The 70,014-nt window shown below is 45.5% G+C and overlaps 4 protein-coding genes and 1 long non-coding RNA gene across 13 annotated transcripts in view; 2 read left to right on the top strand and 3 right to left on the bottom strand.

Annotated features, from left to right (window-relative positions):
• RAB43 (RAB43, member RAS oncogene family) overlaps positions 1-7,753 on the top strand; it is an 18,605-nt gene extending 10,852 nt beyond the window's left edge. Inside the window, exon 3 of the mRNA XM_062007968.1 lies at positions 1-7,753. This exon is cut by the window's left edge and continues 321 nt beyond it. The gene's annotated coding sequence lies outside the window, so the exon portion shown is untranslated.
• Positions 7,754-13,084: 5,331 nt separating this feature from the next.
• Positions 13,085-30,236, bottom strand: LOC104560799 (haloacid dehalogenase-like hydrolase domain-containing 5). 6 transcript variants are annotated; one of them, XM_062007960.1, is made up of 10 exons: positions 30,149-30,236; positions 28,718-29,812; positions 28,112-28,192; positions 24,322-24,531; positions 22,976-23,088; positions 21,463-21,556; positions 20,289-20,322; positions 18,630-18,804; positions 16,144-16,332; positions 13,085-15,372 (listed from the first exon to the last, which is right to left on the bottom strand). In XM_062007960.1, exons 2-10 carry the CDS (start codon positions 28,916-28,918, stop codon positions 14,976-14,978), a joined length of 1,494 nt encoding a protein of 497 aa, XP_061863944.1. In that variant the 5' UTR covers positions 28,919-29,812; positions 30,149-30,236; the 3' UTR covers positions 13,085-14,975. The 6 variants fall into 6 exon arrangements, with proteins under 6 accessions (XP_061863944.1, XP_061863945.1, XP_061863946.1 ...); XM_062007961.1 differs by having other exon boundaries at positions 18,630-18,780; XM_062007962.1 differs by lacking the exon at positions 28,112-28,192.
• ISY1 (ISY1 splicing factor homolog) lies at positions 29,836-43,024 on the bottom strand. The gene is made up of 11 exons (XM_062007966.1): positions 42,889-43,024; positions 42,683-42,705; positions 41,114-41,165; positions 39,274-39,339; positions 38,477-38,519; positions 38,215-38,327; positions 36,306-36,423; positions 35,437-35,559; positions 33,071-33,180; positions 31,761-31,847; positions 29,836-30,420 (listed from the first exon to the last, which is right to left on the bottom strand). The coding sequence occupies exons 1-11, from the start codon at positions 42,889-42,891 to the stop codon at positions 30,313-30,315; spliced, it is 846 nt and encodes a 281-aa protein (XP_061863950.1). The 5' UTR covers positions 42,892-43,024; the 3' UTR covers positions 29,836-30,312.
• LOC133626809 (uncharacterized) lies at positions 34,162-36,072 on the top strand. The gene is made up of 2 exons (XR_009819773.1): positions 34,162-34,729; positions 35,462-36,072. It is a non-coding gene; the product is annotated as an uncharacterized LOC133626809 (long non-coding RNA).
• A 2,571-nt stretch (positions 43,025-45,595) lies between the features above and the next one.
• Positions 45,596-54,998, bottom strand: CNBP (CCHC-type zinc finger nucleic acid binding protein). 4 transcript variants are annotated; one of them, XM_062008096.1, is made up of 5 exons: positions 54,869-54,998; positions 48,357-48,476; positions 48,002-48,097; positions 47,618-47,816; positions 45,596-46,662 (listed from the first exon to the last, which is right to left on the bottom strand). In XM_062008096.1, the coding sequence occupies exons 2-5, from the start codon at positions 48,457-48,459 to the stop codon at positions 46,545-46,547; spliced, it is 516 nt and encodes a 171-aa protein (XP_061864080.1). In that variant the 5' UTR covers positions 48,460-48,476; positions 54,869-54,998; the 3' UTR covers positions 45,596-46,544. The 4 variants fall into 4 exon arrangements, with proteins under 4 accessions (XP_061864080.1, XP_061864079.1, XP_061864081.1 ...); XM_062008095.1 differs by having other exon boundaries at positions 47,618-47,820; positions 48,003-48,097; XM_062008097.1 differs by having other exon boundaries at positions 47,618-47,820; positions 48,003-48,094.
• Positions 54,999-70,014: the final 15,016 nt, after the last annotated feature.

The following is a 70,014-nucleotide window of genomic DNA, read 5'->3' as shown; positions in this document are numbered from 1 at the left end:
ATGGTAGCCATATTCTCCTCCTGTGAAACCAGCGATTTTGTAGAAGTTAGACACAATCCTCTTTGCTTTGGTGTCTTATTTTTTGAAAAAGGGACTCTTGAGAGGTAGTTCTAAAAGTCAGACCCTCTGAAAAACTTACTCAACATTTGTCCCCACCGTGTTCTTTTCTGTAACCTTCATACAAGTTCCAAAAGTGGAGGAAACAACTTGGAACTGGTGACGTGGGGTGAGGAGACACATGGTTGGGGAAGAGACCAATGCACATCCAAAGTTCTGAAGTATTTAGTGTGGGACTGTTGGCAAAGGAAGTCACCTTTGGAATAGGCAATCTTGATGGTGTCTCCTTAAATCCTCAGCACTCCACCAGTGACCAGGAAGTGACAGTGTCTTTGATAATTTCAAGTGTCAGAATGCCCCATGTTTTGATATAGGACCAAATAGCAGTCACCTGTCCTAGGGCACATGGCTTGCTAGTTAGTACTGGAGCAGGCCCAGGTGGGGAAGCCTTCTCTCAGGTTTTGTTAGAATCTTTGTAAATGATCATTTTAACAGCCTGAACAATAATCACATGACTTGCTGTCAAGCAGGACTGGACCAGCTGTTTTAAATACAGCCTTCAGGAGAGGGTAGATGCATTTCATTTGTTATTGTTTGTACAGTAATAGCTCCCTTTTCCAAATAGGTACCATTGAGCTTTTGCCCTCAGGTCTCACTTTCATTCCACAACTCAAGATGTGTACCACTGGAAACAGGAACTGGAGAAACCTTGAACTGACTGGTAGCCATGATCTCCTGCCATGTGCCTAATGGTCATACACAGGGTTAATTCTGGTCATACATTTGACATTATGTTACCAGAGTGTTTATTGCTCAGGTGGCATTTAGGTTTTGGTTTGGGTTTAGTTTTCTTTTAAACAGTCTCTTATGATCTGTGCATACAATGGGAAGGAAGACCTCAGAGCAGCTGAAAACTGCATGCATTGCAACTTCAGGGTTGTAAGAAACCAGTGTCTTTTCAAGTGATTCCTTCCCAAGTTTGGACTCAACTGCTTCCCTCTCCCTATCACAAGTTACCTGTTGCTTTTCATTTCTTGAAAACATCAGGAAAAAAACCTTTCATGTTGATCAAAATTCACCTTACAAAAATGGATTTGCAAAGGGAGCAGAAGCAGGATTCATTGTTTAAAATCTGCAGTTAAAGCAAAGGTGTTGAGAGGTGACAAGTGTTTTTTGCAGCCCTGGTACTTTGAAGAAGCTCATTTTCAGAAAGCACCCACTTAAAGCAAAGCCACTTGTCTCTCTTAAAAACCTTGATCAAAAAGGGCCTGGATTGGTTTGCTACCAGGGCTACCACAGTTTTCAGCCATTCAGCATATCCAGTTATCATGAAAATCAGGAAGATTTAAGAAAGGGCTAATGGATCCTAGATTCAATACCATTCCTCTTCCTACAGAAAATACTGAACAATTCTCAGTCTTTCTGGTTTTTTAAACTGAAGTAGATAATTGAGGAGTTACACATGCTTTGTAGCCCGTTTGCTTCTAATCTAAGGAGTTAGTTTTCAAGTTTTATAGTTCTAGGAGTTGAAAGGGCCTTACATTTTGCAATTAGTATAGTTTTCTCAATTCCGATGTCTTATATGGAAGGGCAGGTTGAGCTGCAGTACTCAGTAGTATTTTTGGGTAGTTTTACAGGACATTCCCAGCATTCCTACATCCAAAGGTAACGGTGTCCAGCAGGAGCTAGACACTGAAAATGAGAATTGACCGAGCTTTAGATTTGTTAGTGATTAGCAAACATTGTATTCCACTCTTGGTAGCAATTATCAAGACAGTCCAAGCTAATTCACAAGCCTGGTGACTGCTTTTCCTCCTGATCAGATGGTCCTTAAGATACAGGATACTGGCAAGCATTTGACTTTGTCTTGACATCTTGTATTTTACAGCTGTAGGTCAGAGCCCCGCAGTTCTGCGTGTTTGAATGTGGACCCTCAGATAAGCTCTGCCTCCCACCCTTTGCTGGATTAGTGCCAAATTATTGAAGCCATGCTGATGAAACGTTTAAGAACATGTGTTTAAGAACAGTATTGCTGCTAATTAAATCAAAATCAGTAGTTTACAAAAGAATTCATCTCCAAACTGGAGTAAAATGAACAGAAATCCTCCTTCCAATACAGTCAGTGAATGATGGTGTTTTTACAGTAGAAGGAAAACTGTTATCAATCCATTTTCTTAGGTTTGAGGTTTGTTTAGTAAACAAACAGAATTAGACCAAGTGCTCTACTTTTCCTTACAACTTGCTCACCTATATCTCTTAAACTAGTCTTGAAGGCTGAGACTGTCTGCAGATTAGTCTCTTTCACTCAGAAAACATGAAACAGCATCAGTGGTTTGTTGCTGTGTTCTCAAATTCAGATTAGTTTTTGTTTTGCTGCAGAAGATTCAGACAGTGGCTTTAAGTCAGCTTTGTCTTCTAACTCTTGCCCCTTCTCTGTTGTAACCAGTGCAATACAAGTTTGCATGCTCTGCCTAACTGAACAAGAGGGAACATAGACTAACAGACTAGTTTATTTTCAGGTTAGCAGCAGATGTGAATGACAGTGCTTGGGCTCTCAGTAGTAAAAGGCCATTTCATTTACCAAACCCTTTCCTTGTCTATTTGTAATAGCACAGTACTCACTAGGCTGATACTTTCTTGACCAGAAATAAATTAAACAGTAAATGTGACTTAGAGCTTTCCATTCCCCTTCTGGAAACTTGTATTAAATCCCTAATTCACACACAGAGCTACGTAATTCAAGTATTGGGAAGGGAGTCCTGTTGACTTAATTCTACTGACCCTTCTGAAACTGAAAGGATACCAGAGTGAAGAGAGTGAGTAGCAGTAAACCTGATATTTATGGGTAAAAATCTCAGTTGCAAATCTTAGGTTACAAATGTGCACTGCTGTACATCAAGTGAATAATTCAGTAGTGCATGATCAGAGTTAACAGCATAAACATTTGCCAAGAATCCTGTTTACTGGCAGTTGAACATTAACAAGACTATGGTGCAGGAATTGCTTTTAAGCAGTTCTCCTTGGCTGACCATGTATTTAGATTAGTGTTTATCATTTAGTTTTGGCAGTACCCAAAGTGAGCAAAATATTACAAAAACACAGGAGGGGACATTGATCCCTGCCTTGTAACACTTAGGAGTGGAATGCAGAAGCAAATACTGAACTGAAACCATCAGCAGAATGTGGTTCACAGGAGCATGGGCATTGTTATCCTTTGTATTGGTTTTGAGTTCAGCTAATTTTATCTCCAGTTACTCATCCAGTCCATCATCATGGATGGAGCTTGGACAAATATTTGTAATTCTGCAAATATCACACCAAATAAATGCCAGCCCAGCAACCTGATAACATTTGCTTTGCAAAACAAAATATTTTACAAATTAAAATACTTCAGAACAGCAGAAAAGCCCCAGTGACTTTATCACTCTCACTGTGCTGGAAAGCAGCTCAGTCTTCCATGGGGAAAACTATAAAACTAAGGGAAGGCCAGCTAATACCACATAGATTGCCAAGAGCTTCATCAAGAGTGGAGATCTTGCTCACTTTTATCTTTCCCTTTACAGATCATATTTATTTGAATAGATCAGGTGCAATACATGTGTTACTGCATAGTACATGACAGAATGTAAACACTCCTGCAGTAGAACCCTTAAGTACCATTAAAGCCTTTCCTTGATTTGCCCCAGAATATATTGTCCCACTGAGATTTACACTTCTGTTACTTAGTCTCATTGTCCCAGCCAGCTGACCATTTGAATGTCTCTTGCCACCTCGTGCCAATCCCAAGGGAAGTGGAGGGTAATAGAAGTCATTTCCCTTTACCTATCCTGCTTCCACAGCACATATATATTAACAGACCACTGATGTTTACCCTATTGCATTATTTTGGGCAAACAAAGTGAGAACAATACATGCTTTGTGAAACTGAAAAATAAAGTGACTCTCCTTTTGGCATCTCCCAACCTTGGAGAGTGCTCACTTTAACCCCTGTCAGCCATTCCCAGACTCCACAGAAACAAACCAGGTTCCAGGCAAAGTGTACAACTAGTAAACAGAGAAAATTCAAGGCAATTGGAGCAAGTATGTGTAGCCTTTTGTTGAAGAGTTAGTTCTCACATGACTCACTTTGCTCCAGTAGTTGATGACCATGTAGCTTGTATTCACACCCTCTGGTACACAAAGGGAGGCAATTGAAGAGCAATAAGCCCTAGGACAGGTGTAGTTCTTGGCAGAATTGAAAGGAAGCGAATTCCAAAGTTTAGGCTAATCACTCTAACCACTTAATTACCCTTTCTCAAATGATACTGGCTTGTTTCATCAACTACAAGGCATTCTAGATTTACTAATTTAGCAGTAAGATGCCACAGTGTTAATGTAGATTAACAGTTACATTTTATTACAGTTATAGGAAGTAGAGTGACTGTAGAGTCAGAGCAGAGTCCTTTATAACTGGGCTATTATCAGATTTGACAATTCTTTTCCATGCAGTAAGAAAACATTCACAGATTTGGGAAATACTGTCTCAGTTTTGTTTTTGTGTAGTATCTTTTGGTGCTGATCTGACATTTCAGTTAGAGAACCAGCCTCCTGGGTATCTTAGCTTTTACTGGCCAGGTAATGTTAGATCTCTTTTAACTCCATTGAATTAGGTTACAACGTTATTCAAAGCTGCAGAAAAATCTCAGGTGGAAGTATTTCATTGCAATCCCCCACTGCACACTTTACATAAACTCTTCCAACTATTCACAGCATCATAGCTAGATGTTCTGATTTCTAGCACAAGTTTAGCCCTCTGCATCTATTTTATCATTTCCTTTTCATTTACTTGAAAAAGAGCAGGGTTACAAAACCAAACTAGCCAGCCCAAATGTATATTTGCTGTCTGTGGAATCATTATCAGAGGTTAGGTAAAAATAGCCAGCATACTCTCCTATCCTGATCTTAGATAGCATTTGTTTAATGACTGAAAAACTGTTAAAATGCATTTTAAAAAGAATTCCTTGAGGCACAATAGGGGTTGGGATTTTTTCTTTCATTGTGTCTGTTTTTTAACAAGGGTTTCTCTTAAATACTGATAAAGGCTGTTACCTGTACTCCATTGGTACCTTTAGGTGCCACTGAAGACAGACTTAGGCAACAATTGTCTTGGTTTTCCATATGAGTCAGCAGCCAGTGGAAAACAGGGGAACAGAAGAACTTCCCAAGGATAAGCACAGTGAGGCCTGAGTAAGTCAGGGAAGATCTTCTGTTTAGTCCAAATAAATATCTTGGGTTTAATCAATGCTTACTCAGTTCAAAGCAAATACTTGCCTTCCCAAATCGTGAGGGGTTTTCCCCAACTTTGCTTCTTGTACCACAGAAATTTGACTGCTGTCTATACTGAAGAGGAATGGACTGATTAAACTAGTTAAGTGTGTGGTATCAGCATAGTTGAGTGTGGAGAGCTGTAAAATGGACTTAAAGCTGTATATAGAGCTTATTCCTTCCATTATGAAGTTAAAAGTATGTCTCTCTCCCCTAGGACACCATTTGAAAACCTTTAGAAAACCCAAGATCATACTTTGATAAAACAATTATTGAAGCTCTCTTTATGATTAAAAAAGTCACTTTCCATGTTTCTTTTGCAAGGTATTCTTAGGCTTCAACTAAGTTATTTCCAATTTGATTATCCAACTGAACTGTGACACTAATGTCTACTTTCTTCCAAACTGAAATTTACCAGAAAACTGATTGTTCTTCCTATCACAAAGTGCTGCTGGGCCAGCAGATAGTCTATAGCCAACAGGTTTTTGCACATGTGTAGCTATTAATCTCCTGCTCCTGTGACAGTTCCTTAATACCTGCAAAGTGTGTCTATAATTCACTGTACTCAGCAATCAGTCAAGTCCAGCTAGTGATCATTCATCCGAGACGGTAGTGCAAGTCAGGGTGAGATACTGAGTAGGTACAGCAGCTTCACAAAGCTGCTTCTGTTTAAGACACTTCTAAGGCTTACTTAAGCCATTCAAAAATTGCTGTGAACAGAGAAGTTATTACAAGTGCATTATTTTCTTTTCCTTTAGTCATAACATAGAAAACATCCCAGAATTACATGTTTTACTTTAAAGCCTAGACTAGGATACTAAGAACAGTAGTCACCTGTTTTAAGTTTTCATAAGAACGTGGATCTTGTCATTGACTACAGAGTAAGAGTTTATTCCTCCATGAACTCACTCAGATATCCTGAAGTACACACTATTCAGATGTACATTTTAGCTAAAAGTACGTTATATATGACCAAAATTGTCTTTTTAAGGTACCTGACTAGCACCCATCTGTATACTTCCACCAGGCAGTCTCTTTTCTGTCCCTGCACTGCAGAACACACCATGAGCAACATCTCTTTTTCTGCAATAAATTCTAGGCACAGTACAGACTTGTAAGGAAGATGTGAGGGAGTGATTTGGGGTACCTTAGCTATTATGTATGAAAATGAGGGTGTGAAAGATTGTCCTTTGAACACAGCATGCAAACTTGTCTTGACAATGCAAAGGTACTTAAAAGAAAGTGAGTTAAGAGCTGGATTTTCAGAAAGGCTAAAGCTGCAGACAGGTGCCTACCAATGTCTTCAAAAGCATCTAGTTACCACTGCAAATAAGCACAAAAGTTGTACAGAACTGCTTTTGCAGTAAAGGGAACTGCTTATCAGACCAAATGTACATTAATGTGAAAGGCAGAGCATCCTGACTGGTTCTATAATTTTCATCTTCATTCCCTATGCTGTGCTTAAGTAACCATTTTTCCCCTTTAGAAATGGTATTTCAGGTAGACTATTCTAAGTGTGAAAAGTAGTTTGGTACTTGACAAAATCAAATGCTATATAGGTTTTCTTAAGAGAGTGACAATATCAACGAGACTGACTTTGCTACCACAGTTTGATGGTGCCATATAAGGGATTTATGAGACAGCATGAAGGGTTGGAATGGTGCTGCACACACACACCATTTCAAAAGCCATCAGGTGAGATCAGACCCTGTCCTGCTTGCCAGAGAGAAAGTGGGTACAGACATATACCCAGCAGAAGGTGAATTTAGTTATTTGTAAGAGTCTTTAAAGATTTCTATTTTATAAGTCTGTAAGGAGAAATGCTAAGATTTTTGATAGTTAGATATGCTCAGTGCTGTCAACCAGCTTTTCCCTCTTTCGTGCCTCACTCACTGATCTCTGACAGACATAAAACCCACAACTCCAGAGACTAGATAGCATTCAAGTGAGTCTGGCTCACACACCTGCTGGGGAGAACGTAAAAAAAATCTCTAATTCATATTGAATTCATTCACTGCATTCCAAAATTACTTGAGGGGTTTGGATGGTAACAGTGTTAAAATGGTTCTGCATTTTCTAGGACAAATCCGTTGGTGTTTTTCAAGGTTTCTTCAAGAGATGCAGGCTGTACGTTTCTAATCATCAGCAGCTACTTTGCTTTTAAACTTTCTTATCACAATACTGACTAGATCATTTGGAATATGAGGAAACAAGGGAGCAAGCTTGCATACTACAGTAATTTTTTATACTTTACCTTCATCTATTTATGAATTTATTATGAAAAATATTTTTAAACATAAGAAACCTGCTTTTTGTTGTGAATTTTAGCAAAGTAGTGGATACATTGTACTGTGTATCATTAAAGAGGTTTAATTAAACGGTTGGCAATTAATATCTTTTGTTGTGATTTCATGCACATACCTTGCTGTGGTTTATTATCAGAAACAAAATGGAGTTTTGAGAAATGGTGTATCCTGTTCTGCAGTGCTGTATGGTCTTCTGCTTTTACACAGGATACCATCTAATGCACTCTTTATTAAACAAAACTGCTTCTCTCTCTTCCTCTTATCCTTACAACAACCCATCACTTACATAAATGCATGCACATGAAATCATTTCCAGTTAGTTAAGCTCTCCAACATAACTGTCCAGAAAGATTAAGAATAAAAATCAAAGTCCTCAGTGTTGGAGAAGTGCAAATAACAAAAGAAGTGCTTACAGTTAAGTGTCAACAATGTAGTTCCAACTGCACCTTCCCAAGGGAACATTTAGCTCGTGGATTTTATTTAATTGCTGTAAATTAAACAAAGTGACAGCCCTTTCTATTAATTCTAACATCAGTAGATGAGCACTTTTGACCCACAGGAACCAAATATTTAATGATTTGGTTCTGTATGCAGTCTACTACTTCAATAACAGCCTCAGGTACCAAACCAGCAACCAGTAGTTTGCAATGAAATGGCCATGCTCTAAAGCTGGTTCCTTAGAGTACAGGGTACAGCTGAAGTCATTAGTTAAATCTCTTGTAATAACACACTCTTCACTCCTGACACATTCTGGATGTAACTGTACGTGTCACAGCACATGCACAGTGCTGTAGAGAATTGGTGTGAGAGAGAAACAGTGCAAGCGTCATGCTTAACATGTACCTACTCTTTGTAGGTAGTGACCTTTGTTTTTCCATCTACTTCACATATTCTGCACATCAATAATATACTTTCTACATCTGTGTGGGGAAAAGAATAACTTACCAAGAAACAAATACAGAATGGAACACAAGCTGTGAATTCTGAGGCTGGGATGTACAAAGTGTAGCAGTTTATACAAAGATGGGTTTCGTTTCTGTAAATGACAGCATTATTATAGTACAGTCCTACAGTATAACATGTAGAACAGTTCTCTCTAAACTCTGTCAAACATCTGGCCTTCAAAATTAAGCCTGTGCTTTTCCAGTATATGCCAGTGATGAGCAAGTCATATGTCACTTTGTTTGAACCTTGGAACCTGCCTGGCTTGCTCTTAGTAAGCTCTCAATATTTCCAGAGCAGAAAGCACACACACCTGTGTCAATATAACTGAGTAGTTTCATAGCTGCTTCCCGGGTCATCTTCCAAAGTACTATATGACACACAGACCACACAACCCCAAACTGATGAGGGGGCAAGAGATGAGTGGCCACCATCTCCCCAGGGAGTGTTAAAAACTGTAAGACACGTTTAGTACGATCTTAGATTCTGATACTGGATTCTGAGCTTGGCATAAAAGATCAACAAAATGCAAGAAGAACTTTCAATTAGACTGGCCAAGTCTCAGGTGATCTTAGTTACATGAAGCAAACTCATCTTTACACAACATAAGCCCATCTGTTTCATTTTCAGTATGTATTCCTTTCTGAAATAGAGGCTGTCTCAGTGGTGAAAACAGGACACAGTTCATTACCAAGAATTGATCCTTGTGTAGACAAAATAGTCTAATGCAGGCTGTGTAAGATATGCAGTGATACCATACAATAAAGACTGATAGTACCCATTTCTTTTTAAGTTATAGAATATACAAGCACACCATTGAGTTTTAAAGAAACTCTTGTAATCCTGGCTTCTTGCCTCTGACACTGAAGGCATGGGATTTCTGCCTCTTTCAGCAACTGCCTTCTGTGTGTAGAATTATTTTTATCTTCCTTTAGTCCCTAGTGGGACTAGGTGAAGGGACAAAATAGCTGCACTGCATTTGACATAACAACACAGCATTCAGGCTTTTAACCGGCACACAGAAGACTGGGTGGGTGGAAACCTGAAGCAATCAGAGGTCTGGGCTAGTTCAAACACTTTCAGCTGCCTGTGCAATTAGTATAATTGAAAGCAATATATACATGTACATTAATTTCAAATGTATCTTTACTTTGTACAAATTAAACATGACAAAGGTGGATGTGTTGGTGCTACTGCACACAGATAGTGTGCTTGGAGCTACATTCCCAACAAGTAATTGAGCTTCTATCCTAGATGTCGGGAACAAAAATAACTTACATTGGAAAAGCCAAAGCACAATATTTCTGTGAAACATTTGGTCATACTCCTGCTTTCCATCCATCATCTCAAAACACTTTTTGAACAAGAACAAGCTGACAAGGACCGACACTGACGCTGTGAAAATCGAGAGCTGAGAAACCATGGCTGCCCCTCTGCCAGTCTGTCCAGCCACTGATGGAACAAAACCCAAGTGCTCCAGGGCCTTTAAACTGTACACCCCTTCCACACTTTAGAGAAACAACCTGTGTCTCCAGTCGGTTATTTTCTTGCTGAGAAAAGCCCAGTCGTCAGTTTCATAAAGCACACAGACCCCAAACATACAACAGAGCATTACCAAAGCTTGTATATTTCAGAGTCACTTGCAACCATCTACAGCAAATTTGGGCGTAAACATCTCTTTCCCAGCAGGTGGGAGAGAGTTCAAGAGCACCAAACTCTGAGCTCATCTCTCAACCTCCTGTGTGCCATTTCTCAGTCGCTGACAGGAGAACCTTACCTTGGCACTTGCTTGAAACCGTGAAAGGGTGCCATCAACAGGAAGCTAACATGATGAATGCTACTTTTTTAAGCATTTTGGCTTATTGAGGGCCTGCCAAGTTCACAGTACCACTTACCAAGCTGGACTTAAGTCCACGGGTCTGGAGAACCAGGAACACTCTAAGCGTTACAGAGCCGACTCGGGGGAACAGTTTTGCGTTTTGCTACTTCTACGATGTGGGAAAAAAAAAAGAGACAAAAATCGTTTTTTAGAAAGGAGCCAGAAGAGGAGCGAGTGGCAATTAGCCGGCTCCTCGCCCTGCCGCCCGCCCAGCAGCGCCTCAGCCGCGGGCGCCCTGAGGTAAAGCCAAGATGGCGGCGGACGCCGCACGCTGCCCCTCAGGAGCAGAGCGGGAAGCGCCGCAGCGCTCAGCCGCCATAGCGCTCAGCTGCCACAGCGCGGATACACCGCCGCAGGCCGCGTCAGTTTCACGCCTGCCTTCGCTTCACAAGCACACTCACTTCTGAGGGGTCCCACGTGTGTTGAAGACAAGGGCATTTCCAGTCTGTCGTTTTACTGCAGGGGCTGGGGTAGTTTCCCAAGGGTGAAACCAGCACCGGGACCTTGCTGTGCTGAACTAAATACCTGTGAGACGTGCTCGTGACCTGTACTCGTGCTGAGGCCATTGAAAAGTGTGTGCTGCTTTGAGGAACAGTTTATGTGAAAGCTGAAGGTAATTAAGTACATGTTGATATCTGTTCACATCCACGGGAGATAGGCTGGACAAGTACATTTTGAAAGCTGTTGAGGAAGCAAGCCACGGTTACCTTCTCAGAGAACCAGGCATTAATGTGGAAAACAACTACACTCTACTTTGAGCATCTCACTGTCTTCTGCCAAAAGGTTAATTCACTGAAATGACACATAATCCCCTCAGAAACTACAGCTGATGGTGAAGAAGTGAAGCCAGGCCATGTGTGAAAGCAGACATCTTTGCATCCCCCAAAGCCCAGACCAAATTCCATGTATGTTCTGCATTCTTCCAGAATTTAAAAGATCCTGGACTTAAATACCTCAACTCTGCCAAGTGTGTGGTCATATCTGCATTACACTTTTGGTTGGAACAAGGTGTTTTTTGATGGGAAGCTTCTGCCATGCACATCGGGTGGATTCCTGCTGGATGAAGCTTAATGCACTCCAACAGAGGTGTAAAAATTATATACCAGGTTTCAATACTATACTAACACAGCTTAGTGAAAACATTCACTTTAGAGGATCTTCTTCAATATTCTTACCAATACTCATCTGCCAGTCCCACCACATTGCTGAGGCTGCATCTTATCTCTTAATACAATGGAAATGCTTTTAGGCTCCACTTCTCTAGCTGTGATTTGATTACACCATATTGCAGTGTATCACCATGTTTGGGTTGCTGAAGAACATAGGACATAGCAACATAAGCAAGGCTATCCCAGAGAAAAAAACTTTTAGATCAGTTTATGGAAAGAAGTAAACTACTACAAAACACTGTAACTGTAGTGCTTCAGAATTGTACCTTCAGTGTAAGTGCTCAGTGCACACAGACACTGAATGTGTGCCTGAGGAAGCGGCTTGCTCAAAGGCAAAGAACATCATGAGGTTCAACAAGGACAAGGGCAGAGTCCTGCATCTGGGAAGGAACAACCCCATGCACCAGGACAGGCTGGGGGTGACCTGCTGGAGAGCAGCTCCAGGAGACAGACCTGGGAGTGCTGGTTGATAATAAACTAACCATGAGCAGCAATGTGCCAATGGCATCCTGGGGGCATCAAGAGTGTGGGCAGCAGGTTGAGGGAGGTTCTGCTCCCCCTCTGCTCTGCCCTGCTGAGGCCTCATCTGGAGTTCTGTGTCCAGTTCTAGGCTCCCCAGCTCCAGAGGGAGAGAGGCCAGTGCAGGGCCACCAAGATGATCAGGGGACTGGAGCATCATCCTTCTGAGGAAACACTGCAGGACCTGGGGCTGTTTAGCTAAGTACTGCAGTGAACTTCTGGGAGCAGCTGGCAAGTGGATGGTGTGAGGTCCTTCATATTTAGCAAGAGCTCCAGGTAGACATCCTCAGTGATAACTCACTGTAGCCCTTCAGATATTTCCTTAAACATTTGTTTTTTCATGATACACGACCAGAATGTTTGCCCAGCAACACTGCTATACCACAAGTGTCTACTACACCACCATTTCTCTTTGGTGTTTTATGGTAATACCCATAAACACTGATCATCTTTGTCCACCATCTGTGGCAACAACTGCCTATTTTTTGGTTTGTGCTGACAGATCTCCAAATGTAGTGGCACCTGAGCCTGCTATGGAGACCCACACATGCATTCACACCAAAAATCACATTAAAGGTAGCTCAGGCAGGCTCCTCGGGCAACATTCACACCCTTGCAACACAGACACAGCCTAAATGGTATAAAAAGGATATAGAAACCTGTCTTCCTGTCAGCTGAAAAACAGTAGCAGCCTGATGGGCAGCCAAACAGGTTTGGGTTGTTTTTTTCTTACACATATGCATTACAAGGTAATGTTTCCATGAGGGATGAAGTTTAAAGAACATATTCACAGGTCCTTGAGGGATGAATTTTAAAGAGTATATTCACATCTCCTTCACAAAACTTTTGAGGTGTTCCTGCATGTTCTGGGGGAGGTAAAAAAAACAAACCAAACCAAACCGAAGATGTTCTGTTCATCAGCTTCCACATGTTTATTCTTTGCTTCACTGACAGCCTGAAATGGCTTCCAGTAACAGCTGAAAGAGCTCTACAGCATGCTGCAGGATTGAAACAATGCTACCTCAAGTCATCTTGACTTTTTACAAAACTGCAATCTTTACTTAGAAATATTTGGCATACTTTGCAAAGAGTTGGTGCACTACAGAAAAGTGCTGAAGAAACAGGTAAATGTGTTTATTGTAGCAATAAAAATAAAGGCAAGAATGTGCTGCTGTAACACTTTCCCAGTGAAGAAACAGGACATACACTGTTTAGAGCCGTGTCCCTTAAACTGGATCCAGCAAGAAATGTTGAAAGCTACTTATGAAACATGATGAGTGAATGAATCAACAGTCCTGACAGCAGAGAGAGGGGAATGCAGTGGTTTGCAAATGGAGAAAACAAACCAAAACCCTCTGATTGATAGCAGCAATGTTCTCTTCACAAGGTGAGCTGTCAGATTTTGACATCAGGGTGATAACACAGTGAAGAGGTCGGCCAGGAAGTTGTGACACTAGATGCTTTTAAGCCAGCATCCTGCTACCTCTGCAAGGACTTGGGAAAACTGAAGACCCACAGGTTTTTGTTTTATAGTTCTAATTTGAGGAAAAGAAACCACCCCAAACCCCAACCATAACAACCTGGCTTGCCTCCAAGGGGATGTTAAGTTGTATTTGTGTGTAAACTGACTTTTGTTTTTACAACACACCTAATTGGATTATGTTTTCCAAGCTTATGGCACAAGTATATACCATGTACTGGGTCAGGACAAACTAACACAAAACTAGTTTCAAAACTGGATGATAACTTTTAAAAGCACTTTACAAAAATAACATAAAATAAATTACTTGTTTCTTTTCTTTTTAAATGAACAGCTATAAAATCCATGAACCAAACAACATGTAACATTGCCACAGGATGAAAGGTACCACACTAAAGGCTGGTTAATTAACACAGTGGCGTGGAGCTTCAAGTAAATTATTAGGCACTTTTTGCCCAACCAGTAGTCACTCATTCAATGGAAAAGTCCAACTGATAGAAAAGCCTGAAACATAATTGCTAAAGCTTTCCAAGGTTCTAAATTCCTCAAAACAGTGCAGATAAAAAAGGCAAAGACAAAAAGGCCCAGTATTATGCTGCACAGTACACCCAATGTGAGCTGCTTTCCTCACATCACCGAGTTCAGCTTATTTGGAGTTTGAAAATTGGTGTTAACAAGGCAGCCTCCTGCATCTTACATGGGCATTTCTATTAAGGATGGCAGAGTAGAGAGAAGCAATAGCAGCTCCAGACATGAGAGAACTAGTAAAAAGAAAGGCTGTGAGCAAAGACAAGGTAGCAGAACAGCCTTGAACTTTGCTCTAACTTGAAAGAGCACTCAGTGCTTGCAGAACACTTGCAGTGACACACACCGTGCTCCATACCAGCCGATCTGTAGCTGTGTGAAGGATCCCAGCACCACCATCCCATACCCTCAGGATCCCCAAGGCCTCGGAGCTAAATCTTCTATTCAACAAAAGAAGGTACTGACACATGGGAGTCTAAGCACCAGTAGCACATGTAAGCTGCTCTGAAAAACTGCTATTAGAATACCCAACATAATGAAGAGGATGACAATAAAGGGCAACTAAAGCAAGAGATTCTGTATCTGATGAAAGTACTTTAAAAAGCATTCTTGCTATTAATATACTTATATTAAGAATATTAATATACTTCAGTATACTTAATATAAGACTGTATTAATTTAAAAGGTAGGAGATGTAGTGAGCAGCAGCTGCTGGCAGCATTTTAAAGCACTGTTTGGTTTCTTTTTGGAAGAAAAGCATAGCACTGAGAAGTCCTTAAGAAACCACGGTTGTCTCAATTAGGTGCAAAGTTCTCCAGCTGGAAGACCAGGTCTACAGCAGCATTGACATCTGGGACAATATGATCAGGTTCCACTAAACCGGGATCGAATCGAAAATCTCTGTGGCCATGGAACGCTGTTTCAGTGATGCTGTCCCTGGGGTCCAAGGGCACCTCGGTGTGAGGGTTGTAAACCCCGGTACAAACGAGAACAGACCTACAGTGGGCAGCAGCTGCAGAGGCCAATTCATTCTCCCAGCTGTTGTCTGTTTCATCATCCTGAGACAGCGCAGCAGATCCTCTGCCACCAGCAACTTTGGCCTGAACCCTCGACTTGGAACCTTTTCTGGAGTTCTCCTGAAGGTAGCGATTGTACAGGTTGGCACCGTAGACATCCGTCATGAGGTTATCTCTGGCAGCGTAAGGGGAGAGATTAGTCAGCAGTGCCATTTCACTTGTCAGACTTCAACATGCAAAAGGCATGTCTAGGGTCTCATTTAGCAGTTTGTTTTCAGGAGAGACCCAGAGCTGCAGCTGTTTGATTACACCACGCTGGTTTAGTGTGCCACATGATAAAAGTGAATGGCTCTCCATATTGAAACTGCAGATTGGAGCAAGGGGGAGGGGAAATCGAGGGTAGGTACTAGCACTCCATGAATGAGCTTATTCTGTTTCCAGACATCTTGAAGATGCTGAAACAGTCTTTCATACAATGCAACTTTATGTCTTTCTGTGAAAGAGACTCTGTGGTGTGACAACACACACAATAGCACATGACCAGGCTTAGTGACCTCACAAATAGCTCTACGCTCTCTAATAACTGGCAGTCACTCAAAGCTTGTTGGTGTTTTAGCAGTAAACCTAATAAAACAAGCACCCTCTTAATTCTATTTGCACAGCCTATTACAGGGATAAAAAAATAAAGTCAGGAGCAATCTTAGCTGCCTCTAAACCATTTTTTGTGCTTCTACAGAAATTACACATGGAAAGAGCAAAATATTATTGATTCTCTAGATTAGAACAAGTGAGACTCGAAAACATGACAATGAGCACAGCAGGGCACCAGGAACGTGAGGTGGTGCCAATGGCATGAGACACAAACTCCTCAGCTGGGTATTTTTCTTTGCTGGTGTTTATGTGGTGAACAATTTCCAGCTGACCTGGCCAGACTCAGCTCCCTTACCCGACAGCATAAAGCGTTTGAATGGGTTTCTGCCACTGCCGCTGTGCTGCCTGGGCCCGGATGAGGTGCTCAGCGTACTGGTAGGTCACTTGGCTGGGTTTGCCCATCAACGCCTCATACTTCAGATCTTTGCCAGTGATCTTCTTGTAAATGTTTTCCAAACAAACCATGAATGTTCCATGCCCAAACCTACACAGATATAAATGATATTAACTACAGGTTGAAAAGCCCAAAGCTATTTTAGGAATAAATAATATCCTGTAACTAGCGCAGGATCAGTTGGAAAAGACCTTAAAGCTCATCAAGTTCAATCTCCCCTCACCCTGCCAAGCCCACCACTAACCCAATGGCCCTCAGCACCTCAGCTCCACAGCTTTGCAGTAGCTCCAGGGCTGGGCACTCCCCCAGCTCCCTGGGCAGCCTGGCACAGGGGCTGACAACCCTCTCAGGGAAAGGGTTCTGCCTCAGCTCCAATCTCAACCTCCCCTGGTGCATTTCCTCTTGTGCCATCATGCATTGCTGGAGAGAAGAGATCGACTCCCCCACACTACAACACTCTTTCAGGTAGTTGTAGTGATCCTGTCTCCTCTCAGCCTTCTCTTGCATGCAACATTTCCCACCCATGTCATTGAAAATTAAGTGCAGATCAACTGAACAATGAACACCACATTAAACACATGTTTTTGAGAGAGCACATCAGACTTGTTTTTAAAATGTAGCAATGGTTTGTGTTGGTGTTACTTGGGTTTAAGTAGATATCCTAGTTACCAAAGTGATGGCTCCTGAAATAATGCCTAGCCTGTGAGCTACTGTCTGCAGTGACCCAACCAAATCAGCTAAACTCATGAAGAGGAGAAATGGGGAAATTAAAATAAGGGAGGAAGATTCTCCAGAGGATACCAAAACCCCCTTGTAATACAGAAACAAAACAACTTCATGTGTCTCTCAGAATAGTTGTAAAGGAGGAGCAGGGACCAAACTATAACCTTACAGCATACTTTTGATGACTCAGTTATTTTGATCAAGGTGCAAACCCTGGTGATGGGTCATCGACCAATGCATCAAATCAGTCTTTTAGAAGATGTAAACCCATCATGAAAAATGCAGTTTGGCTTTGTTACTGAAGTCAGGGTGTGGGGTTAGGGATGAATATAGCACTTGAGAACATCAAATTACCAAAAAACACCCTAAGAAGAACAAAAAGTTGGTATACAACAACTTTATATAGAGTAAGTTACATGTACTACCTAGGTGACTTCTAAGGCACACAGATTAGTGGAACTGCTCAAACCAGGCATCTACAGCCTAAAAAAAAGCCTTAAACACAAATATAATGAGCATCAGAAGCCAGTAGAGGTGTATGGGGTGCACTGATAAAAGAAATTAAGTCTCTAGTGGCCTAAAAAAATCAAAATAGTCTTTTAAGGTAAAAGGCTACAAAGAAGGAAGCAGCTGTAGCACCATCAAGTGTGGTAAGGAATCAGCTTTTCTCAAATCTGAACTAACCTCTCAGTCCCTCTCTCCACCCTCTTTGTTGCTTTCTATTATGAAGTACTAATAAATAAGCACAGAATTATTTCCAGTAATTATTAGCAACAGCTCAAAACAACTTAGTCATAGCATTATGCTCCAACATACACTCCATTATACTCCAGCACCCACAGATGCAACCAACTGTCCTACTGACCAACTCGAAGGAGAAAACAAACTTTATACTGGATCATTCCCAAAGGACACAGCTGAAACTGTCTGACTCACTGGAGACACATTGGTTGCCTTTCTCTAGCCTGAGACTATCCCACATCTGTCTTTTGCCAATGTGCTAATTAGAGAAGGGCTTGGCACCCCAGTGAGGATATCTGACAAGATATTCCACCCAGCAATCAAGTCACAGTAAGAACAGTTTCTATTTCAGCACATGTTCAAATTCTAGATGGGGGAGGATGGATGGGAAAAGAAAACTATTCAAGGACTACCTTCAAATAAAAGCACTGTCAGAGATCATGCCACCTTGCTCCCCGGGTCCCACTTGGGTTTAGTATGTTCCTTAAAGGGCTCACTACAACATCCTCAGCTCAAACAGGCAGGGTTAACTCTTTACCCTACCAGGAACTGTAGGGTGGAAAAGAGAAACCCCAAAGAAGGATCTAATGGAATAAAACAATAGCCTTGATTATGTTTTCATTTTTTCCTTCCAACAGATGTCTGAGGCCCTCAGGCAAAACCCCAGCTTCCCCCACTCTTCTGGGAGCAGGGAAACAGAAACATTGAGAGCTTAAAAGCAGTTTTTACCTTGAGTAAGTGATTTCCTGAATGCAATAAGGTAGGCAGTAATAAGGCAGCATTTGCTGGAAGTGCATTGCTTTAGAGACCTCACAGGACAAGCTAGAGCAGGCACTTTGTATGCCAGTACTGACTGAATTGTACAAAAGGAGTGAGGAAACCCCAAATATATCATCATATACATGTGTTAGAATCACACTTACCTTGGGGACTGTGCTTCAGCTACCCACATCAGATCCATGTTACAAGCCAGGACAGGAATGTGAGGGTAATTTTCATGGTGATACGGGTTTCCAGGGTAGCCACTTGTCAGCAAAACGTCTATTATCAACTGGAGGTTGGTTTCCCATCTGACTGGCTCCCCAAACAAAACAACAGCTATCAGAACACGAATTACAAAACAGGGTTGGGGAATTAGTTAACAGGGCACCACATCTCTGACTCTAGAGCTAGGTCTAAAGAGACTGAACAAATGATTTAACCACAAACTGAGGAAAGAGTCACATTAACTTCGTGGTTTAATGTACTACATACCCTTTCATTCACAGAAAACCTCAGCAGTACTAAGATCCCTCTGCAAAATCTACAGGTTTTAAAAGAAAGAATGTAATTGGCTAAGTTTCTCCACAGCACCACAGAACAGTGACTTCTGAACTGTATTTCTAAGCCTCACACAGCTTTGGGAATTCTGTGCTTCCATACAGAATCTCACAGGATCTCAAGGGTTGGAAGGGAGTCTGAAAGCTCATCCAGTGCAACCCCCCTGCCAGAGCAGCACCACCTAGAGTAGGGCACACAGGAACTCATCCAGCTGGGTTGGAATGTCTCCAGAGAAGGAGACTCCACAGCCCATCTGGGCAGCCCTTTCCAGTGCTCCCTCACCTCAACACTGAAGAAGTTTCTCCTTGTGTTTCTTTGGAACCTCTTCTGCTCCAGCTTGTCCCCATTGCCCCTTGTCCTATCATTGGCCATCACTGAGCACAGCCTGGCTCCAGCCTCCTGACACCCACCCTTTATGGATTTGTAAACATGAATGAGCTCATCCCTCAGTCTTCTCCAAGCTGCAGAGCCCCAGCTCCCTCAGCCTTTCATCAGAAATGAGATGCTCCACTCCATCATCTCTGTGTCCCTGCACTGAACTCTCTCCAGCAGCTCCCTGTCCTTCTGGAACTGAGGGGCTCAGAACTGGACACAATATTCCAGAGGGCAGAGCAGAGGGTGAGGAGAACCTCTCTCCACATACTGCCCACAGCCCTTCTCATCCACCCCAGGATGACATTGGTCTCATCTAGTCTTTAAATAATCCATGAGATGTTATTTTGTTCATCTTGAAACAAAAAGTGAGGGTTTTTAAGACATTGTCTGCTCTTCAGCAACAATTGACATGCGCTCTTTTAAATCCTAAAGTCCATTTTGTACTTTCTTGTACTTCAGATGAGACGAGAGTGAACAGAGGGTGAACAGTGTGCTGAAACAAAGCACTTATACTGTAACCCTGAAGTGCCCATCCTGACTACTGGCAGAACAAGACTGATTACTTCTGAACACACGTCAGCTGGTTCCTTGTTTCTGAAAGGAAGGCAGCAACAGCCTGATGAAGGAAGATGACGAGGAAAGCCAACCTTGTCTACCTGCTGAAACTTCACCACACGCCTGCAAACGGTACATGTTAAACCCCACGGCTTTACCCCATGAGATCCATTCCAAATTAGAGACACATGGCACTAACAAGGGGATTTTGGAACTGTCTCAGCAAACTTTCTGAAACACTCAGCAATCTAAACCCAAACTGTAATGATAAAGTACAACAGAGATATTTCATCTATTAACAGAGAGTTGCAAGTTAAATAAAGATAACTGACCCTCAATCTTGGGAAGCTCCACAGCAGAGGGGTACTGCAATAAGAAAAAAATGAAAGTTTTCTACAAGATTAAACAGCTACTACTATTCTTAACAGAATAAATTCAAGTATAGCTCCCACAGCTGCCTTCTGCCACACTGACAGCAAACACACCCTCTACTTTGCTCTATACCTGACGTCGGTTTACTTATAAACCTCTGCTTCAATTCTGGGGCAAATAGACATCAGACAAATTAATGTGTTCTGTATCCCTCCTATTTAGCTGCCTCTGGCAAGCTGGAAAGCTTCAGCTCTTTCACTTCCTTGGGTGTGAAAGTACTTGATGTTTACTTTTCCACAGGACTAAGAGGCCTGTAGCATTAACATGACGTTTGAAAAATAGTTTTTGAAGTGTATTTCTTCTAACACTGCAAAGAAAGAAAAATACATTGTGTAACACTTCATACATCTACTAAACAAATAACAGCTTGCACGTCATGGTTTACCCCCTGGGGTGACAGATACATTCACAGCTTCTTGAGCATTACCTCTGCGTGGTTGAGGCAGAGGGGGTAAAAAACTGAGTCACAGACTGTACCAACCACAAAGAACGTCTCAGCTTCACGTGGGAAAACCCCACTCTAGATGCTAATCCTGAATATGTACAATACACACCTGTATTTACTGTGCACCTACTCACTTCTCTGGGAAATGCTGCACACTTCAGTTGAAACCACACTGTATGTACTGCTCGTGTTCTAATATATTTAAATAATGGTTAAAAAAAGGAGAGTCTTTGGGAGAAAAATGTGTTCTCTGCAAAGCAACCTCACAGCCTAGAAACAATACCAAGACAATCCTGCACTGAAGGAAAAAGCCTGTTCTATCTTCCACGCATCTGAGAAAGCTAAAAAGGTTTCCAAGGCAGATTTTGAGCTAGGTATCTGAACTATCCCACAACAGTAAGTCACAAAAACAAAGATTATGTTAAAGGATTACTGCAGACAGGAAAACAGAAGTGTCTATACAGCTGTTCATGAAAATGCAGACACAAACCAAATAAAGAAGCAGGAAAACAACGTCAAGAGACAGTGCAAGAACAACAGCAGTATCCCAGTGGCTAATTATTGACCCCTGCTATGGAATGGCATCTAATGAACAAATAAAGAACTTGAAACTGAAACTCTACACTCACCAGAACGCTGGGTCTTCTGTCATGGTCAACTGCGTCCAGCAAAGGGTGCTTCTCCCGCAGGGTTTCAATGGTGATAGGCTGACAGAAACCAAGGCTGGGAAAGGACCAGTTAAGGATCCAGAATGGCTTATCTTGAAAGATTTAAAAAACTGGCACTTCCCTTATAATGATTTTAACACGTGGGTTTTATCTGGTAAAGCAAATGAGTTAGGAAGGAGAGCAACACTTCAAAGAGTGACTTTTTCTTCTGCAAGATAAGGATGATGATTTCTTATTTATAAATAGGAGACCTAGGCATCTGAAAATTTAAGGCAGGGATGATATAAATGTATGGCTAGATGAACAAAGACTGTGAAGCTCAGCCTCTTGCAAAACAGAGGCCTGGCCAATGGGGTCTAAGTATGCTCCACAGGGGAGTCAGGATAAACACATCAGAAAAGAGCAAAAGGGGAAAACTAAGCTCCTGCTTTGCACACTTGTGCTCTTCTACAGCCCACTAATTTAAACACAATTAACAAGAGGTAACCTAAAACTGCTCCTTTGTTAAAAAGCAGTTGTGATTCTGCTCTCAACAGTAAGACAAGTTCCTACAATGAGAGAAGAAATGAAAGTAAGATGAAAATAGGAGCTGTTTAAATACATCAGTTATACAAATGAAGCCACCTGACTTTGTACTGGAATTAACAGCACAAGCCATTTGTAAAGTTCTTTCAAGAGAAGATTACCCTGTATGGAAATGCTTTGTGACAGAAAGATGGGGTTTGCATTTGGTGCTCAGCATTTGGTAACGCTTTTCACTCAGCCACGCCTAACAAACATTGACAGTTAGGTGGAATGTTCCTTGGGTAACTTTTCCTCACCTCTGTACTTGAAATAAAGTTTATACTTAGAAGTTGCACGTGTATTTTTTTACAACTTATGATTTACACCAGCTTTAAATAAAGTCCCAGTAAAGGAAGATGTGCAGAGCAAAGCTACTGGAAGCACGAGTGAGGATTATGCAAAAGTTAAGGTCATAAAATTAAAGTCTGAAGCTTTGATACCACCTTTATACCAACATAATTCAAGTTCTTTTTAGCAGCTGGTGTAGAAGTGGCAAAATCTTTTCAAGTGTAGTTCTACTCTAGATGTTGGTGACAAAAAAACCCCAGTGTGATCTGGCCTGGCCACATGCTCACAAGCAGATCCTGAGCCAATGAGCTAAAAGTCAGATGTGACAAGTAATGGGTGGAATGCCACTCTCATCCTCATGAGAGCACAAACCCTTTGTGCTGAAGTGTCCTTCATGTATGACTCCATGAAGTCCATTCTCTTTTTCCCTTCCTCATTAAAAGCAGAACAAAGTGAAGCAAATATCAACACACCAACCGTTTTCAGCACATAAACTTGACACCTTAGTAGGAGCTGCCCTTGGATTTGTATTGTGGTAACATTTGGTCTTGATCCACAGGGTCCCCTGGACTCGACTGAGGAAAATCCTTGAACAGCAAGTGCTTGTTTTTGTAAAAGATACTCCTGAGCAATATCAAGAAGTGGTCCTTGGCCAGATACAAGGACACATTTTTCATGGTAACGTTTGAACATCCGCAGAGGACTGTGTGACATCATCACCTGATCCTGGGAAACCTGTTTGGGATTTGAAAACAAAAAGGAGTCTGTTGGTTTCCAGGGAAGTTATTTACATTCAGTTAATTAGTAAATTTGCTAATTTATAGCACAATTGTACATAACTACCCACCCCCTCCCCATTACCATCTTCCACTATGTTTAATAGACTATGTATTGATAACGTGCCAGGAAAAGATACACTACTGATGAACTGTCATGCACAATACATAGTTTCCAAAATGACTCTGTTCAACATGAAAACCATGTTCTCTCTCTCCTTGTTTTACAGAATCATCAAATTCCTTTAGAAAACAAGGAGGGAAGAAGAACCAGATCTGCCCTAGTCCCAGCCATGGTCCCTTTGCTAGACTGCAGCATGGATATAATTGCTTCAGGAGACTCCTTTCTTTTAGTTTACCTTTCCCCATTCTTTCAACAGGTATAAACCAGTAAACATCATTATCCTGGAGGGATGCTTTATGAATCACTACTTACCACCTTTATAGAGCTAAACCCCCACAAAATAATTGCCATGTCATTTCACCCCTGACACAAGAGGATTTTGTTGCTACAGACAGGTCCAAGTTTGCTGGTCCTCACTGGAACAAAAGGCACTGCAGAGATGACTTCACTGGCTTTATGGCTTTCTCTCAGCAATGCTCAACAGTCTCCACAATGGAGCCATCCCACAGCCCACACTGCCCACGAATCTCAGGAAAGAAGTTTTATCACTTGTATCAAAAAGAGGCAGCATCACAGAATCATTTCAGCTGGAAGAGACCTTTAAGCTCGTGGAGAGCAGCCTTTGCCCCAGCCCTATCAACCACTAGACCAATTCCCTCAGTGCAACATCCACCCATCACTGAAACTCCTCCAGGGACAGTGACTCCAGCATCCCCATCCTGCACGTTATCAGGGAAGACAATCAGCTTGCTCGAGCAGAGTTTCATGTTACTGGCACACACATTTTTGTACACCCAAGGAGAAGACAAGATGCATTGCCACAACAACAGCACTGCAAAGAAATACTGTTGCCATTAGCTCTGCCATTGGAAAAATCAGTACCTGCAGCAAGGGCAATACCATTAGCTTTGGACAGCATTTGTTACTGCTGTAATTCCTCCAGCAAAGCACAGAGGGGCTTAGGGAAAAACAAAACTGATTAACTAAGCAGCATTTAAGGGAAGCTAATACACGTCACACAGCCACTGTAAGTAACTAAGTGAGCAGGATTTAAGCTCTGCCACTCACTGGAACTCCCAGCAGATGAGAGAGCTGATCAGCTTTCTTCTGGCGAAGGCAATTCCCAGCATTGGTGACAAATACCACAGGCACCAAGAACTGTCCCTGAGAATTCACCAGCTTCTGGAAGGCTGTTTTTGCAGCAGGAATTGGAGTCTTTCCTCGTACCAGAACACCATCGATGTCAAAAAGAAAGCCAAAGGATGGAGGTATGTTGAGCTGTCAGAAGGAAAGAGTATATTAGTTGTGAGCATTGGATGGAGCTTCCAAAGCCCAAAGCAAACAGACATGGAGAAGGAAGGGGTTTTTAGCTTGTGCATTTTCATGTGCCTTACAGACATACTCATCCACAACACCCACTGTGGGAAAAGGAGCACTACCAGTCCCTTCTCCTCGTGCACACAGCCTCGGGAGTTCTACCTGGCTTTCCAAGTAGCTGCAGAACATTTCAGAGATAGGGACAAATTGAGTTAAATTGGCCAAAAGAGGTAAAAAAATACATGCTGCTGTGTCAGCAAATCATGCCTCTGCTTGCTCTAACTCCAATGAATTCCAATCATCATTTCCATGCACAGAATATTAATAAACAACTAACCTACTATCAACATAAACAAAAGTACATTTTTCAGCACCAGGTAGGTCTGGAATGCAAATATATTGTACTTGGCTCCTCCCATAAGAGATGTGTAGATACTGAAACTGTCCTTGTTGCCACCTGTACTCTTCCACAAGAGGTGGGCCAACAGCTCAATATCTGCCGTGCTCCTCGCACATTGATTCAGTTGATCTTTAGTTTTACACACGACAGGCTAGTCGTGTAAAGGCTGTCAGTAAAGTCAGCGTCTGCTTAAACAAAGCTGCTGTGTGAGTTACTGGAGTTCACCTCCTTGCTTGCCTTTGAAGAAGGGAAGAGCTGGACTTCATGAGCCAGAGGCTGACTAGGGGTAAGGAAGATGAGCTGGGAGACAGTGAGAGGACTGTCAAGCTGTGAAACCATTACTGACATCAGCTTGAAAACAATAGACCAGAAAGGATCCATAACTTCTCTCCCAAGCCTAAAATGGAATTGATGACTTTTGGGACTTGAGATCCCCTCTTTCGTAATTTGATGAACAAGGAGTGAGAGATTAAGTGCTGAGACTGAGCATGATGGGGAGCAGAGTGACAGAAGGGAGCCGAGCCAAGGGAGGCGAGACAGCCTCTGCTACTCCAGCTGCCTCAGGGTGCATGCTGACAGTGACCCAGCTGCTTTGCCCATCCAGGGAGAAGAGCACTTTGCCTATTTAAGCAGCACTTTGTTCCTCATCAATTATTTATTTGCTGTATTTTTCCTGCTGCTGGGTACAGCACAGAGATGGACATTGCCACCACTACCTGAAAGGTGATGTAGCTACAGCCGCAGCCCTGTTGTCTTCGCTAGAACCACAGCACACGCTTCCAAAACCCAGGAGTTTGGGCCCAATTTAATGAAATCAACACTTGCAATACTTTGCTTTATCATTGACTCAAATACAGCAGTTGGGCTGAGGTTTGTATTTTCAGTTTCACATGCTAGAACTCCCCCTGAAGCTCTGCTCTCCCTTATATAGTCACCATCCCTCCACTTAAACAATCCTGTAGCCCTTGTCTCCAAGTTGTCAGCAACAGGTTCAGCAGTTCTACCTCTGAAACAACCCAACTGCTGCAGAACCGACACTGCGGGTTTGCTGACAACACAGCGTAGTCTTGCAGAGCTCTGCAAGCCGGCAGGTAACGTTACTGAAACTAGATGGGAATAGTTTTGCAGTAAACGCCGTGTTTGTGTTCATTTCTCTATCTGTAGATTCCAAATACCAACTTCACACTGAACGGCAGCGCAGGGAGGAAAAAACGCGTTTGGTAAGTACACAGCGAAAAAAAAGAACTAAGAATGGAGTTCAGTGTATATCCAGCAAGGAAATAATAAAGCAAAGAGCCACTTTCTCTCCCTCTTGACCATAAAGGGACACTCGCGGCGGCCGTCACTTGTCCCACTCTCCTCACAGCGTGGGGCCAAAGCGGGCACCGGCGAGGAAGCCCCGGGAACAGCCTCCTGGGGCCCGTGAGGAGGAGGAGAAGGCTCTCGGCGCAGGGGAAGCCCCAGGAGCGGGAGCCGCCGCTGCGCCCGGGCCCGCGCCCCCTTCCCCGGCCGCTCCTCAGGCAGCGCGGGCGGCCCCAGCGCGCCCCGGCACAGCCCCGCCGCCGCCCGCAGCGCTTTCGCTTTCGCTCCCGCTCGGCTCGCCCCGCGCCTGGAAGCGACCGGCAGCGCCCGCCGGCCCTGCCCGCTCCCGGGACACAACCGCCGGCCCGCGCCCTCGCTCACCCCGCCGCCGCTCGCTTCAGCCGCGGGCGCGCCGCACAGCCCGCTGAGCGCCGGCAGCTGGGGCGGCCGTCCCGCCGCAGGGCTCCTGAGGAGAGCGCGGAGCGGCGGCACCGTGCGCCGCATGACGGCCGCGGGGAGGGCAAAGGGGAGCAGCGGCAGCAACGCCCGGCCCGGCCCGGCCCAGCCGCCGCTGCCCCTTATAGCGGGCGGCAGCGCCCGCCCCGCCCCGCCGCCAGCACGCGTGACGTCACACCGGCACCGGACAGCGCGGCGCAGCGCGCAGGCGCACGGCGCGGCCGCGGGGGGGCGCCCTGTCACACGGCCCCGCCGCAGCAGCAGCAAAGCGGCCCCGGGACACGGCCCGGCCACAGCAGCAGCAAAGCGGCCCCGGGACACGGCCCGGCCACAGCAGCAGCAGCAAAGCGGCCCTGGGATAGCGGCCCCGGGATAGCGGCCCCGGCACACGGCCCCGCCGCAGCCGCAGCAAAGCGGCCCCGGGATAGCGGCCCGGCCACAGCAGCAGCAAAGCGGCCCCGGGACACGGCCCCGGGACACGGCCCAGCCCGGCAGCAGCAGCAAAGCGGCCCCGGGATAGCGCCCCGGCGGCGTGTCCGGCTGCCAGCACCTCAGAGAAAACGCATTTGTATACAGACCATCCCCGAATGGTAGGGTGGGGACGGCCCTGCAGAGCTGCTCCAGCCCAAGCCCCTGCTCAAGCAGGTTCCCCTGGCTCAGGGGGCATAGGAAGGTGTCCAGGTGGGGTTGGAAACCTGAGAAGGAGCCTCCACACCCTCCCTGGGCAGCCTGGGCCAGGGCTCCCTCAGCTCAGCACTGAAATAGCTTTTCCTTAAGTGGGACTGTTTGTGTTCAAGCTTCATCCCATTACCCCTTGCCTGTCACTGGACAAAAAAGTGTCACCCCATCCTCCTGACAAACACTTTTTAAACCCTTGTGTTAATGAGATTCCCCCCTCAGTCTCCTCTTCTCCAGACTGAACAGCCCCAGGTCCAGCATCCTTTCCTCAGAAGGAAGATGCTCCAGTCCCCTGAGCATCTTGGTGTCCCTGCACTGGCCTCTCTCCAGCACTTTCCTGTCCCTCTTGAGCTGAGGAGCCCAGAACTGGACACAGGACTCCAGATGAGGCCTCAGCAGGGCAGAGCAGAGGGAGAGCAGAACATCCCTGGCCCTCCTGCCCACACTCTTCTTGATGCCCCCAGGATACCATTGGCTTCTTGCCCCCAGGGGCACATTGCTGCTCATGGTTAGTTTGCTGCCCACCAGAACTTTGAGGTTACCCAAACACTGCAGTACCTTCAATCTGTATTGCAAAGGTATTTCCCAGCAACTAGACTATAAAGTGTGAAAACAGGCACAAAATGTCATCAGTTAATGGATGCTCTGCAGAGCTCTCTGATTACGTTGCTCCTCTGCTAATATAGATTAGGTAAATCCACTTACTTCCCCGTGCTGCCAACAAATTCTCCTCACCACGCCCTCAGACTCCAGGGAGACATTGATCCAGTGGTGGCACTGCACTCCCTGAGACACAGACCAAGGCAGGTGTAATTCAGTCTGCACCACTTATGTGGCTGGCAATAAATGGAACAGAATTGAATGCATTTCTAAAACTCAAAAGCAAGCCAACACTGCTGCAGAGGACAATTAGGGAGGTGATCTCCCCAAAGCTCCAGCCAGGATCATGCACAGTGCAGAACTCTGAAGCAGACAAGAGAACAAGCTACACATAAGCGTGGATAAAGGGACATTAGAGAAACATTGACAGGTTGGAGGCTGAGGCATTATACAGCTGGTACAAACAGTCAGCTGACAGCAGCCACATGTCTAAGGAAGAGTTACTGCTGAGCCTACACACCAATTCATTCCCTTGGACAAGCTACAAGATCAGTTTGAGACTTGGCTACAGAAGCTTCCCAGACCAAACTCCAGGGTCTGCACAAGCAGCATTTTGCTATAGGCCACTGCTGGCAAACAGTTACTCTGCAGTTTGTTGGCTCAGATGCAGCCCAAAAGAGCATTCGGCTTCAAAATGTTCCGTGCACAGACCTGCAGAGTGATTGTGTAGTACAGTGGGTTCAAGCAGCAGCCATAGCTGGCATTGCACAGCTCCATCCTGCAGTTCTGTACATTTACTCCAGCTCTCTGTGAGTCAGCAGAGATCAGCACTGCCTCAGAAGCATCTTTGTGTGTGTCTTGGTCTTGCTCAGGGCTGGTAGCTACTCCTCTGAGCACAAAAGCAATTACCATTGTGTCTCAGTTTCTCTCTTTATTCCTTTTATCCTTCTGTCGTTGTCACTCTGTCCTTGATCTGCCTTTACCCTTTTGATTTGTGTCTCCTATGCCACAGATGCATACAACCAGTACTGCCAGAGCACAACCCTGCTGGCACAGGGGTTCCAGTTCTTGGTGGCCAGGGGTTTCAGGGAAGGAACTCTGGGTCAGCGTTGCCTTGACAGCAAACATGGAGAGCATGTGGATAAAAATACCTTCTCTAAACCCAAGAGCAGAACATTTGAGGGGTTGCAGCAAAAACTAAGAACAACTTTGGAGAGATGCTTGCAACAAATGATAAATCATAAACATATTCACTTGCTGCTTTGTTAAAAAGCAGAGAAAGCTAAGCTGCTAACAGGGAGAGAGAAAGATGTGTTGGGAATGTTAGCTGCCTGCTATCAGTACTTGAGGTTTTGATTTATTCTCTTTTTTAAGAGATTTTAATCCACTTTTTCAAGGCTTCTTTTGTCTGGTGACTTAAACCATGAGAGACAAGGCTTGCTCTGTAATTCAGAGCTTTGATTGCTCTGGAGTGAACTATTTACAATAAATAGAGCTGAATACTAAGAGTATCTAGAAACTCTAAATACTCTCAAACTATTTAGTTTAATCCCAGACCAATTGGTTGCTTGGTTGTTAAATCCTGTATTCCTCAGACAGCACTGCTACTCCACAGCTGCAGCTGCCCAGTTCCAGTCACCCAGACCCATGTAACAACGTTGGTCACCCCTGAGACTCCCAAGAGGCACAGCTGTGAGCAGTCTCTTGTCACAGGACACACAGCAGCGATGCAGAGCTTCGGGGCGTCGTGTGGACAGCTGCTGAGCTCCCACCCTTTGGCTACCATCAGGCAAACAGCACAAAGCTCTGAGATAGAATGAAACAAGACATCAGGTTGTAAAGGAAGTTTTACTACAAATACTTGAACAAGGTATTGCAAAGTTGGGTGTTATTTACAAGTGCTGCTGAAATATCCAGCATTGAAGCAATTCACCCAGGCACTGTTACAAGCTACTAAAAGGGCAACAGCTTTTGGACACACTGCACGTGTTATATAAAGAACCAAACCCACTTAGAAGTCACTCCTAAGATCTGCCATCAAAGCACCTCTAAACAGGTTCTTGCCTGACCAGGTACAACAGAATAAGCTACTTCTGGATTCAACTCAGCAAAACCCAATGTGAGAAAGAAGTGTACACTTACAGTCAGGATACAGCGGGCAGAGCAGCAGTGACACCACCAACACATTGCAGCTTCACTCTTAACATCCACAGGAGCTTTCAAAGCTAGAAGTGTCTGCTACCAGAACATGGGAGCCTGTTGTTTTTAGATGGATTATGCAAAAGCCAGGACATGCTGGTGCAGTGCTACAACCCTAACAGTGTTTTTGCCTCCTCGCTCTGTGCCAGGAGGGTTTCACTGGCGTACTTCTGAAGCAGCTCCATCTTCTTTCTCCGTACAAGAGCTTCCTCAATCTGCAAACACAAAAATAGGATGACATTCAGCTTAACTGAGATGCCAAGACTTCTCACATACTTAGCTATTGAGGCAGGAGGAAGAAAACCACAGAAAACAGACTGTGAAAGTTAGAGGGTGTACTAGTTGAATTAAGATGAGTCAGGATCATCTTTTTTAATACCCAACTGAAGTTCCTGTGGGTCAAAAGAGGCAGTAAAGCAGATGCCTGCATTTCAGACCTATGCCCCTGCCCTTCTTGATGAGGACAACAGCTGCCATTTTATTTTGCTCTCAGTACAGTCACTTCAATTTTGTTTCAAACAATTGTCTCAGACAGTGCTTTAACAAAAGCAGAACATGTGGAGTTGTCACACTAGAAGTTACAGTTCAGTGAGTGAAGGGCTATGAACCTCTGACCTCAACTTTGTCTGCAGGTTCCACAATATGTGGCTCTGAAGCTCTACCAATAGCAACCCACAACACACTTTCCAATCTCAGGTATGACTTCTATTTGCCCAAAGTGCACACAGTATCTCTCAAAAGTGTGCTGAGCCTTAACTTTATTTCAGAATCTAGAAGTCATAATCCCACAGGCACCAGATATGGAGGGATTTGCCACAAAAACCAGAGAAGATTATACTGACCACTGTCTAATTCAAAAAGACTGCTATGTACATCAGTGGTTATCTCCTAGAAATACAGTTTTGACTCTCAGTATTGCTCTCTTTGTTGGCCAGAGAGCAATGTCTTTAATCATTATTTCTCTCCTGCAGTTCTGATGATCCATTCTGTGCATATTTTGTTGAGTATGCAGGATCATGACTTCCCAGGAGAATGCATCTGACATATGGCAGCAGGGGGCAAGCCACCACTCACTGTGTGACCTAAAGGTGTACCTACCAAAAGGTACAGAACTCCAGCACCTGTCACTGTTAAGCTACATTCTTTTGGAACTGCTCTAGGGTATATATTAGTCTGTTCACGGTCATGCCACTAAAATAACTGTAGGAAACTTCTGAGAGCAAAACCCTGCAATTCAGAAACAATCCCCTTCAATTTTAAGCCCCCCTCCCCAGTTACACTGTCAGCAGATAAACACAGTATGGACACAATCAGGGTCATCTTGATCATAACAACACTTTCCAATTTATGCAGTGCTTATGAAATTCTCAGGTGAAATGGGCTACAGCAATGACACCAGTCCCATGGCATCTGCAAGAGGATTAAACAGCTGCAGAGTCAAGTCCCAGAAATGGCAAACAGTCAGGATGGCTGACTTTTACTGATGACCTGCCATAAGTTAAGATCTTTCAAAAGCCAGAGAGCATCTCTGCAACTGAATTTTGTGATGCCTTACCTCCTGTTGAGATGGCACTGGAACGTGTGCAATAAATTTAGGTTGGCCTTCTTCACCTTCTCTTTCCTTGCCACCTTCCTCATCAGACTAAAAAGAGAAAAAGATTAAGCCACACCAAGTTTACTTTTCTAAAAGTGTCATCAAAACCCTCTTTCTTATTTGCTTTGTAAGAAGGAACCAGGTAGAGCACAGTCAATGCTCTACACACAAGCAGGTGAACAGGACTGAACAACAATATGACAAACATCATGTTCAGATGCTGCTCCTTAGCATTGTCAGGTTATTGCTTTCTTGGCTCTCTGGCTGCCAAAGCAAAGCTATCAACCAAAGAGGAGACAACTAACCAAGAAGCAAGCAAGTGCTTTAAAAATATACATCTCACTTCCCTGTGTAGCTCTGTACTACTGTGTTCTCTCACTTGAGCGAGTGCTGGGGTTATGAATCATGGATAAAGCAAGTAAACCAGGATACTGAAGGAACCATCAGTTTTAACCATGGACTATTCTACTATTATTATTGTGATAAACCCACTTAGGCATGGACTGTGAAATAAGAACTAGTTTCCTTTCCCTTTTGCAGATCTTGGAGAGCAGTGGCAACATCCCTCACTTCTCTGACTGGCGCTGGAAGCAGTGAGAATAGAGAACCAAGAGGCATGTCCCAGCAGTGACTGCAGCATCAGCAGAGCCTTGCTGTATCAGGATTCAGCTATGAGCAAGACCCTGGCAACTCTTGGGTTTGCTGTGTGTTGCCATTGTGAAATTGTACCAATCACAGAACTCCTTGTACTTCCAAGCAGGACTGATCAGTGCTAACAACATCCTGCCTTACCAATACCAGCAATCCAGGCACTGACAGCTAAACCACAACAAGGTCTCAGCTGTTAGTTGTTTCTCACTCCAGTAAAAGGTCTTTTCTAGCTGCAAGCCTTCATCACTGTCCAGTCCTGCACTAAGTGAGGGTGTGAGAATTGTGAAGAGAGTCCTGGCCCAGGCTGCCCAGGGAGGGTGTGGAGGCTCCTTCTCTGGAGGTTTTCAAAACCCACCTGCACACATTCCTGTGTGACCTGATCTACATGGGAGCTGCTTCTGCAGGGGGGTTGGACTGGATGATCTCTAAAGGTCCCTTCCAACCCCTACCATTGTGTGATTCTAAGTGTACTCATCTACTGCTAACCTGTAGTGAATGGGGACAACTCTACGGGGAGTCAGAGAGAAGGGCAGGATAGAGCTGAGAACCTGCCTGCTGCTGTAAGTCCAAGAAGGCAGTGTAGAGACCTGCAATGTTCCATCACCTTCACCACCACATACCTCATCATCGTTGACAGCGTAGATATCTTCTTCCTCCTCCTCTTCCTCCTCACCTCTTGCAAGTCGTGCTTCTCTCTCCATTTTCCATTTTTCCACTGCTTCTGCTATCACTGGTTACCAAAGGAAAATGGCAAGTGTATCAGAGCAAGTGAAAGCAGCAGAGTCCTATTTCCAAAGCTTCTCAACACACAGACTTCTCACTTAAATCCTCTACGTCAGTAACACAGACTTAATCTAGTAAAACACATCAAGGTGGTCTGAGCAAACCCCAGTGCTACTGTGGCACTTGCTAATGCCTTAAGTTGGGTACATGTTAGATTCTAAATGCCATGAATAAACATCAACCTACTTTTTGAGCTGAGCAACAAAGGGTGACATGACCAGGCTAAATAGTTCTTACAGCATGCCAACAGCTACAGGAATGTTGATCAGCATGTAGTTAATTAAACATGATAACACTCCCTACAGAGACCACCCACATAAGTCTCTCTTCATCTCACAGAGCATCTTTCTTACTTTGCAGCACTGTCAGTTGTGTAACTGGTTGCTAGTCAGGAGCTGTTAGGCTGCTGTATCTCTACTACATAACAGAATGCTAAAGCAAGCTTTAAGGAGCTTCATCAGTGACACTGCCTGTGTATAAAAATCCCAGGGAGGTGCAAGAGGAATGCAACTAGGCAGTAGGAGATGCCTGCATCAACAGAAGCCAGCACTCATCCCCCAGCTCTCAAAGGTTCCACATTACATTCTCTCCCTGAGAATGCCAGATCTAATCAGTGGCACATGGCTGGGCTTTTGTGTGGTTTCCTAACAGAAAAATCACCCAAATTAAGTAAGGTTTTCCAACGCTTTGTTTCACAAAAATTTCACTCTTCTGGTAACAGGGTGAAAAAATCACAAGTGCCCAGAAAACAAGTGACCCTGAGGGAATCCTGGCTGTTGTGCATTAACAGTACATTAACTGCACATCTATTGGTTGTTAGCATCTCCAGCCTCGTTATTTCACGTGGCACAGGCACCAAAGACCACCACTTTCTTCAATAACCACAGGAATCCAGATGAGCCTCCCCTCCTGTCTGCAACTATGAAGATGTGCAAGATGGACACAGAGTGGCTGTTCTGGGAGCAGTGCACCACACAACTTCTGCTATCAGCTGTCTGCCAGCAGCTGCTGGACACTTGGTTTGAGGCTCTAGGCTAAGCTGCAGGACACAGATAAGCCAAGTATTTCCTTTACTCCCCTCTTCCTCCCTGCCCTATACTCGAACTGACAAGGCATGATCTACAACATACAACACCATGAAGATCACAGGATCTTAAGGGCTGGAAGGGACCTTGAAGGATCATCCAGCCCAACCCCTCTGCCAGAGCAGGACCACCTAGTTTTGATTAAAGTTTTCCTCTCCAATTCCAAAGAGAGAATTTTATACAAAAAGATGCCCCACTGAAGCAAAATCTGAGTGTTTTATCTGCTGTGTTCTGGGAAACAGCCTGTCAGAGGTTCTACACCAGGATCTTTTCCTACAAAACACTGTGGATCTGCCAGCAGTTGAAGCTTCAGAAGAAGAGATCATAAAGCAAACACAATGCAAACAGCAACAGATAGTCAAGATTAGACACTGCTCACCAGAGGGACTGAAAGAACTACTTAGAAAACAGGTAAGCCCTTAAAGGAAGGGGGTGTGTGGCCTCTTGCCTAAAACCACATAAACACCAGGAGATGGCACATAGTGCTGAATTTAAAGAGGGTTTTAAGAATCAAGACTCATACTCCTGATGTCTTTACCAGCTGAATCAGGAGAAAGCAAGCTACAGAGCTAAGACACATGGAGAAATATTATCCACTAAGAAAGCACGGGGTTCAAAGGAATAAACAGTCACAAACATGTGAAGGTTCCAAGAGAGATGACCTAGATAAATTAACACAGGCAACACAGACTTCAGGGTTTTCCCTCTAATCTCCAATCAAGCTAAACAGCTGTTAATGGATAATTAGGTGAGACAGGAAGCAGATGGTGCAGTTTTCATACAAGAGGGAGAAAACTGCTTGAGTTCCACAGATGTCCCACCTACCTTTTACACTCTTAGGCATAAAAAAGGGAGGGGAAAAAAGGAGATTTTGGTTCAATAGTCAATCACTTGCTGACAACATGAAATCATTAACAACAGTAAATATGAAAGTCAGCTCTAAAGCACCTCAGCCCTGAAATGCCTGACACAATAGTGACTTGGGTACCTACTGACAGATGAAATCTGACAGCCCAGCAGGAAACAATGCCCACAGAGTGGATAAAAAGGGTATCGGCTTCAGAGGTCACCATTACCCCTTCTTGGCCTGATTGATACTGCTTTGAAACCTCACATACCTTTCTTTTCATGTTCTTGTTCCAGTGGCTCCAGGATACCATCATCTTCATCCCTGTAGCCATAGTATTCTGCATCAATGGATTTCATAAGCTCAGCTCGAGTTTTCCGAGGTGGTGGGAGGGCTGAAAGAACATGACTGTCATTCCCTGAGTCCCTACGAGATTGCTGGGCATACAATAAGAGACTGGGAGGGGCTGGAAGGCATTTGGGGCTCCTATGGACCTCCCAGCAGCAACAGGCACCTTGCTCAGGCACCAGTGCTCCATACTGCACAATTCCCAGCCCATGGCAATTCTACACTCATGTGTGGGCATTTCCCCACCAATACTGAGCAAGACTACTGTATGCAAGCAAATAAAGAACTATCCCACGCTGCCCCAGACCATCCTGTACTTGCCACAACTTGCCTGTGCAGCTGGCAAGGAGCTGATTCAGCAGGCATGCCTCGTTTTTCAGGCCCAAGCAATTCCCACTCCTTCTATGACAAACCCAAACAAAGCTTTATCCCCTTACACATGGTTTTGCCTCATGTGAAAGCTGATTCCTTCTTCTACAATTATATTCAAGCAAACATTCTGAACTCTGAATACAACTTAGAACTAATCAATAAAGTCATCTTGAAGCTTTCTATAGAACATTAGTCTTTGCTAATTTGAACTCCTGGTAGAAAACAGAGTTGATTCCTTTCTAGTTCTTCTATTAAAGTGCCAACAGCCAAAGGAACAGCATTTACTTAATTACTTGTGTCCAGCATTTCACTTAGGCAATCTAAGGCCAGACTATGCAGTTACACGTACCACAGCAGGAGTTGAACTCCAGACACACTGCGATGCAGACTTGTGCCTGAGAAGAGCTGCTATTTACTTACGTTCCTTCTCAAAAAGTTCTCTAACTCCTGGTAAATCCTTTGCAGCTCCAAAATATTTGTAACCTCTGTTTCCTGGAACTTCTTTCCCTTCATGATCTAACATTTTTGGTCCAATCCGCTGGAAAACAAACAAGAGTTCATTGATTGAGGTTGTATTCCTCTTGCATCTCGTATCTCCTGGGCATCTTATTAAAGGATTGAGAAGAAGAGATAGGCTAAAGCAGTTCAAGCAAGCCCACAAGGGAAATGCCCTCCTAGCTCACTTCTATACACATTCTCTGCTTCTACTCCAAATCACGTTTAAAACAGCGGTGCAAACCACGGAGTGCCCATTCCTGCTTCCCCTTGACAAAACACCCACACCTGCTGTTCTCTGCACTAGTATATTCAGATACCAGGTGCACAAACACTACCAGGTCTGACAACAAGCAGACACATGTTGGCTTGTAAGTAAGAGCTAGTCTTACTATGTCATTCTCAGTAGCAACGAGGTGAGCCAAGTTCTACAGAAAATCACCCACTGATGGGTGAAGTCAAACCATTGCTGCAAACCCTTATGAGCCCTTAGAATCACAGGATGGTAGGGGTTGGATCTTTAGAGATCATCCAGTCCACCCCCCCTGCAGAAGCAGGGTCACCTAGATCAGGTCACACAGGAACGTGTCCAGGCAGGTATTGAAGACCTCCATGGAAGGAGCCTCCACAACCCCTCTGGGCAGCCTGTGCCAGGGCTCCCTCACTGAAATAGTTTTTTCTTATGCTTAAGTGGAACTTTTTGTGTTCCAGCTTCATCCCATCACCCCTTGTCCTGTTATTATCTACTATAGAAAAGAGGGATGTTCCAACCTCCTGATACCCACCCTTTACATATTTATAAATGTTAATAAGATCCCCCCTCAGTCTCCTCCAGACTGAACAGCCCCAGGTCCTGCAGCCTTTCCTCGTATGAAAGATGTTCCAATCCCCTGATCATCTTGGTGGCCCTGCACTGGCCTCTCTCCAGCAGTTCCCTGTCCCTCTTGAGCTGGGGAGCCCAGAACTGGACACAGGACTCCAGATGAGGCCTCACCAGGGCAGAGCAAAGGGGGAGCAGAACCTCCCTTGACCTGCTGCCCACACTCTTCTTGATGCATCCCAGGATGCCATTGGCTTCCTGCCCACGAGGGCATGTTGCTGGCTCATATTTAGCTTATTATCAATCAGGACTCCCAGGTCTCTCTCTGCAGAGCTGCTCTTCAGCAGTTTGACCCCCAGCCTGTGCTGATGCATGGGGTTGTTCCTCCCTAGATGCAGAACTCTGCACTTGTCCTTGTTGAACCTCAGGAGGTTCCTCTCTGCCCAACTCTCAAGCTGGTCGAGATCCCACTGAATGGCAGCACAGCCTCTGGGGAATCAGCCAGTGCTCCCAGTTTGGTGCCAGCAGGGAACTTGCTGAGGGTCACTCTGTCCCCTCATCCAGGTGGTTGATGAAGATATTGAACAAGACTGGCCCCAGAACCCATCCCTGTGCAACTCCACTGGCCACAGGCCTCCAACTCAACTCTGTGCCATTGATCAGCACCCTCTGGGCTCTGTCATTCAGCCAGCTCTCCATCCACCTCACCATCCACTCATCCAAGCCACACTGCCTGAGCTTTCTGATGGGGATGTGATGGGAGACAGTGTCAAAAGCCTTGCTGAAGTCAAGGTAGACTTGAAGCAGTGTTCCAAATGAAAAGCCTGATCTGCACATCATGGCCACAACTATACCTTCTAATACAACCCCATGTTTTTAAGGGCTGGCCAAAGTTCATCTCTAAGAAATTTAGCCAAGTAATACACAGTTAACTAAATGCTGCACAGATTTTTCTCCTTAGCCACTTCACTTTTAAGCTGAACCACCACATAGTGTAAAATAATCTCCACTCACAGCATAGTCAGGGCCTCCTAGCTCCTTTATTCTGAACTCCCAGTGTCCTTTCTCCCTCAGAAGTTTGTTTATTTCATCGTTGAGGTCCCGAATCCTGAATTCACCTAAGCCAGCTGTTAGAAGGGAATAAGGCAATGAATTAGGCAACTCACTAGAAGCACTGGAGCAATTCCAGAACGTATGCAAAGCAAACAGTATGGTTCACATGAAATGTCCTTTTATTGTAACTGCTTAGGACTGGAGAGGCAGAAATTGTACTTACCATTCTGAATCTGTGCCACCTTCTTGGAAATTTCCCCAATGATCTAGTTCAACAAAAACACAGAAATTCATTTCTAAAAAACCCAAACCAAAGAAACAACCTAGAAAAGGCTAAAAAACCCCAAACCCCTAGAAAAATGCAACCTCAAAACTGGCTCCTTGATCTACAAAATGAACCTGAGCCTATCAATTCCAAATACCAGCACAGGTTTTATTCAGGCACAAGTACTGCAGAAGCTTGAAAAGCAAGGACACATTTTTACAGTTGTACATGTGATGAGGGCAGGAGCACCTGAAGTACAGAGAAAGGCTGAGAGAACTGGGTTTGATCCACCTTAAGAGAAGATGGTGCAATAACCTGTTGCTGTCTTCAACTAGCTCATGGAGGATGTAGAGAAGACAGAGGCAAACTGTTTCATGGTGCATGACACATGGACATGTAGCAATAAACACAAGTTGGAACTGGGAAAATTCTTATTAAACTCAAAGAGGGGCAAAAAAAAATCCATTAATAAAGTATTGAAACACTGGAACAGAGGCCCCAAAAAGCTGTGGAATCCAAACCCCTCAAGATATTCCAAACTCAGTAGGACATGGCCCTGGGCAACTTGACATGATGAGATCTGCTTTGAACACTGTGGTGAACTATATGACCTTCCAATCTAAACTATTCTGTGATTGAACTGTCAGCATACTGAAGGAGCCTGAAAAACCCAAATGTGTAAGCAGGTTGTCCAAAGAGGAAGTGCTAGAGTCCTGCTTACTGTAACATTAGAAACATCTATGGCTTGACATTACCTGTCTCCTCCATTTCTCAGCTTTAGGCAATTCATTACACTCTGATGCAAGGAAAGGTCTTCGTTCCTGTTTGACAGAAAGCCACACACCATGAATTTTTAACCTAGATACTCACAACATTTCATGCAAACTTTATTGCTTGATTAACCCCAAACCATACTGCCAAGCTCCAGTGCCTTTTGCTCCCACTGATTTTCAGGAAGTGGAAAACACTGACCATTTACAGCCCTGCCAAATTAAACTCCCACAGAGTATAAGGACCTTCTTGAATCCACTTTATCCAAGACAAAATGAAACACCTGTTTTTTTTAAACACCTCACAATCCCCTCCAATCCAAATAACATTCCTTTAGGACAGCTGAATTGCACCACCTTTTTCCCCAGCCTCCTTCACATTTGGTTGACTTGCTTACACAAACCAATAATTCACCTTGAACGCAGAGTCCCAGAGGTATTTTCTCCCTTTCCTTATAGCACTTTCAAGGCTCTACCTTTTACATATAAAAAGCCTTTCTTCACATAATATAATGGAAATTCCACCCCATCTTATTCTCTGGCTGTTGTTGATGGACTCTTTTTCACTATGGTTTTCCCAAGCTGTTACTTTCCACTTTACTGTTTAACATTGCTTGTACTCATGTGTAGAACATCAATTCTTAAGGTGCAAACACAGGACACTTCAGTCAGTCTCCAGAATCCCTTTGTTAGCTATCCACAATGTAGAATTGCCAACCTGTCCAAAGCAGTTATTGAGAACACTTGGATCTCCACAGAAATAGTCTGGCAATGTGAGTTATCATAGAATGGTAGGGGTTGGAAGGGACCTTTAGAGATCATCCAGTCCAACCCCCTGCAGAAGCAGGTTCACCTAGATCAGGTCTCACAGAAACGTGTCCAGGTGGGTCTTGAAGCCCTCCATATGATTCAGTGAAAAATGTACAGGAATACCCAGAGATAGTTGAGGATCAGTCTTTAAGGTTCTGTGTTGCTTTTGGGGTGCTACTTCTTTTATCTATATTAAATACATATATGCTATTTTTAAATAGATATAGATTTCTTTTACCTACACATTTATTTCAGTATTGTTCTTTGAAATTACCAAGTTGCTAAATGCATTTTAGAGTCAATTTTACACCAATAAAAAACCCCAAAAAGCTGCATCACAGTAAAGACAGTTATGAACTGATGCACAGCTATCATGTGCTGGGCTAACAACATGCCAACGTTGGGTCTCATGCAAGCCTCGAGCCCACAGTGACCCCGAAGGAACTCTGCTTCATGGTTACTGTTTTGTCAGCATAGTACCAATGAACAGGATTATGAAAAGGATTTCTCTGCCTCTTCTGGGAAAAAATCCAAACAACCCTTGTGATTGCTGTCAGCAAAAATAAGTACTCAATTTGTGTAACTAGTTGCAGGAGGAGGTAACTTCAGTCCCAACAATAATCTTCCTTTTCTGCCCAGCACACTGCCTCTATTTATAGCACTGGCATAGTTTGGTGGGGACTTTTTCCAAATGATTACATATACTGTCTACAGTACATCAAAGAAATTAAGGGATGCTCAATCTGTGCTTTCTTCTCAGCAGCCAAGCCAACACACCTCTGGAACATACACACACCCCCACTGTCTAAAAGTTTATTTAGTTCTCTAGTTCTTTAGTTATTCCGTTGACCATTTCTGGTTTGTGTCACTGTGAAATACAGTTGCAGCTTCAGCTGCTTCCCAGACCATGGGATCCCATAGGACAGCTGCAGTACATGACCCTTCCCACAGTGCTCAAGGCTTGCATTCCACTCTTGGCTACAGGTAAGAAAACTTCAGGTTTCCTACATCATACCTTAACTTTTCCTTCCTCGAGCTGAGCTTGACGAAATCTTGCCAAGGCCGTCCTAAAGAAAAGAAGCAGATACACTTGTACAAATCTACATTCCACCAGGAACAAGTTTTGCTCTGGGTGTTTGTTGTGGACTTAATTACCCTCTGTAGAAAACAAAGGCTTGAACATATCCATTAACTATCTCTTCCAGCTAGCCACCACAGCTACACAAGCTCCACACCCCATGGGCTGTGTACAGATGCTGTGCATCCCTCCTGCTGTCACTGTCTCTAGACCAGCACAACATGTTCAACTAGATACTCAAAAGCATTATTAAACTACCAGGGATTTACAAAGGGAGGAAGAGTGAGTCCCACTGGGCATGCAGGGCTTGGGGGTATAAGCCACTGCACACAGATGTCACAGAATGTTAAGGGTTGGAAGGGACCTCGAAAGCTCATCCAGTGCAGCACCCCTGCCAGAGCAGGACCACCTAGAGCAGGGCACACAGGAACTCATCCAGCTGGGTTGGAATGTCTCCAGAGAAGGAGACTCCACAGCCCATCTGGGCAGCCTCTGCCAGTGCTCCCTCACCTCAACAGGGAAGAAGTTTTCCCTTGTGTTTCTTTGGAACCTCTTCTGTTCCAAGTTGTCCCCATTTCCCCTTGTCCTATCACTGGCCATCACTGAGCACAGCCTGGCTCCAGCCTCCTCACACCCACCCTTCATGTATTTGTAAACATTAATGAGGTCACCCCTCAGGCTCCTCCAAGCTGCAGAGCCCCAGCTCCCTCAGCCTTTCATCACAAGGCAGATGCTCCACTCCATCATCTCTGTGGCTCTGCACTGAAAGCAAATATGGACAGAGTCCCAGGCAGCATAACAAATGTGCAGGATGCTGCTGCATCAGCAGTGACAGGATACTGTTATGGAAATGCCACAGCAAAGAACTCTCAGAACCAGGTTTTACGGTTTAGAAAGCTGACATCAGCTATCACAGCACTGGGTGCACAGGGGATTGCTCCTTCCAGTGTGCACACTGAAAAAGCAAAGGACACTCCTGATATACCTTACAGAGAAATGAAGCAATTCTCTGACTTTGGGCACTGTGGCCTTGCTTAAATTGTTTTGGAATTGCTTTTCTGCTCGCTCCCACAATTTATAGCCAAAACATAACTGTCCTGCTGCCGTAAGGCTCCCTCCCTCAGCTGCTTCTCAGGCTGATTTTGGAGGCCTCCTGCTCAGAGGTGTCTGCACAACACACTAACAGCACTAGTGCTTTTAAATACTTTTAAGCCTGTGCTTGCATTCCTTCATCGTTCATCACTCAGAAGTCCAAACCATGCTTGTGTGAAACAGTAGATGGGGACAGAGACTCGGTGTCTATAAATGGGGTGGAACTCTAAGGAATCTGACGATGAGACGTCTCTGAAGTCTGGTGTCAATAGCACCCAGATGCATCTCTGGAACCCGCAGGGCTGGAAGGACAAAGCTTCGCTCTAAGCGTAGAAGACCGAAGCCCTTGCGCCAAAGCGGCGGTTGGGCCGCAGCGCCCTGTGCGAGCGCGGGCACAGGCCCAGCCGTACTTACATGGCCTTTTCCGCGTTCCGAGCCTGAAAGAGAGCAAACAGACGCGCTGTCAGCGCCGGTGCTGGGCAGCGCCGAGCCGCCCGGCCTCAGCCGAGCCGCCGCGGAGGCACGAACGGGCCCTGCGCGCCGCCTCGCTCACCCGCTGCAGCCTCAGCCGAGGGGCAGCCCCGGCGCAGGGGCGGCCGGCAGCAAGGCCTTGCGCTCACCATGGCGACAGTCGCACGGGTCCGGGCGGGGTGGCTCCGGTCGGTCCGGGTCCGGTTCGGTCCCCTCAGCCGCGCGCACCCCTCAGCACACCCCGCGCCGCAGAGATGGCGGAAGGACACGCCTCGTCACCCCGGAACCGATTCCGGGCCCGACTGCGCATGCGCAGGAGCGGGACGGCCGCTCCCTCCGCGCCCCGCCCGCTCCCTCCGCTCCCCGCAGCCGCCGCTTCCCGCCCCGCAGCCGCTTCCCGCCCCGCAGCCGCTTCCCGCCCCGCAGCCGCCGCTTCCCGCCCCGCAGCCGCTTCCCGGCCCCGCAGCCGCCGCTTCCCGCCCCGCAGCCGCTTCCCGCCCCGCAGCCGCTTCCCGGCCCCGCCGCAGCCGCTTCCCGCCCCGCAGCCGCTTCCCGCCCCGCAGCCTCCGCTTCCCGGCCCCGCCGCAGCCGCTTCCCGGCCCCGCAGCCGCTTCCCGGCCCCGCAGCCGCTTCCCGCCCCGCAGCCGCTTCCCGCCCCGCAGCCTCCGCTTCCCGGCCCCGCCGCAGCCGCTTCCCGGCCCCGCAGCCGCTTCCCGGCCCCGCAGCCGCTTCCCGCCCCGCAGCCGCTTCCCGCCCCGCAGCCTCCGCTTCCCGGCCCCGCCGCAGCCGCTTCCCGGCCCCGCAGCCGCTTCCCGCCCCGCAGCCGCTTCCCGCCCCGCAGCCTCCGCTTCCCGGCCCCGCCGCAGCCGCTTCCCGGCCCCGCAGCCGCTTCCCGCCCCGCAGCCGCTTCCCGCCCCGCAGCCGCCGCTTCCCGCCCCGCAGCCGCTTCCCGGCCCCGCAGCCGCTTCCCGCCCCACAGCCGCTTCCCGGCCCCGCAGCCGCTCCCCGGCCCGCAGCCGCTTCCCGGCCCGCAGCCACTTCCCGGCCCCGCCGCAATTTCCGACCGACGTTTTCTTCAGAAGCCATCAGTCCCACACAGGGTTAGAGGATCTGGGTTCTTCTGCACTGCTCTGTACACCCAGGATCAAGCCTCTGAGCTGGCGTTACGTATCTCGCTTCTCACGGACTACAGCCTGCAAAAAGCCCTGTGCTTCAGGACAAGCCGCAGCTTTTTGTACCGTTATTTCATGTATGACATATTTCATAGAAACCCCGAATGGTGGGGTGGGGACAGCCCTGCAGAGCTCATCCAGCCCAGCCCCTGCTAAAGCAGGTTCCCCTGGCTCAGGGGGCACAGGAACGTGTCCAGGTGGGGTTGGAAACCTCCCGAGGAGCCTCCTCATACTCCCTGGGCAGCCTGGGCCAGGGCTCCCTCACCTCAACAGGCTTTTATTTAAGATCTTTCTGTGTTACAGCTTCTGTCCATTACCCCTTTGTCTTGTCACCAGAGACTACAGAAAACAGTTGGCTGCTGCCAGCCAAGCCATCAAGGCTCTAGCCACCTATGGCTTTCAGTCTCTCCAGCAATCTTTCCTCCCTGAACTATAGCTCAACATTTTCCATAGGCTTTGAACATCAAACCCAGGCTGAAAACTTCAGTTCTTCATAGGTCTTTATTTCATTGAATGTTAAAGAACTCTCAGTTGCTACAGCAGCCCACTGCAGAATCACCCCCACCCGAGCACACAGCACCTGATGTGACACAGCAGCTGTGCCCATCACAGTCCTCTTGGAGACTCACATTTTAGATAGATTTCCTGAAACCTGAAGATTGACAGGCAATAAATGACTTTTGCAGTTTCAAACACTCCCAAGCCACACTCCCCACTGGGATCTTCTAGTTCACCAACTGAGGTGTTCAGACTGCTCTGCTGAAAGCCACAGGCTGAAGCTGCTCCTGGAAGACCCTGACCTAACAGGGGTAACTGCCACACGCTTAACAGCCCTGCTTCCAAAAGAGCTGAAAGGGTTGACACTGGTTGATTGTGCTGCAGATCTAGAAGTGACAATTTACACAGCTGTAGATGCTCAGTCTGGTGCTTTCTAGAGATCCACACACAATCATCCCAACCCCACCAGCCATTTTTGTACCACTCCAGCACACCCACAGCCTCTGAAACACACTGGGAGTCAAAAGGAAGGAAAGGCTTTAGTTTTTGTGTGAAGAGACAAACACAAAGGGACACGGTTCCTTCTCTCTGATCACACCTAGGCAGATGCCAGCTCTGCAGGACCAGCAGCAGCTGATGAACACCCCAGCTGAAGCTGCCACTGGGTGCCCAGAACACCAGCCCTCGCAGGAATGCCTCTGCAACGGTGCCTCGGAGTGAAGCACATGGTCAAGAACTGCTGCCCTCCTTCCTCCTGCACATCACAACTTTACTCATTTTCTGAGTGGATGTGCTCAAACCCCTCTGTGTGAGCTCTGTCCATCTGTGTGAGTCTAAACACTGTTCACTGTCACTGAGCCAATCACCACAGTAGAACAATGCATAGCAAGTGCCCATTTCAAACTTCCAGTTAGTGTTGAGTGTAACGCCACTGGGAAGGCTGAAGCACCACTATCAGACCATTAAACTCCTCTAGATCTAGAACTCACTGGACCTTCAAGGATTTTTAGAGAACTGCTTCAAGTGCATCAGAGCTGACAAAACAACCCCCAACCTTAGAGCACAGGAGCCACCCATGGCCAGGTGACAGCCCAGGGAAGGGCTGCACACCACAGACCTGCAGCTTGATGCTGCCCAAGGGACACTTAACGGTAAGACAGTACAAAAGAAAAGTCCAAACTGAACATTTTACACCTCCACATACCCCTTTTTAATATGTTATTTTGCACTGTGTACATGAAAACAAAAAATAAACAAAAAGGAACTTTAGCCAAACTCCCCTTCCTCCTCCAGCTTTATTGATAGTTTAAAATTACATTTTCTATGTTCTAGGACTTCAATTGCTTTTACCATCTTACTTTAAAAACTGATTACAAGCAAATGAAACTCAGTTGTCTAAGTGATATAGTATACAAAAATAACATCTTGATTTCTGTGAAAATGCATTTTATTTGCAACTCCTGAATAGCTCCAAATTGTATTTGCTATGAGCACTGATGTCTGGGTTTCAGATTTACTTTGAAGTATTTACTCAAAAGCCTCCCATTACGTTCTGTGTCTCCAACGTGAACATTCATTGACTGAATAACTGTTACTTTTATTTCTGATTTCTCTCTCTCTCTCTCAAGGCCATTAACAGGCATGTGCATCTTGTTTGTTTACTCCCACTCAGCTATATGCTCTAGGTAGGGCCCGATACAGATATTACTTGGTGTTAACAGCTACTGAGGTCAGACAATCCAAGGCCATTGTAATAAAATTAAAGTTATGAGGAAGTTTAGACACTTCCAGAATTTCTTTCCTCCTGCATAGGATCACTTCCATGTAACCCAGAGAGGGTTTTGCTGGTCTGACTCAACTCTTCCCACTCATCAATCCCTATTCACCAGTGGCACGGAAAGGGGGTTCTTTAACAAAGCATTATACATAACACCTCTACCAAACTAAACATAAACATTTTTTGTAGTTAAATGCAGAAAGTTGATTTTTCCACCCCTTTCCTCCTTTTACACGGCAAGTAAAGCTCACTGGCCTGGGAGTAGCCTCTATCTGCCAACCTTTGGCCAGTGAAGAGGATTCAGAGAAAAATAATACAACCATCAATCAGAAAAAGGAGGGGCGACAAAGGAAAATAATTAGGCTGTAGCTTCAATTGTGCATTCCCGTGCAAGGTGCCCTGACTCGCCGCAGCGGTAGCAGTTGACTTCACTGGTCTTGCTGCAGTTGATGGCTACGTGGCCAGTTTCACCACACCTGGAAAAACAAGACGCAAACAATTTCAGCAAAACCATCCAGGACTCAGAAAGACAAGCCTATTCTGTCAAGGGCATCATCTAATTTCATGCAACACTAGGTCAGAATTTGAGACTCCTACTTCCATGCTCTAGAATTCTTCAACGCGAGTGAAAGATTTGTCTTCACCAAAGCCAGGAACTCTCCTCCAGGTGACCAACTCACATTAACTGCTGTATATGCCAAAATCACCATACAACAAGTACAGAAGTTGCTTTTTTTAATCAAGTGCCAAGTTTTGCCTGCTCTCATTCTTCTGTCTGCAGTTTAGTCTTGTTCTAAGAACAATTGATTTTAATGCCAACACACTACATTCCCTCTCCTTCCTCCACAGGAGGGAACCTTGGTAGGGTGAAGAATACTGCACTCCAGAAATATACTGTGTCTAGTGCAGGCTTGTATTCAAACACCAGGCACCATTTTGAAGATGCCATTACAGATTACCATCCTCAAACTAAAGCCTACCATCCTCAAACTAAAGCCTACCATCTGCTTCCACGTGAGGCTCCTATAACCAAGACACCCAAAGTGTACTCCTGCTGAGGCTGTGCCAGTCACTATTTGTACAGCTGGAATTTGCTAGTTCCAGCATAAGAACCAGACAAGGTACCCAAGTGTAGTTTAAATCTGTGCTACAAGTAAGTACTTCCTGTCATCTGCAAAAGAGACAGCTCTTTCTCCAATACAATTCAAGCAATTTAACATCTGCATTGCTCTGGTCACCTGAAGAGGTGCATCGTTGAATCTATACTCTGTTGACAAGTGTTTAGGTCTTAGTGTTGAACAAGAATGTGCAGTTGTTTAAGGAAACAAGGTACCTGGTCAAAGTTGAAGCTTCATTCCCTAACCAAAATCAGATATAGAACTCATCTATGGCCTGAAGCCCATCCTGAAGTTGCCCCTTGTCAGTCCTTACCTATAGCATTTCACTTTGGTGCAGTCTTTTTGAATGTGTCCGAACTCTCCACAAGAGTAGCACTTCTGCTCATCTGCATGGTCACAGTCACGAGCCAGGTGGCCAGGTTTGCCACAGTTGTAGCAGCACTGCTCCCTCTCCCTCTTGGGCTCCTTGCAGTCCTTCGCAATGTGGCCACCTCTACCGCAGTTATAGCAGGCTTCCACAATAAGAAAAACATACCAAACAAGACTATAAAACCTTGGTAGAGTGGGATGTAGCGTGCTTCTAACAAAGCACACGTACAGTTTGTTGCCAGGGAATGGTCAGTGTACTGTACCCTTCTCTTCAGCCACAGATCTCCATCCATGTGACTGAAGAGATGGAATATTTAGTGATACTTACCATCCTCCTGAAGATCACAGTCCTTGGCAAGATGGCCAGACTCACCACAGCGGTAACAGATGTCCGGGAGAGACGAGGACATGAACTGGAAGCCTGCTTGAAATGGGTAACAGAAGGAGAAAAGAAGTGTAAGGATCGAGTTAAGGATATTCTCAAGAGTTAATAATCAAGACCACTGCCAGTCGACAAGTTCACTTCACTCTGAGAGACCCCCGGCAAAATTCTGATGCAGAAGCAAGAACCAGTCAACGTGTTCTAATTTCTTCAGGCTAACAAAGCCAGTTTCACACACTACTCAGAACAGTCAGCTGAAGATCTTACTGTACAAACACTGAAGAGTGCAGCAATCCCTCACCTCTGCCACGGCTCCTCATCCCACGGCCACGGCCAATTCCAGTAGGGCACTCCCGAGCCCAGTGGCCAGTACGTCCACACTTGAAGCATTCGTTGCTGCTCATGGCTGCAGATCACCTGCCTGAGGAAGACACACAGTTTTAGAACACTTTCCCCTGCCCCAACCAAAGGCTACATTCATGTAGGAGATTGAGGTTTCCCAGCCTTCTGGCAAAGGCACTGCAGCCCAAGCAGTGCCTCTGGCCAACTGTACTTCCCTGCATGGCACCTGATCGTTACTATTAAAACCAATGTAGGAGGTAAAAGTTTGCTTTGCTTGGATTAAGTCAGCTTTGACCAGCCAAAGAAACAGTGTACCATGTATCTCTTCCTCTAAGTTTTTGTAGCCATCCTTCACTTCGAAAACTTACAAAAATGCTTAGGAGTAGGGAAGAAAAGAAGTAGAGCCTTTTTAGCTACTGCCTAACCAGCTTTCCTGGTGTTCTTTCAGTAATATACCTTCTTCTTTATTCCTCAGAGTTAAAACTCAAAAGCCAGCTACCTATCTGTACAAATTATTTCCTCCTGGTAGCTGATTTGCTTTCCGCTTGAAATGTCCAGCTGACAGCTACTACATTTGTTGACTAATCAAGCTTCCTTCTGGAAGTTCGCTGTAAGAATAAGCAATTTTGAATCTGAAGCTTTCAAGAGCATATTAGCTCAACATTTGGAGACTGAAGTTATTTTATGACCCAAACAACAGTTAAACTCTGAGAAACGAGAATTTCAACTGCAATATATTAACCTGTAGCTCAAGACACGTGCCTCACTCCCAGGTTTACATGAAAGCAAACACTGAAGACATTTGTCTTCCCTAAAAGACACCAAACACTTGCCAGCTATCTAGAAGGCTAACTAGGAAAACATGCTTAGAATGCTAGAGAACCATCAGATAGGCACGTCAGTCTGAGACAATATAAACCTCTCCTTTTGCCCATATTGGGGAAGAGAGGTGCATTTCTATGAGCAGGAAAGTCAGCCCCAGGCCACTGAAGCAGTGCTGGAATGGGGTTTAGCAGACTATAGTCACAGCACCTTAACTCCCCTAAGCTGTAAACCAGTTACGCAAGACATCTGCAACCAGAAAAGAACAAGGAAGTTAAACATTTAAACTGGTGTCTTCTTTAAAGTGTGCCTGAAGACAAGTTTAAAGTTTGCTAGTTTAAAAATACCAAAGTCAAGCTTTGTTTTGTTTTCTCCTGAAGTCTAAATACTTCACATGCTCCATCCCAATTTATTATCTTTGACTGAACAGAGAAGTAGAATCTTTATCTGGTGTGTTTGGTCAGTGTACCTGATCCCCCATCAGTATAATCCTCCTGTAACCCTGCAATGTGTGTGTTACAGAATGTTCCCCTCCAAACCACGCAGCACAGAGTACCAGGGACGTTTCTGAGTTCAAAAAAGCCACTACAAAAGCACCAAGAACACCACACAACCACAAGATAGAACCACAACTGGTATCCTGACATTCAGCTCTTAAATGGAGATTTTGTACCTAAACACAAATTTCTGGAGCTGTTTTTAAAGTATTCTGAAGCTGAACAAATCTACTCCTCCCTCAAAACAGTTCCTCACTCTCCCATCACCTTGATTACAGAACTGACCACTCATCCTTCCAACCACAGCAGAAACCTGAGAATTCAAAAGCACAAGAGACACAAACTTTAATATGCAACCCTGTAATACCCCATCTACAGCCAGACCAGACGATGGTATTGACTCTTCAAATGAAGTTCTGTAATGAAAGGATGTAAGAAGATCTTAAACAGACGTCAACAAGAGTAAAAACAACTGGTTGTCTGAGCACTTGAGAGATACAGTTCCATTTTACATATTACTCAGTCTTCTCTGCTTCATCTCAGTGTTCAAGACTTGTAACTCTCTTATTAGGACGTCCAAGGGTGAAGAGCTGTCTGTTACGGTGGCAGCAGCTGGCACTGTGTGCTATTGTTTATGCCTGTTTTCATAGCAACCATGTTGACACTGCAGAAGAGGAAAAACACAGGCAAAGCCAACTGCAGGAGCAGGGCTCAGGCACAATAGATGGTGATGGTTTTCATTTTAAGAGGGACAAGAGAGGTGTCTTTGATTGATTTACCAGGATCTATTCTTTGCCCAACTTGCAACTCTTAAAACTGCAGCATAAAACCTGTTAGTAAGAGCAGAGCAGTATGCCAACAGCTGCAACAGAACTGCAATGCACCTTTACAGACACTGACAACCACCAGGCTCCCATTCCAAACTACAAACTTGAAACTACAGAACAGGATTTGAGTATTTCTAGCAGTAACTGACATGAAGAACCTGACAACCAAGTAGGTTAAGATATGCTAGAAGACAACTGTTTAACAGGTGAGCTAGTCCTGCTTTAGATAACACCATGCAGAAGTGTTACACAGATTCACCCATCAGTCTGTATCTAATCTGTCAATCTACTGCTCAGGGTCAGGAGCGGTCTGACAAACAAATGCTCCGTACTCACTGCCTCAAAGGAAGCTGAAAAGAGGAGTTTTCATCTGAGCCAAAGTTGCCTCTTTTATAATTGCTCCTTGAAGAGGAAAACCTGAAGTTTGTTCTCTGGTATAAAGCAAACCAGCAAACAGATTATGCAACCCAAGTAAGCAATCAAAATCCAACCTCTTGTCCCTGCACAGCTATCCTTTAAGACTATTTTGAGAAATTAATTAAAATACCTTTATCCCGAGGCCCTTTTCTTCCTGAACTCAAGATATTTGAAGGCTACAGCTGCAACAGGAGTATGATTCCAAAGTATGCTGTTCCATCTCGCTATCTGAAGTGTATGAAGTACTCAACAGTTTGCCTGGAATGTCTCTTCACCAGTGTATTTATGTTTAACTTCTGCATTCTTCCTGCAAAGGATCTGAAACCCAATACAGGTTCAGCAGCTAGAGGTAAATGCAGCTGATGTTCATTTTACTTGCCCCACATTCTTCTTAGAAGTCTTAGAGAGAACAAAATTCCCCAGGGGTGTAAACTGTTTTAAACAAATGGCTGTGAAGGATTTCCTTTTCAGAGAAGCCCAACAGCCACCCTTAAGGAGCAATATCCAGAAGAGGCTGGTTCAGAAGACAAGTCCTTAAATGGATAACCTCCAAGCAGTTTGAACACCATTGCATTTTTCTGTTACTTCCAAAAGAAAACAAATGAGTACAGTAAAAACCACCCAAGTTCAAATTCTCCTCTATTAGTCAATACTCCTCCATTTTGTCACCACAGGCAACTTTCCAGCAGCTCCTTTTATCTATCAAGGCCACCTTAGGCAAGCCTTCTGTGAGAAGGCTGCTTGTTAAAGTCTTCTTGGAAAGTTTTCACTCAGTCCCATCTATCAGTGTTTTCTGCAGCTCAGATGTGTTATACAAAGCAGCTTTCCACCCCTGCATTCCTCACAGCCTTTACACAGGACAAATAATAATAATAATGGGAAACAAATTACAACTATGGCCTCATCTAGAATTTCTGAGCCAGGTCAAATGCTGCACAACAGACTAAGCCACTGCCTCATGGACTAGATTCCAAAACTTTTGGAGACATCTAAGTCTAGTTGCCTCAAATCTTACCATTAAAGAGAAAAGGTAGCTATTTACCTCAACTTTTACAGAGCTCCCTAACCATGGTATCAAGCTGAAAGTAACTTTACAGCTACTCACAAAACATTACTAAGAAAACCTTAGACTTTGTTCTGGACAACCACTCTACTGCTAAAGACCATGGGCTGAGAACAGCTCAAAGATCTGAGTGAGAGGTGCCACCTCAGTGGTTTCTTAGGCCAGATTTGAAGCTTTGGAGTGCAACTTCAGCACCAAACTTCAAAGGGACAAAGTTTCTTTGTGATTCTTCTAGTGATGAGAAATGTTGAAGTTTCTTGTACCAAGCTGAAGCAGAAGGTCATGGTCTTACAATTAACACATTCCATCTTTTCAAATGGGCAAGGTGCTGTTAATCCTCTCCATGAGGATTCACAGGATTCAGCAATATCCAAGTCTATTCAGTAGCTCATTGGTCATGCTTTCCATCATCGAGTTTCATTAAGCTCAATTTAACGTTCCTTCCTCTGTGGCTTTTAGCCTAGAAGCCCCGAGGAGGAAGTTTGTTTTCACAAAAGTAAAATTAACTTGGGCTCCTTAATAGTAGAAAGGAAGCTGAAGATAACTTGAGATTCTCCTGGATACCAACAGTTTCAGCCCAATATAACAGGGGCATACTTACCATGTGTTTCTTTTGCTCTACAACTAACCCCTTCATTCAACATTAATGGGACTTCATGCCTTCAAAGGACACACTAGATAAAGCCAGCATATTCCAGAGCTCTTTGGCAAGTCAGCTACAATCAAGAGGCAAATGTTGAGAAATCAGCAGTTTCCTTCCAGGCTGCTGCTGACCAGCCTACAATACCACACCTGAATCTGACATGCCAGCCTGAACACGGTGCCAGCCCTACGTGAAAAGAAGCACAGCTTTGCTTTCCTGTAAGGTATAGAAACAGAAAAGGCAGAAAGAACTGCTAACAGAAGTGCTGGCATTTAGTTTCAAAAGATAAGTAAAAACATTACTCATTTAACACAGAAGTGCTACCCATGAGGAGTTCTGATTGCCCAAAAGGCATGCTTTGAGAATTCTTGAACAGGGGATTGTCAAAGCTACTCAGTAGTCAGGCAGCTGAATTTCCACATCCATAACCTGAAAACATGCTACAGAGTCAGTGACACTCCCTCCTCTGGCTTTTGTCTTTAAGAGAAGAGACCAAACATTAAAGTGTTCTGAGCCCCAGATAACAAGCCCCCAATTCTGACAGGAAGTAGTTTGAAGCTTCCAAGAAAACCCACAGAAGCAGAAAGAAAAGCTCTGCGCTCCATTTGGGTCCCCCTCCATACATTCCACAGCCAGGATGACCCAACAACATTGAACATTAACTGAAACTCGAGAACTTAGATCCCTACTGAGGGGCCAGAAGCCAGGTCAAAAAGCCATCATGAGTTTGATTAGATTGGTAATTCCTGGGATAGCTTTGGGGACACAAATCAGAAGAGCAAAGGCTCATCAGAAAAAGTGATTCTGTATCACAATCTATCTGTGTTAGTTAAACAAATATGCATTCTACCAACTTCCCCTTCAATTTTTATATTGCTACTTGTCCAAAGTTTCTAATTCAAAGAAAAGTAAACACCATCAACACACCACCTCTTTAAACAAAAATCAGTCTAGACATTAATAAAGTGAGTTTATAAGAAGTGGCAGGTTAAGCCTGTAACTTGCAAGACTGTTTGCAAGGCCACGGTGAACTCATTTAACCTCTTCACTTTGAAGACAGTTGCAGGATTGTTTCTCTAGGAAAGTCTGCATTGAGGAAGAAATCCCAGTCTTGGCAACCCTAATGCTTGCATTGCAATGGGATCTTTTTAAGAGCTGAAATAAAAATAAAACCCGCTATTAGGTTTAATAATTCCTTATGACAATTCATGATATTGATTGAGTAACACGAGTTACATGAGAACTCTGACAGGAACTGAAATAAAAGGCTGCTTCACTAGTTCGTGATCTGTGGATGTCACAGGCTGTTTTTCCTATCCATTTATAGGCCACAGTTGGATTTGGAGCAGGCCACCGTCCGTGCCTGTGGTCGGAGACAAATAGTTGCAACACCTCGACCCTCTCTGGTCTCCGGCGGAGCCTCACACGTGGGCAGCCACGTGGTGCGCAGGCCCGGGCCGCGCCGGCCGCCCCTCGGCCACCGCCGCGCGGGGCTTGCCGCAGGTTGAAAGAACAAACCGCAAGTAATTAGGGAAAAAAAGAGAAAAATAAATAAAATTACTTCAGCCACCTTCCACCCAGCGCCCGGTCTTACAAGATCTTCGCCGCTCCAAACTTGCTGCAGCCACTCACCCACGGGGAAGTTTAGTCACACGCCCCAACCCACGCATTAAGGCCCGAGCAGGCGGTTCCCGCTCCACACGGCACCGGGGGGAGCGTTACCCCCAACTCCCACACCGCCCGCCGCCCCCGCGCCGCGGGCCTCGCCAGCGGGACACGGCGCCGCAGCCGCCGGCCCCCGGCCAAGAGCCACCAGCGGCCCGGGGCCCGGCGGAGTGTGCTCCCGGGCAGCTGCCGGGCCGCGCGGGACAGGCTGCCGCCGCCCGGGCCCGGCCGCCCTGCCCCCAGAGCGGCGCAGGCTCCCTCCGCGCCTCCCGGAACCCGCCTGACTCACCCGCCGCCACCGCCCGCCCTCGCAGCGCCCCGTTCTCCCCTCAGCGCTCCGCATCCGCCTCGCCCCGCCGCCCGCTCCTCCCTGGAGCCGAGGAACCGCGCCCGAGCTCCTCCGGGCCGGCCGGAGACACTTTCCCGCGCACTAGGCCCGAGTGCGCCAGCGCCATCATCCCTCAGCGCTCTCGCCTGCCCTTCCCCACCCTCGGCCCCAGCAGCCGCCTTAGCTGCCGAGGCCGCCCCGGCAGTTACCTGCGGCCCCTCGCTCCCGATGCGGCTGTATCGCACCCAGACGACAGTAGGCCGCGCTCGCCCCGGCTCTGCCCGCCCGCTCCCGCGTCCCTTCTGGCTGCGCCACACGCGGTTTGCACACGGCCCCACGCGCTCTCCCCCTACATCACCCCGCCCCGCCCTCCGCCGCTGCGCACGGCTCCCTGAGCCCACCTCTCGGCCAATGGGCGCCAGCCGCTTTTCCGGGCGGCCAATGGGAGCGGCCGCCGGGGACGCCCAGCCATGGCGGGCGGCGGGTGGGCGGGGCCGCGCCCCATTGCTGCCCGGCTGCGCGGCGGGGCCGGGGCGGCGCTCGCTCCGCGCTGGCGGGGGCTGGGGTCGGGCACGGCGGGGCCGCGCTCTGTGCGAGCGGCACCCTGGGCTCGGCGCCGCCGTGTGCTCCGCACCGTGACTCGCTGCCCAGGCGGCTCTGCGTCGCCCCCGCGCCTCCCCGCAGTGTTCGGCGCAGCGCGGGGAGCTGAGGCAGCCGCCCGCAGCCCCGGCCGTGCGGCGCGAGCGGGACACGCGGGGCTGCGGGTTCGCCCATTGGCCAAAGCGCCGGGGCCTCGCCGCTTCTGCCGCCATCGCCTCTCATCTCCCCGCCGGCGCGGCCCCGGCTCGGCGCCCTGTGCAGCGCCCTGTGCAGCGGGTGCCGCGCTGAGGCTGTGAGCGCGGCCGGCGGCCCCGTGTGGGCGGGAGCGGGAGCGGCCGCCATCTTGACGGCGCGGCGCGAGGAAATGGTGGACGCGGGCTCGGCCGCGCTGGCGGCGGTGGGGACGGCACCGCCGGCGTTTCCAGAGCGCCTGGCTTCACCGGCTAACACGGCTGCTGATACTAATGCATATCGCAGCCAAACACACCACGAGGCATTCTAAGAGTCGAGTTACTGGACAAAATTGATTGTCCCAGCGCCTGTGCCTTACAGGAGCCTCACGAACAACAAACCAACGCCGCCTGGTTTAGTCCTCGGCTGTGAGAATGACTACAAAAACACGCTTTTGCCCAGGAACTTGTTTGCGGCCAAGTATTGCACCAAAGCCACTTCCCCGTGGGTGTCCCAGGAAGGACAGGGCACAGGCAACGTCCGCAGCTGCCCGCTTCAGCTGGGCCCCATCGGCTTGTTAAAGAGTTTCACCATTTCAGCTTCATGGCTTTCCTGTCTGCCTCACCAGTTAGAAAAGCGCCCCACCAGGGCCAGGGGCTCTGAAGGAAAAAGCCAGTGCCCGGTTGGTGCTGGAGACACTTTGGACTGACCTTTCCTCAAGCTGTAAATCTAATAGCACTGGAGTTAGGTTTCTTTTATTAGAATATGAGTAACAACAGACATCTTTTACTGTGTTGTTAAGTGCAGTTCATTTAAGATGGACTCGGCTGTATTTGTACTTTGTGTGCTACATTGGCATTGTGTGGTTCATAACATGCTGTATTTCCTACAGAACTAAGGCTGGGTTGCATCAGCAGCTCAAAGAGTGGATGAGCCTTTCAGGACCATCTCTGAATGTGCCACAGTGTCTTACTAAAAGCTTTTGCCAGCTCTCATGCTGGTATTTGTTTTACAGCCATGTAAAAACATCAACATTGCCAATGTCCTTCAAACTCCTAATAAAGTTTCTTGCTATTAATTATTTTTAATCTCTACTGTTCCAGTTTAGCCTAATTTTTGTGGCCTTTGGTTGCCTCAGATACATTACAATCCTGTTCACAAGTAGTGATACTTCTAGTTTTAATTACTACTCTTTTCAGGCAATAAAGGGAAGAAAAATAATATGTGTAGCTAAGGAAGAGCTCTGAGCTTCTAAATCATGACTATGTTAAAAAACCCCAAACTCACAAATGACAGATCCGTGTCACTAAGAAAGAATGCACGGGGAAAATCATACTTCCTCAGTTTTGATCCATCAAATCTTTACTTTTGGGTTGTTTTTTTCTTTCCAAAGTACTAGAACCTGGCATCTGGATGAGTCTCTACCTTAGGAACTTTGAACTGACAAAACCATTGCAACACAGCTTTCCTAACTGCTTTTCTTGTGTTTTGCTGGTTGTACTTCTGGTACTGTCCACAAGGCTAAGAAAGACACTCCAGGCTAAATCCTGGTGGCAATCTTCCTGGTGGAAGTTTTTGAGGATGGTGCAGACTGTAAATTCCCCTGCCCAAAGTAAAACTGTTTACTTTATTTGAAGGAATTTCAGCTGATATCCTGGACTCTCCCTTAGCTGAAATGGAAACAGGGTGCAACTGTGAGTGAGAATGCATTAATCATCCTCTCTAAGTGTACTGCCTCAAATACAGTTCCAGTCTTCTTACAGGATATTTTTAGCTATGTTTCATTATGGATGAATTTTTCCCCCAGCAGATAGTAAGAGTCTTCTAACAGTATTTGGTTTGTGTACTTACCTCAAGGATTGATTTGGCTGGTTGTATCTCACTAAAGCTTGCAATTCTTGTTTTGCAGGTTTCTCTCTGATATTTAGGCAAAGGATAGCCTTGCAGTTAAAGAACAAAAGTGAGAGGCACAACGTGTGTTCCTGGCTCAGTACTTCCTACAGAAAACAAAGTAGAAGTATAAAGTCTTTACATTTCTTGTGCACAGGGGAAAGATAGTTTTATATCAGTTCCAGACTTCTCTGTTGTGATGGCTCTGCCCCCAAAACTCCCGAGCCTCAGGAACAGTTTATGAATAACAGCACTCAGAGGAGCTCAAGTACAGGAAGAGCTGAAGGTAATCTATCGTTTCAGCAATATATCTTTTCTAATGCAGACAGTTCTTAGAAGTGTTGGATGAAGAGCCAAACAAATTTTAAGACCAAATAAACCAACAAATCACATTTTGCAACCAATTGTTCTTGCATGGTGTTCCTCGGAGCGGTCGGACCCGGGGGTGGGAAACTGTTCCAGTTGCTGGGCAATTGTCAATGCTTTGCAGCCACATATTTGTATTGTTAAAGTCAATCTTACTTAATTTTGTATGTGGGATTTATGAAAACCCAGGAGTCCAAAAATAATCACTCTGGATCGTAACTATTCCGAAGAGAAACTGCTTTTGGAGTATGTCTTAATTGAAAACAACTTGTCAGCAGCAGATTCAGAGCAAGTGGGAGCTGTGGCCCATTTCTTCCCCCATCCCCGACCGCTCATGGAGGCCACAGCAGAGCAGGAACACACACTCATCTTTGCACAGCTCTGCCCCTGAGTGCTTTGTCACAGGCTCTGCAGGAAATTTAATTCCAAAGGTACAAGAGTAACAAAAGGGGACAGTATTTGTTTTTAAAGTGACATCCCTCAAAGATCGAAACATTATTTGTGAAGTCCTGTCTTACAGTGTCACGTAGGAGAAGTGTATTGTATCTGGTTTAAGCCCCATGGGTCAGCAACATCCACCTAGATTATTTCTGCAAAGTTACCTCTGGAGACATTCCAACCCAGCTGGGTGAGCTCCTGTGGTGACTCTAGGTGGTCCTGCTCTGACAGGGGGGTTGCACTGGATGAGCTTTCGAGGTCCCTTCCAACCCTTAAGATTCAGTGATTCTGTGATCTGTTGCTGAAAGCAGCACAGTGGGGCTTCAGTCAGCTCTGCATATTTATTTCTCTAAAAAAGTCATAGTCAACTGGCTGCTGAGAAGAGGCCTGAGAAAACACACAGTGAAATCAGCTGGTGTATCAAGAAAGGACGGGCTGACTGAAAAATGCTTGTCCATAGGAAGCAAACTTCAGCAGTGATCTTATTTTCAAATACAGAAGGCATCTTTCTTATGAGGAAAGGCTGTGGGGCTTGGCACTGTTCAGCCTGGAGAAGAGGAGACTGAGGGGGAATCTCATTAATACTCACAAGTATTTAAAAGGTGTTTGTCAAGAAGATGAGGCAGCACTTTTTAGTGTAGTGTCCAGTGACAGGACAAGGGCTGATGGACAAAAGCAGGAACACATAAAGTTCCACTTAAATAAAAGCTTTTTCCCTGCTGAGGTGAGGGAGCCCTGGGATGCCCAGGGAAGGTGTGGAGGCTCCTTCCTGGAGGTTTCCAAAACCCACCTGGACACGTTCCTGTGTGACCTGATCTAGGTGGGACCTGCTTTGGCAGGGGGATTGGACTGCATGATCTTTTAAAGGTCCCTTCCAACCCCTACCATTCTATGATTCTGTGGTAATCTCCTGGATGATGCAACAGATAACAGGGAAGATCTGCCTGCTTCTTTTATAAAATATTCATATTTATATTCATGCTTCATGGCTTAATTATTTCCTAGGCTCATGTATGCTTTTTGTTTGAGACAATGTCTATTTTAATTTAGTTCCATAAAACCTTCTAGGGTAAAATGATTCTGTTTGAAGAGAAGCAATCATACTGACTGTTTCCAGATGCTTAATTTACTTTGATTGATTACAATTAGCTGATGAGATTTCAAATAATTACTTTTAAAATGTATCAGATAATACCAGAATGATTAGTGAGCTCATGACCGTGGCACAGAAATGCACGTTTAGAGTCAGGCAGCGAGACCTTCATTTGCTAACTAAGGGCCCCAGCTATACAGTCATCCTTCTGTTTTTCTGAGGAGAATAATGCCCTTAAATATGTCTGAGAAACTATGATACACTCACTAAACATTCTTTAGAGGTATAGAAATGTATGCAGCAATGCATGTATTATTTGTCAGGGACCAGTGAGGGCCATCTGCTCCCCGAAGGGCTTGGAGCCAGGAACCAAACATAATATCAAGGTGGCAGGGCCCAGCACCACAGCACCCAGGTAGGGCAAGCCCAGGGGCGACAGCTGGGGTCTGCCAGGAGTCTGGATCATCAGGCAAGCTGCTAATGAGGAGGCAGGTCTGAGGTGATGCCAGGAAGTCAATTTGCAGACCAGGATCAGGTCCTGTGGCAGAGTCTGGTGATTGCCAGGCAAGTCCATGGTGGCAAGGCAGGGCTGAGATCAAAGAATCTCAGAACAGTGAGGGTGGGAAGGGCCCTGCAGAGCTCTTCCAGCCCAACCCCCTGCTAAAGCAGGTTCCTGTTGCTCAGGGGGCACAGGAACACGTCCAGGCGGCTTTTCAGACCTCCCAAGAAGGAGCCTCCACACCCTCCCTGGGCAGCCTGGGCCAGGGCTCCCTCACCTCAGCACCAAAGGAGTTTCTCCTTGTGTTTAAGTGCAACTTACTGTGTTCTGGTTGTGCCTGTTACCCCTTGTCCTGGCACTGAGTGCTACAGAAAAGACAGGCCCCATCCTCTCCACACCTGCCTTCTAGCTGTTTTTAACTGTTGGTAAGGTCCTCTCTCAGCCTTCTCTAGACTAAACAGCCCCAGGTCCCACAGCCTTTCCTCAGAAGGAAGATGCTCCAGTCCCCTGATCATCTTGGTGGCCCTGCACTGGCCTCTCTCCAGCAGTTCCCTGTCCCTCTTGAGCTGAGGAGCCCAGAACTGGACACAGGACTCCAGATGAGGCCTCACCAGGGCAGAGCAGAGGGGGAGCAGAACCTCCCTTGACCTGCTGCCCACACTCTTCTTGATGCCCCCAGGATGCCATTGGCTTCTTGCCCATGGAGGCACATTGCTGCTCATGGTTAGTTTGCTGTCAACACAACATGAGCTCGAGCCAGGAAGCACAGGCTTCCCTCAGGTCAGGTGCAGCCATGGTGGTAGCGCTGCTGACTGTGGAGCTGGAGGCCTGAGGCTGAGATGGGGCCATGGGCAAAGCTGTGGGTGGAAGCACCAGGAGCAGCCATTCCAAGCAATTAAAGTCTATTAGTGCACTCACAGCCCTGACATGAAGTGTGCTTAGTGACTCTGCTGTGTGTTTTAGGTTTTAACGTATTTTAAGTGACTGCATCAATTTTTCACTGTGATACAAGTGACTTCATTAGCCAGACAGGTTTTTTAAGGCTGCAATGAAGTTTATAATATAATTACATGAAATGGGCTAATCAGAATGTCCCATGGAACAAGAAGTTGTGGCTTACATGATGTGAAGACAGGCAGACATCTTCAAGACTGAATATGAGCAAATGCCTGAAGCAACAGGTTGGTGCCGGATGAGAAGGGAAAAGATACAACCTGGATATGATGGCACTGGGAGGCCATATCCAACACAACCAATGGCCATTGTCCCAGCCTGAGACACACTGAGAAAATGTCTCAATGAATGTTCTCTAAAGCATGTTCTTTGACATGGAAAAAAACTCACCCAAACCTCGTTTTGCTGCTTTTGTCTTATTTTTAGAACAACCTATGGGACAATGGGTTGGGCCCCAGCTGCTCAGGGTACTTCAGTGTGTGTACTTCATGTGTGTACTTTAATGTGTGTACTTTAATGTCCACCCTCAAGTTACAATTTCCTTTTGTCATGTTGTTAAGCTGTTGTTACACGTGTTAAGCTGACCACAGTGACAAAAATTACACTAACAGTTGATGGGCTGTTTGACACTTCAAAGAACTACATAGTGCGTGGTGGAGGCAGTCGGGGCTCAGGGATGTTTGTAAGACCATACACACAAAAAAGACTGATGAATCACCTATACAACCTCAAGTGTAAATAGCTGAGGGAGTATCCCATGGTAATAATAGATGCTTATGTGTACACAGTCCTGATGGAGTTGTGGTATCCCTCTAAAATGGGATATTCAACTGAAGGGTCAGATTTTTGTAGTGCTGCTGCTTCTATTTCCGTGCATTGCCCGAGGGTTAAAATGTTACAACGTAAAACCAGGCTCAAGAGGTAGCCTTGATTGTACCAGGGAATGCACTGAAGCACACTAAAGTGTATCATCAGCTGTCTGATCCTCAGGCATCTGCTGCAGTCAATCTGCTGCCCTGGCTGCTTGCTTTCAAATGCTTTTCTCACTTCTCCAAGTGATTTACACAAGTGATTCCAAAATTGAAGTTGCTTGACTGGGAACCAGTGACAGAGATCTCTGTGTAGTGTTTTATTCCAGATACAACTAAAAATATTACTTATTACTATTTAACACGTTAGGACTACATGAGCCCAAGCCCTCCACGGTGTGTTTATCAGCTGAGGGCTTGTGCAATTCTGTTTACTTCAACAAGGTGCCTCCTGGTTTGTGACTCCAGAGGAGTATCAGATCCAACAGATAAAGCTTCTGTTTGCTGAGCAATTGTACCTACATTGGAGATTCAGAGTCAGCCCATCTTGCATCAGCACACGTTTGCTGTCAAACAACTGTAAGTGGACCACAGAGACTGTGCCTTGTTCAGGGCCATCCCCTCGTGGCTATTCCAGTTAACTCTGGGGAAGAAAGACTCTTAGGGGGAAAAAATGATATGTCAAGAGTGCAGCAGCAGCCTAGAGATATACAGATGCTAGAACAGCTTTTTACAGTTTTCAAAAGGCATCTGTAAGCAGAGAAAACAGACTGTTGTAACTTGACTTGACTGCAAGACAGCTAGAGCCTAGGAGAGAAGTACAGAAGCAAAGCTTCTTTGTCCTTTCATGCTCCCAGTATCAGGTTCCTAACCCAGTTTGGATGCAGCAATACTCAGCTTGGATCCAAAAGCAAAATGAGCTCTTTATCTGTACCTGACTCTAAATGATTTCAGTAAGAGCAGGCTGAATGAGGGCTTGGCTGTAGGTGGATCAGAGACTTTGCAGAGTTTGTTTATTAAATGTGTCCCACGTGGTTGTGCACTTTGCAGCCTGCCAAAGCAAAAGGGACTGAAACTCCCCCCCCCATCTCCTTACTGAAATAATGAGTACAAGTCTTTTTTCCCCCCCTCTACATTGTTACTGGAATAATCTGTCAAGCAAGCAGTTGAGTTGTTTCACCTTACCACAGTCTTTGCTGAGAAAGATTTAGCAGCATGATAATTCAATGGAAAATATTATAGCCACATTCCTCTCAGACATCACTTCTGTGTAGAAAGATCAACATCTAATAGGAAGGAAAGTTTGTGTTAATGTTACAGAGATTTGTCTGCTTTATTGTTTTTATCCAGTGTGGTGTTTCACCTGAAGTGGTGCAGAGCATGTATGAGAGGGAGCTAAGTGAAGTCATCCCTCCTCTTGCTGAAACGTGGAGATAAAAATGACAGCGTCCTTTCAGCTCGCTTACATACTAAGTAGAAGCACAAGTATCACAGAGACTCTTGATAAGCAAAAGGTGATCAAAAAGGATGTTCACTTAAAGCTGTGCAAAGCAAGGTTAGGGAGGATGCTTGTCAGGAAGGAGCAGGGCGAGTATCTCACAGTCAAGGCAGAAGCTATCCAAAAAATGTAAACATTATCACCACAAGCAGATAACTGAATTCCCTGGCAATTCCATCCAACTAACAGGCAGAAACAACCATGTTCTACCAACAGAGATGGCAAACAGTTCTTCTGTCCCTAGAATATTTTCATGTGCTAAAAATAGGCATGTCTCACTTGGATTGCGTGAGAAACTACAGGCTGAGGATGAGTAAAAGGTCATAAAAAGGTGCTTGGCTTGAAGGTAGAAAAAAGCATCGGAGCAGACCTACCAGAATTGAAAGCTGTGGTAAATAGGTGTCTGACAGATATTATGCTGGGTTAACAGAGTTGCTTTAATTATGTCACAAGCTAGAAGTCAGAGCAGTAATACAGGTGAAGCAATGTTAGACACTAAAAAAAAGCCCAGATGCTGTGAGGTTCACCAGCAGTGCAAACATGTCACGTTTGGAATGTGGAGCTAGTAAGGGACATCATCCTGCACCCATGAAGCATCTTCTCAATGCATACAGCCAGGTTCTTCTCTTCTCTTCTCTTCTCTTCTCTTCTCTTCTCTTCTCTTCTCTTCTCTTCTCTTCTCTTCTCTTCTCTTCTCTTCTCTTCTCTTCTCTTCTCTTCTCTTCTCTTCTCTTCTCTTCTCTTCTCTTCTCTTCTCTTCTCTTCTCCTGTTGGCATGTTCTCAAGTTGTTTTAAGGATTTCCACCCCAGAAATGCAAATGGACGTTGCAAATACATCTTGAGGCCCTGGGATTTGCTGGCTGTGGGAATGCCAGGCCCTGCTGAAGCCACTCAGAAAGGCCCAGCTCAGCTCAGAATGTGCTCTGCCCTGCTTTGAATTGTGGTCAGTGCTGTTTTCATTTCCTGTGAGTACACTTCATTGTTTTAAGCAAGACTTTTACTTAGGAAGGGGCTGTCTTCATTCCCTAGACATCTTCTCATTAACATGTGTACAATTTGACTGAGTAGGTAGCTGCCTGAGCCTGGAGCTTCAGAAAAGGATTTACTCGTGAGCACATATGGTCTGCTGTATAAACTCATGGTTCAGCCTTCACAATGGGTGTGATCTGCTCTGCAGAGGGAGCAGAGCTCTGTTTTCCAGCTTTTTGAGTTGATTATGCATTAAACCTGGTGATGCTTTACTCTTTGGGACTCTAGGAACAGCTGGCTGTGGAACATGCACTTTACCTTCATGCTTCCACATCAACTCATGCCTGGTATGGATGCAGGAAGTGCTTCTATTTAACATTTGACCTTTCAAAATGTGCTTTCCAGTGCTCTGTCTTCTGAAAGGACCTTCCTTCTCACGCTACATACATCCAGTTTTACTACTCAACTTGAAAACTGTTTGGAGCCCCAGTTAGGCATTGGATGTGTGTGCAGGGGGACAGCAGGTTTTGTGGAGCTGTACCAGTGAATTGCAACTAAAGTGTAGGCAGGAGCTGTATGTTGCATGGTATGTGTTGCTCTTACATTGCTTGGGGAGATGCAGGGTCCCATGGGATAAAATGACACATGATGACACAGTTACAACTCCAGTTCTGTTGCTGTGATACACACAGGATGAACACAGACTACCATCACTCTGGCCTTTTGTATCTCAGGGTGTTTGGACATCTGCTTGCAGTTGCCATGGTGCTTTTTTAAACTGGGGCTGTGTCAGCACAGCCCATTGAGAAGGACAGGCCTGATTCTCTGAGGTTTATCTTCTCAGCCTCCATTATCGCAGAATCACACAGAAGCACAGAATGAGGGGTGGGAAGGGCCCTGCAGAGCCCCTCCAGGCCACCTCCCTGCTAAAGCAGGTTCCCCTCAATCAGGGGACACAGAAATGTGTCCAAGTGGGTTTGGAAACCTCCTGAGAAGGAGACTCCACACCCTCCCTGGGCAGCCTGGGCCAGGGCTCCCTCACCTCAACAACAGAGACATTTCTCCTTGTGTTTAAGTGGAACTTTTTGTGTTCAGGCTTGTGCCCATTACCCCTTGTCCTGGCACTGGGTGCTACAGAAAAACAACTGGCTCCATCCTCTTGACACCCTTCCTTTAGGTGTTTCTAAGTGTTGGTAAGGTCCTCTCTCAGCCTTCTCTTCTCCAGACTAAACAGCCCCAGGTCCTGCAGCCTTTCCTCAGAAGGAAGATGCTCCAGTCCCCTGATCATCTTGGTGGCCCTGCACTGGCCTCTCTCCAGCAGTTCCCTGTCCCTCTGGAGCTGGGGAGCCCAGAACTGGACACAGGACTCCAGATGAGGCCTCAGCAGGGCAGAGCAGAGGGGGAGCAGAACCTCCCTTGACCTGCTGCCCACACTCTGCTTGATGCCCCCAGGCTGCCATTGGCTTCCTGCCCACGGGGGCACATTGCTGGCTCATATTTAGCTTATTATCAACCAGCACTCCCAGGTCTCTCTCCTGGAGCTGCTCTCCAGCAGGTCACCCCCAGCCTGTGCTGGTGCATGGGGTTGTTCCTCCCCAGATGCAGGACTCTGCATTTGTCCTTGTTGAACCTCACAAAGTTCCTCTCTGCCCAGTTCTCAAGCTGCTCAAGATCCCACTGAATGGCAGCACACTTAGCACTGGCATTTATTGTATGCACACCTAATACTGGAATTCCTAAAAGCTCTCTTCACTGGAAACTGAGGTAGGCTTCCAAGCATCAGGCCTTTAGCAAAGCTGGTCATTTCTACTTTGTAATGTTGTATGCACTGAGATTTTGTTCCCCCTGATGTTTTTATTTCCCATGTGGTCTCTGGAGTGGCTGTAAAACCCACTTACACATTTTGTAGGACTTCAGAGCTACATGGAGTGCAAAAGACTCTTGTCAAGTATAGCACATGGGTTGTGATCTGTAACTAAACTCCTACCTTGCTTTTGACAGTGCCCCAACATGACAATGGATATCAAGTGCTTTACCTCAGAAAAGTGGCTTACGTGGCTCATAGTGGAAAAACACTATTAGTAATACTACAGAATTAAGCATTCTTATATCCCAAACTGGCAGAAACGAGCAATTAAAAAGAAAGATGTTGCATCCTCTGTGTTCCATAGCTTGACCAAGCTGCATTGTGAAGAACAGAAGAGTCAGCATCCAGCCTCCTGCTCAAAGACAGCTCCTTCATAACGAGGGAAAGCAAACAGTGCCCAATATAGAGAGAGACCCATTTGGAAAAGAGCAAGAACAAGTCTGCCTGAGATATAGGTTCAATACTAGATGGCTTTTTCATACAAAAAGTAATCAAGTTTTTGAATATTTCACTCTTACATTCAGACTGATAGAGGAGTCAGAACAAATCCAAGACTCTCAGAACATGTGGAAATGCTGTTTGAATATCTTTCCCCACTACAAGAGCAAGGACACTTCACACTTTAAGGCATTTTCTTCCCAGTGGTTCACAACTATTAGCAAAACATTACACATCTTGGAGATAGAAGATGATAAACAGGATCACTGCTGAAATAGAATCTCTTGGGTAGACAACCAGGTCTGCTTTAAAGCTCAGTTAATCTCATCTGTCCAGTGTTTTGATTCTAGTTCTTTTAGGAGGAGTTTACAAGAATAGTAATAAGCAGGAATATACCACCTGTAATAGAATTGAGAGCTGTCAGCAAAGTTCCTTTTTCGATGTTAGATAGAGATGGATGGAACAAAGTGTTTATTTCTGTTCCAGAAGGGAACTCCCAATCAGCTGTGTGAGTAACTAAAGCATCACTGTTGTATTTGGCAAATGAGATTGAACTGTGCACGTGGACGTCAGAACTGCAGGCACTTGGTTTTCAAGACATCTCTAATTCCAAGCTGATGCTACAACATATGCTGTGCACAATGACTGTTCAGAATGTGTATAAACTCTATAAAAGCAGACTGAGTCACCTAAGGGAATGATGCAAAATGGTATTTGTTTACAGTATTTGTTGTTCAATAAAACAGAGTAAAAGGCCCTTTTGCTCAAAAGTCTGCTTTGGTTTTCCTCACTGGCATCCTACTTGATTATATCATTATAGTAATTATATATGCAAGAACTTAGCCTAGATTAGTATTAGTTATTATTATCTAGTTATTATCATCACCAGCTCTAATACCTGCACTTGACATTAAAGTCTTCTTTAAAAAAGTCTCCCTTTAGGATTCAGGCAGCTGCAAGGCATAATTATATCATAAACATCCATCTCTAAGAGTGGTCATACTAATAAAGCAAGTCATCTACAAGGATGTTTTGCCAATGTGAGCCTCAAAAAGGCACAATGCTGGTATGGAGCAAAAGACAGGGAAAAGGAGGTTGCTGTGAAACTAAGAGAAAAAGCAGATACCCCTGAAAAGTGAAGAATAAACAGAATGAACCCATTTCTGCCTTTGAAGGATGACATTACTTTTCAGAAATGATCATGTTTTTGTCTTTAGTGTGTACCAGGATGAGACACATTATCTGCTAAGGTCATGGCAATGTCTGTGGAAGGAGCCCTCAGCCAGCTTCAAGGTGGGAGAAGTGATAAAAGCAATAGCAATAGAAAGTATTGTCACGTCTTGAGTTGGGAACGACCTTGGGCGTTGCCTGAGCCTTCTATTGTTACAAACCTTCATCCAGCCACTAACATTCCACTGACACTGGAACATTCAGAAACAAATACATTAATTAGTCAACTTGATGAACAGGTTTGTGGCTGTGAAACTCCTGCCAGCGGACATGAGTAATTAAAAGCTCCATGCATTTGGTATGAAACAGAGACCTGACAGGCAGGTCCTTTGCTGTAGGACCTCCTCTTCCTACAGCTGCAAGTTGTGTTGTAGATGGTCTTGATGACTGAAATCTCTTGGCAACACCACAGCTGATAGCCAGACTTTCTGTGTGGAGCTGAGAATCCTAAAGGCAGTGAGTGATTCCAGCAGGTCTGGACAGGTTTTAAACAGGAAGGAGGAGCAGGGGGTGTGTTAATCGAATGGTGATCATCCCTCAGCTGGTGGATGCAGAAATCTCTTCCCTTCATACATGTATATGGGGGAGGTCTGAGTGGTCATTTCATGGAATAAAACCTTTCTCTGCCAAGCCAGGAAAGTGCCTTTTGGCCAGTCCATTAGCAGTGGTGAATATAAGTGTTAATGCTTCATGCCCACGTACCTGAGCATGGAGACTGCTGGAAGCTGTGACTGCAGAACATTGATGATGCAGGGGAATGTCTAGACAAAACCCACCCAGAAAACACACACAATGTTTGGGATACATGCAAAGGCTGCAGACCAGGCACTCCAAAACTGGGCCATGCTAGTGTTGAGTTTGCTTATACAACCTTAATGCAGCAATTCTGGAGAGAATTACAATACTGGAAATGTTTTCTATTGGAAAACTAAACGGAACTGTTTAGTGAAATAGTTCAGTGCTGTTTTTCCCAGCCTCCTTGCAGTGATGGAACATTCACCTTGTTGGAAAGGCTGGGAGAGAGACAGGAGACTATAGGAAAGGATGATTTCATGGCTCAGAGAACTAACATTGTCCTGGGTGACACCAGACAGGTCACATAAGCTTAACTTTCCACAGGTGATGACTCAGTGTATGGGCTTCATTTTCACAGGTTCTGTATTTGAGACACTCAGAAGTGAGGAATGACCACAGCTGTAGGCAAGTCCTAACCCTGAAGCACGGGAGCACTGGAGCTATCAGAAAAGAGGTCTCAGGAAGTTATTTTACACCAAGGGTCATCCTTGCAAGTTGTTGAATCCGTTTTATTAAGTTGTCCCAATGTAAACTGAGTGTCTACTTGGGTGGGGGAAGACATTCCTCTTGGAAAAGGAATGAAGATTGTTAAAATTTGGTAGTGACTTGCAGCACACCACAGAGTCTTCCAGAGGAAAACACTGGGAAGTTATCCACAGTATTCTATCCCCCTTTGGATCATCTCTAGATAGGTAAAGGAGCCCATGGGAGAGATGACAAAGTGAGGAACACAGGGAAATTTGTCTTTCTGGTTTCAAAAACTGTGTCATTGAAAGAGTGTAACAAACTGCTCACACAAGTGTCCTCATGCTAATCATTCATTTGAAACAGAGGTTGCTCAAGTACACTTCCTAATACAGATCCTAAAACCCTCTTGGATGCACTGCCTGCATCTAAAGGCCATGTAAAGCTTTTACCTGCTTCACATACTTCCCAGTATGTGAAGGCTACTGACTCTTTAGTTCTAAAAAGTCCTTCCTTAAAGTTACCCCACCCCATAACTTAGAGAGGTGTTGTGCAAAGCAGTCAGCACATACTCAGCTCTAAGGTTATGACTTAATCCATTGCAGTCAGCCTTTCTGAGTCTTGGGTGTGATGCCGACCTCAGCACGATGATGGTATTGCCTGACGTACTTGTTGATGCTCTTCCTATTCCTCCCCACCTCTACCTCTCCAAAACATTCTAGGTTTTAGTACAGTCTCAGCTGACATCAGCAGCTACTTTCAGCTGCAATGGTAAGGCAATATAGCCAAGGAAACTCACCTGAGACTACCTAAGAGAGCGAAGTGTTCACAGTCACGATCCCTCTGTAGTCTTGTAACCATCCACTGTTCCACATAGATCTCATGTGAAGCTCACAGGATCTGATGACAGCTTGCAAGACTCTTAAGTTTTGCTTTGTTTTGCTTTCTCTTTAGAGAGCAACTTGGTAGAAAAATGCCTCCCAAGTAATTATTCTGGAGCACTTGGAGACTGATGATCTTAAAAGTCTTTTCTAATCTATGTAATGTAATGCAAGTCAATGATTTCCTGTCTGTTCATTGCAGTACAACTGCAAACAGTCTCCTTGGCAAAACTAAACCTGTAAAGATCGAGTTTGAAACTCCTGGTTTGTTTTTTTCTATTTGACACTTCTTTATGGGCTTTTCACTGGAACTCAGGAAGACAGCACTTGTGGCAAATGAGGGAGCAAAAACTGCTAGAAGTGTTTGAGCAGAGCCAGGGGAATGTCTCTGT

This window comes from Colius striatus, chromosome 15 (assembly GCF_028858725.1).
Source record: "Colius striatus isolate bColStr4 chromosome 15, bColStr4.1.hap1, whole genome shotgun sequence".
NCBI classification, from domain to species: Eukaryota; Metazoa; Chordata; class Aves; order Coliiformes; family Coliidae; genus Colius; species Colius striatus.
This window is presented reverse-complemented; position numbering and strand designations above follow the sequence as displayed.

Bases quoted from the DNA above. Each gene is read 5' to 3' on its own strand.
- LOC104560799 (XM_062007960.1), bottom strand. From the start codon at position 28,918: ATGGTAATTGCTTTTGTGCTCAGAGGAGTAGCTACCAGCCCTGAGCAA. The intron at 16,333-18,629 runs GTAAGTGTGATT...ATATCTGTGTAG, and splicing joins GCTGAAGCACAGTCCCCAAG to GTTTGGGCATGGAACATTCA. The intron at 15,373-16,143 runs GTAAGGGAGCTG...TTACGCTGCCAG, and splicing joins CAAACGCTTTATGCTGTCGG to AGATAACCTCATGACGGATG.
- ISY1 (XM_062007966.1), bottom strand. The intron at 41,166-42,682 runs GTAAGTACGGCT...TCTTTTCTTTAG, and splicing joins CGGAACGCGGAAAAGGCCAT to GACGGCCTTGGCAAGATTTC. The intron at 33,181-35,436 runs GTATGTGAGGTT...TTTGGTAACCAG, and splicing joins ACAAGAACATGAAAAGAAAG to TGATAGCAGAAGCAGTGGAA.
- CNBP (XM_062008095.1), bottom strand. From the start codon at position 48,459: ATGAGCAGCAACGAATGCTTCAAGTGTGGACGTACTGGCCACTGGGCT. The intron at 48,098-48,356 runs GTGAGGGATTGC...ACCCATTTCAAG, and splicing joins GATGAGGAGCCGTGGCAGAG to CAGGCTTCCAGTTCATGTCC. The intron at 46,663-47,617 runs GTAAGGACTGAC...TTGTTTTTCCAG, and splicing joins ACCAAAGTGAAATGCTATAG to GTGTGGTGAAACTGGCCACG.